This window comes from Pseudophryne corroboree, chromosome 2, assembly GCF_028390025.1.
Source record: "Pseudophryne corroboree isolate aPseCor3 chromosome 2, aPseCor3.hap2, whole genome shotgun sequence".
Lineage (NCBI taxonomy): Eukaryota > Metazoa > Chordata > Amphibia > Anura > Myobatrachidae > Pseudophryne > Pseudophryne corroboree.
The window spans coordinates 546,336,620-546,408,708 of record NC_086445.1 but is presented as its reverse complement, the minus strand read 5'-3'; the positions used below and the strand labels follow the sequence as shown (position 1 = coordinate 546,408,708).

The 72,089-nt window shown below is 44.3% G+C and overlaps 1 long non-coding RNA gene across 1 annotated transcript; it reads right to left on the bottom strand.

The window, feature by feature from the left end:
- Nucleotides 1-33,933: 33,933 nt before the first annotated feature.
- LOC135050959 (uncharacterized) lies at nucleotides 33,934-60,048 on the bottom strand. The gene is made up of 2 exons (XR_010241945.1): nucleotides 59,901-60,048; nucleotides 33,934-34,292 (listed from the first exon to the last, which is right to left on the bottom strand). It is a non-coding gene; the product is annotated as an uncharacterized LOC135050959 (long non-coding RNA).
- Between the last annotated feature and the right edge of the window lie 12,041 nt (nucleotides 60,049-72,089).

Genomic DNA, 72,089 nt, shown 5'->3' with positions numbered 1-72,089 from the left:
AAACATCATACAGATGTCAGTAATGCGCACCACTGCGTGAGTTTTGTTTATATTTATTGCCTAAATTTTGATTTTGATTTAAAATCAACAGACTAAGAAATGAGTTTCACAAAGAAAAGAAAGATAGACGGTGAATGCAGAAAATTCAACAAAGCATGGACTCCTAAATATTTTTTTTCCTTGTTGGTGAAAAAGCAGTGTGCTTAGTTTGTAAGGAATCCGTGGCAGTATTCAAAGAATATAATTTAAATCGCCATTTCGAGACAAAGCATGCTTTGAAGTATAAAAATTTATCTGCTGAAGACAAATTGGAGAAAGCCAATGAGATGGTTGCTCGAATCCAAAAAGAGCAAACATTTTTCACAAAATTGTCATCTGCACAGGATGGAATTACAAAGGTGAGCTATTTAATAGCACACAAAATCGCCAAGAACAGTAAGCCGTTCACCGAAGGAGAATTTATAAAGGAATGTATGGTTGACTCTGCTGCAATATTGTGCCCAGACAAGAAAAAAATGTTTGAAAATATTAGCTTGTCACGGCGAACTGTTGTGAGGCGCATCGAGGACATATCCGAGAATATGGAACTGCAATTAAAAAAGAAAGTCAACAATATGTCATATTTTGCGTTCGCACTGGATGAAAGTTGTGATGTCAAAGACACAGCCCAGTTGATGATTTTCATTCGAGGTATCAATGAAAATTTTGATATTACAGAAGAACTGGCATCAATGCAGTCCATGAAAGATACAACAAATGGAAAGGATTTATTGGAGGCTGTAAATCAGTGTGTATCCAAACTTGGAGTGGGAAAAATTGGCTGGTGTGACAACTGACGGAAGCCCCAATCTAACAGGAAAAAATATTGGATTGCTAAAAAGAATTCAAGACCAAGTCAGTGAAAAGAATCCAGAACTCAAAATTGTCTTTCTACATTGCATCATACATCAAGAGGTCCTTTGTAAAAGTGTTTTAAAATTAAGCAACGTTGTGGACACAGTTACAAAAGTGGTCAACTACATTCGCGCAAGAGGATTAAATCACAGACAATTTGTAGCTCTGCTAGAGGAGACTGATGCTGAGCACACAGATATCCTGTATCATACCAATGTGAGATGGCTTAGCTTGGGGAATGTTTTGAAAAGAGTGTGGGAGCTGAGAGAGCAGATTGGGGTGTTTCTAAACATGAAAGGAAAAGAACCCGATTTTCCCCAGCTGAAAAATAAGGATTGGCTATCTGATTTCGCATTTGCTGTTGATGTTATGGGCCACATGAATGAATTAAATCTAAGATTGCAAGGGAAGGGGCTTATTGCTCATGATCTGCATTTCAGCGTGAAGTCATTTATGACCAAATTGCTGCTTTTCTCCCGTCATTTAAGGAACAAGCAGTTCACTCATTTCTGCACTTTGCATCAAGTTGCTGTTTCAGATGAAAATCTGGAAAAATATGCATCATCAGTACTCGATTTACATGGGGAGTTTTCACGGAGATTCAATGATTTCAAAACAATAGAAAAAGATTTATCTTTGGTCTCCTCACCTTTCACATTTGATGTCGACAATGCTCCTTGTGATCTTCAACTTGAGCTTATTGACCTGCAGTGTGATGCTTTGCTTAAAGAGCAATTCAAATCAGAACCTCTTCCACGGTTTTATGCCTCTCTCAATGGTCAAAACTTTCCAAAGATCAAGGCTCATGCGCGGAAGATGCTTGTGCTGTTTGGTTCAATGCGAGCAGGCATTTTCTGTGATGAAATTTAACAAGTCAAAACCCAGATCTTCCATGAATGATGAGCACCTTGCAGCTGTGCTTCGGATTGCGACAACAGAGATGATGCCTGACTTCGCTTCTCTGGTTAATGCGCATCAGAGGTTTCAATCATCTCACTGACTCTTTTATGTAATTGTTAATTCCACCTTTGATTGTTAGTTTTTTTTTTTTTTTAAACGAACACTCCACTTGATTGTACGAAGGCTTGAGTGTTTGTTATTTTTTCTCTCTCTTGTTTTCTGTCTTCTTTCTGTCTTCTCCTCCTCTTACTCCATTTCTGTTCCTTTTACTCCTACCTAGACATTTACTGTGTTCTATATTGTATCAGTGTTAATTTTCTTATTCTGTTTGCTTCGTATAATAAAATATTTTTTAATCAAAATCTAACAGCATTTTTGTGATAGATATTGTATATACAAGATATTTTGTATGTGGCCCTCGAATATTCGCTGGAAGTGTTAAGCGGCCCCCCAGCTGAAATAATTGCCCACCCCTGCTCTAGCTGCTGTGCTGTGTCAAGTTATTTACAAAGTCTCTGAGAGTGACGGCTATTCCCGTTTGTTGTATGCTGTTTTGCTAGCAGGGCACCGGAGCAAGTTGTTACCCTTACCTTTGGTGGAGTGCCGAATACATCCTTCTTTTTATATATATATATATATATATATATAAAATATATATATATATATATATATATATATATATATATACACACCCTATCTACTCTGTGTCTATAGAGATATGTATATATACAGGTCGAGTAACCCTTATCCGGAATGCTTGGGACCAGGAGCATTCTAGAGATGGGATTTTTCCGGACAACAGAATACCTGTTATCTGGACGGGTCCTGGAGGTCCGCGGTGGGTCTGTTGCATTGGTGGGGGGATCCCGGGGGTCAGCAGCACTTCGGCAGGGGGATCCCGGGGGTCCGCTGTGGGTCCTGACAGTAGTGATGGTGAGGGAATGGGGAGGATTCTTTCTTTTCTTTTTTTTAAATAATATTTTATTGAGACATCATGGATTGTTCATACAGTAATAATTTGTTCATAATAACATTTGCGATTGAAAAGGCCGTATTTGAACAATGTACGGTAAATTCTCATAGTATCATAATAAAAATACAATAAGTGATACACAGTATATAATCATTCATTAAAGTCACTCGTGTTGTAGTGGTTAATACAAAAGCCCTGAGGGGAACCGCCAACAACCTTCAACCCTGAAACCAAAGATATAGGCTGATCTTGTGCAGCCAATCTAGTTAAGTACCACGTGGTGTTCCTCAGACTATGGTAAATTTGTATTCACGTGGTGAGGGGGAGACTGGAAATATATGAATCCCATAAAGTAAAAAAACGACCCACTTGTTTACTCCTATCCACAATTGCCTCCACCCAATCCATCCGGAATAGGTGATGTAATTTAGTCAGGAATAAAGGTATCTGTGGAGGTGTGTTATCTATCCAACTTTGAAGTATCGTCTTTTTCCCCGCTGCACTAAGGGCTATCAGCAGTTTTTTACACTCTTATGGCATCCGAAGATTAGGATCGATGATACCTAGAATCGCCCATTCGGGGGTAAATGGCACAAAATTGATTAGTTTAGCTTCGGCGTATCTTCTAATGAGATGCCAAAAGTACTGTACAATGGGATATGCCCATAAGCAATGGTAGGTATCTGCCTCACTCTGGTGACATTTTGGGCACAAATGTGTTTCCGACGTTCCCATATGGAAACGCCGCAATGGGGATAAATAAGCATTGTGATATACATTAAGAAACAATTCGGTGTACATACTCGCCGACAGAACCTTTCGGGAGTATAAAAGGGCTTTCTCCAATATGGGTATAGTCAGTCTAGGAAAATGAGTCAACCATTTGGACATGCCGCCTGTTATGGTAGCATGATCCAATATTGTTCTTAGAAATGTATAATGTATGGATATGGCTTTATGGTTAGGTACGGGGTATGATAAGAGGTTGTCCATTGAATTATTCCAATCTCCTTCCGTAAAATGTGTGAGGACTTGTCTGACATAAAATCGTGTTTGCAAAAATGGCAAGGGAAACGGAGTAACCATGGCGTGTTGTGTAGATACCTTAAAAAAAGGTTAGCATGCGGCGGTCTTCTACGGAGACCAATGACCGAATCGAAGTTATTCCTGCCAACAGAAGATAGATAGACAGTCACGATTGCGCACACGTGGCTGCTTTTCTTAGTAGAGGGAATGAAGTTCCACCAACACTTCACAAATAAATGAACACAGAATAGAAACCCTCCACACAGAATAGCGCACACATAAAATACTTATTGGTTTGATGGATCTTTCAAAGTCTCATGTGACCTCAAAGAAACAAAAAAGAATGCATATAGTATTATATCTTTATGGCATTTCTACTAAGTCTTTATGGGGAAACTCGTACCCTTAACTTTGTCTATCGGATTAATGATAGACAAATAAGCGTCTGAAACTCCAATTAATCTTGCAGGGTCCCTCCTCTTAAAGAATCCTCCTTCTGATATTTTCAGCAGTGTCTCCTCAGGATGTTACATGTGAAAACAGAGATTCACTACCATAGTGTAAAACCATACATTTATTTTCACAGACATAGATAAAAATTAGCCTCCCACCCTTATAGGTGGTCTACTAATCGACAGGTAGACAAAACAGGTTAAAAACAGCCAAATTGTGACATCTGCAAATGTTGGACTCCTACCAGATGGAATGGTCTATTCTGAAAAATAGACTTTTTCACAGGATTAGTGAAGAGACCTCAGGCGTCCCTGGAAACAGTCCTTCGTCCTGGGTAGTAGTCCGTCTTCTGCAGCGCCCCTCCTCACCAACGCGTTTCAATACACAACGGTATCTTTCTCAAGGTGTATGGAGGACAAACATCCCAGGGTTTTTATACCCATCTCCTAAAACCTAATTATATCCCTAAAACTAGACATGGATCTCCTACACTTTCCCTATCTCTATACTTCTAATGGTGCGAATCCTCTCCATTAAGTCCGTTATGGGTTTTGTAAGTGTTCAAAAATTCCCGCTTTCCGTCCTCCGGTAATGTGTATACATCGCGTCACTGACCGGAAGTGACGTTCCGCAACTCCCGCGGCGTCACATCCTAAACCGGAAGTGAGTCGCGCGTCTCCGGAGAATACTCCCCGTCTCTCTCTGCTCATTCTTCATGGTTCCACACTGAAGTTGAGTCTCTTAACATATTGCGGGGGACGATCTCCATATCAAAGGGACAGAGTCCATTGATTCTATTTCGGAACCGGGATGGTTAGATGTTCCTTAAATGTATAAACACACTGATTACCAACAGAATCTTTTCCAGGTTTATATTAAACACATTTATAAATGGTAATTGAATATACCCAAGTCCACACGGTTTATAAAAACTAAATAAAAAAACTAAAAAGAATAAAAGATGAGAGAATCGAAGGGAAAGACAAAAAGATAGTCAAAACCACCATTAGTTCCCTTACAGGAACCATTTTAATTCGAAATCCTTGTTAATTCCTTTTGGTACAAGGGTTTCGAATTGATGTATCATCCGCATCTCGTTTTTAGCCAATTTCTTATTAATATCGCTATTTCTAGGATCACAGGTGATTTTTCTTAGGCCAAAAAAATTCTTTATATGGTTAATATCGCAATTGTGTTTCTCTTTGAAGTGGCTAGAGAGGGCGTGTGTCTCTACCCCCTTCTTGATGTTCCGTAGGTGTTCTCCTACCCTTACCTTTAATTGCCTACTTGTTCTACCGATATAAAAGAGATTACACGAACATTCTATACCATAAATTATGTTGGTAGAATTGCATGTTATAAATTCCCTGATGTTACATCCTTTTCCATTAATATTGACCTTCTCTATTTTATTTCCAAAATTATTTTTAACATTCCTACAGCTTATACAGTTTGCACATCTGTAAAAACCTTTTGATAAGACTGTAGATGTTTTTGGAGAACTGGGATGGAGACTTTTTACTAACTCTGTTTTTAAATTAGGTGCCCTCCGGAATATACATACTGGTAAATCGGGGATGTCATTTCCGATTACCGGGTCTTTCTTCAATAAATACCAGTGCTTTTTTAAGATCTTTTCTACCTTTTTATGTTGTGTTGTATATTGGGTGATAAATGCCCATTTGAATTTATCATCATTTCTCTCCTTTGGTCCTCTTTTTTCAAGTAAAGTATTTCTACTGACTCCAACCACAGTCTCTAAGGAATGTGAAACCTTCTCTTCTTCATACCCACATTTCAGGAAATTACTTTTCATTTCATTAGCTTGTTCAATAAAGACTTCATCATTAGTACAATTACGCCTAAGTCTTTTGAACTGCCCCAATGGTATGCCGTTCAACCAGTTTTGATGGTGACAGCTATTTTTATGTATATATGACCTGGAGTCTGTGTCTTTCACATAATTCCTTGTTTTTATATATCCTCCTTCAATATATATACTCAAGTCAAGAAAATTAACCTCCTGAGCACTGATATTGAAACTAAGAGAAATATTCTGTTCGTTGGTATTGAGATACATACAGAAATCGTCCAAGAGGGATCTCTCTCCTCTCCAGACGAAAATAATATCATCTATATACCGTCGCCATGACACCAGGTTCGCCCCGAATGGGTTGTTTGACCATACTTTTTCTTCCTCCCATACGCCCATAAATATATTTGCGTAGCTCGGGGCGAACCTGGTGCCCATGGCGGTACCCTTTCTCTGAATGAAATATTCGTCTTTAAACAGGAAATAATTATTGTTCAAAATGAACTCAACCCCATCTAATATCAGGCTTTGTAATGATTTCTCCAAGGAGGATCTGTTAAGGACCTTTTTTACAGCAAGAATACCTTGTTGATGGGAGATGATGGTATAGAGTGAGCTAACATCTGCAGTCACCAACCAATAATTTTCTTTCCAAGATGTAGCTTCTAAGAATTCTATGGTATCCCTGGTATCCTTAAGATGAGAAGGATTAAGCAATACAAAACCCTGTAGATGGAAATCAATCCATTGGGACAGGTTGGCTGTTGCTGAGCCAATCCCGGACACTATAGGCCGTCCGGGGGGATTGGTGAGGCTCTTGTGTATTTTCGGCAGTATGTATATTGTTGGAACAACCGGATCTTCAATAAACAAAAATTTTGCCTCAGCCTCAGTGAGCACTCCCTTTTTATTATATTTCTCTATAAGTTCCTTTATTTGAAGTGATATTTTCTTTGTGGGGTTCCCTCTCATTTTTTTATATGTGGTTTCGTCCCCTAATTGCCTATAGATCTCCTCTTCATATGTCTTCTTATCTAACAGAACTATCCCTCCCCCTTTATCTGTGGGTTTAATAATTAGTTCGGTATTTCCTCTCAATGTTTTTAAGGCCTTTCTCTCCTTGAAGGTTAGATTGTGTGGAATATATGAATTTTGTAATTTTCCCAAATCTTCATTGACCAATACATTAAATGTTTCCAAAAAATTCCCTTTTAGATAGGAGGGGTAAAAAATGGACTTGGGTTTAAATTTTGATTCTATGGTATCCTCAATATTCCCCTCATCCTTTGATTTATTCTTATGAAATTTTTTTAGAGTCAACTTTCTAATACATTTTTGGGTATCAATGAAAATTTCGAAGGGTTCAATTTTTGTTGAAGGCGCAAACTTCAATCCCTTTTCTAGAAGGGTGCGTTCTTCTTCTAATAGTTTGTGACTACTCAAGTTAAAGATGTTAACCTTACCTGACTTCTCAGGTGGTATGTCTATATCTCCATTAGCTTCTGTTGTGGGGATTAATCTGTTTCTGCTTTTTTTCATCTTTCCCTTCTTGTATTTTCTCATTCCCCCTCTGGTTCCCCTATGTGTTCTTTTTACCTTTCCTGCCTGACATTCATGGTTCTCCCTAAAAAAGGAGAGGAAACTTCCTGATCTAACTCTTGGAATCTATTATTTGGTCTCCATAACGGTCTATTTCGGCCTATATTTGGCTCCTGCCTTCTATAGGGTTCTCTCCTTTCCCAGTGATTCTCTCCCTCCCAATATCTGTTTTTATCTTGTTTCCATTGGGGTTTTAGATGGTATCTGTTGTGGGGTTTATATAGTTGTCTTTCATTCCTTTCTGATTCTTGTTGTTCCCTCTCTGGGTTAGACCTTTCCGTCCATCTTTTACCTTGTTTTCTATTTTCTAACTGTGTGGATTTTATTTCATCACCTTCTGAATCAGTATGTTTTTGGCTCCCCTTAACTTCCCCATCTTTATCCCGTATAAATTTGTTCCTTTTCTTATTAATCAATTCTCCTTCTATCTTTTTGATTTTTATAGCAATTTTTTTCTCTTTCTCCTTAAATTCAGAAGAGTCATTATACGGAGCTATATAATTCTTATACTCTTATTTTCTCATCTAGCTGAGAAAGTTCTTTTTTCCTTTCTTCAACTATTAAATTCATTAGGGCCATGGAACATTCATCCAAAATACTTTCCCATCTCTCTTTAAAGGATTCTGTGGTGCTGGAGAAACTGGCCTGCTTCTGTATCCTTAGCCCCCTAGGGATAAGTTTGCTTGCCAGATATTTCTCCAGCGTCACTACCTCCCACCATATTTTGTTTTCCTTTATTAGGACGTTCTCTAATTTTTGTAAGATATCATCTAGATCCTCCTCCCCTATATTTAGGGCTTCTCTAGATGTTTCAAACAAAGAATCCAACTTTCTTATTCTGTCTTCTCTATATGAAAACATTAGTGCAGCAGAATAGACAGTCTAGGTGAAAAATAAATGTGCACAGAAGATAGATAGACAGTCACGATTGCGCACACGTGGCTGCTTTTCTTAGTAGAGGGAATGAAGTTCCACCAACACTTCACAAATAAATGAACACAGAATAGAAACCCTCCACACAGAATAGCGCACACATAAACAAGGATTTCGAATTAAAATGGTTCCTGTAAGGGAACTAATGGTGGTTTTGACTATCTTTTTGTCTTTCCCTTCGATTCTCTCATCTTTTATTCTTTTTAGTTTTTTTATTTAGTTTTTATAAACCGTGTGGACTTGGGTATATTCAATTACCATTTATAAATGTGTTTAATATAAACCTGGAAAAGATTCTGTTGGTAATCAGTGTGTTTATACATTTAAGGAACATCTAACCATCCCGGTTCCGAAATAGAATCAATGGACTCTGTCCCTTTGATATGGAGATCGTCCCCCGCAATATGTTAAGAGACTCAACTTCAGTGTGGAACCATGAAGAATGAGCAGAGAGAGACGGGGAGTATTCTCCGGAGACGTGCGACTCACTTCCGGTTTAGGATGTGACGCCGCGGGAGTTGCGGAACGTCACTTCCGGTCAGTGACGCGATGTATACACATTACCGGAGGACGGAAAGCGGGAATTTTTGAACACTTACAAAACCCATAACGGACTTAATGGAGAGGATTCGCACCATTAGAAGTATAGAGATAGGGAAAGTGTAGGAGATCCATGTCTAGTTTTAGGGATATAATTAGGTTTTAGGAGATGGGTATAAAAACCCTGGGATGTTTGTCCTCCATACACCTTGAGAAAGATACCGTTGTGTATTGAAACGCGTTGGTGAGGAGGGGCGCTGCAGAAGACGGACTACTACCCAGGACGAAGGACTGTTTCCAGGGACGCCTGAGGTCTCTTCACTAATCCTGTGAAAAAGTCTATTTTTCAGAATAGACCATTCCATCTGGTAGGAGTCCAACATTTGCAGATGTCACAATTTGGCTGTTTTTAACCTGTTTTGTCTACCTGTCGATTAGTAGACCACCTATAAGGGTGGGAGGCTAATTTTTATCTATGTCTGTGAAAATAAATGTATGGTTTTACACTATGGTAGTGAATCTCTGTTTTCACATGTAACATCCTGAGGAGACACTGCTGAAAATATCAGAAGGAGGATTCTTTAAGAGGAGGGACCCTGCAAGATTAATTGGAGTTTCAGACGCTTATTTGTCTATCATTAATCCGATAGACAAAGTTAAGGGTACGAGTTTCCCCATAAAGACTTGGTAGAAATGCCATAAAGATATAATACTATATGCATTCTTTTTTGTTTCTTTGAGGTCACATGAGACTTTGAAAGATCCATCAAACCAATAAGTATTTTATGTGTGCGCTATTCTGTGTGGAGGGTTTCTATTCTGTGTTCATTTATTTGTGAAGTGTTGGTGGAACTTCATTCCCTCTACTAAGAAAAGCAGCCACGTGTGCGCAATCGTGACTGTCTATCTATCTTCTGTGCACATTTATTTTTAACCTAGACTGTCTATTCTGCTGCACTAATGTTTTCATATAGAGAAGACAGAATAAGAAAGTTGGATTCTTTGTTTGAAACATCTAGAGAAGCCCTAAATATAGGGGAGGAGGATCTAGATGATATCTTACAAAAATTAGAGTACGTCCTAATAAAGGAAAACAAAATATGGTGGGAGGTAGTGACGCTGGAGAAATATCTGGCAAGCAAACTTATCCCTAGGGGGCTAAGGATACAGAAGCAGGCCAGTTTCTCCAGCACCACAGAATCCTTTAAAGAGAGATGGGAAAGTATTTTGGATGAATGTTCCATGGCCCTAATGAATTTAATAGTTGAAGAAAGGAAAAAATAACTTTCTCAGCTAGATGAGAAAATAAAAGAGTATAAGAATTATATAGCTCCGTATAATGACTCTTCTGAATTTAAGGAGAAAGAGAAAAAAATTGCTATAAAAATCAAAAAGATAGAAGGAGAATTGGTTAATAAGAAAAGGAACAAATTTATACGGGATAAAGATGGGGAAGTTAAGGGGAGCCAAAAACATACTGATTCAGAAGGTGATGAAATAAAATCCACACAGTTAGAAAATAGAAAACAAGGTAAAAGATGGACGGAAAGGTCTAACCCAGAGAGGGAACAACAAGAATCAGAAAGGAATGAAAGACAACTATATAAACCCCACAATAGATACCATCTAAACCCCCAATGGAAACAAGATAAAAACAGATATTGGGAGGGAGAGAATCACTGGGAAAGGAGAGAACCCTATAGAAGGCAGGAGCCAAATATAGGCCGAAATAGACCGTTATGGAGACCAAATAATAGATTCCAAGAGTTAGATCAGGAAGTTTCCTCTCCTTTTTTAGGGAGAACCATGAATGTCAGGCAGGAAAGGTAAAAAGAACACATAGGGGAACCAGAGGGGGAATGAGAAAATACAAGAAGGGAAAGAGGAGAAAAAAAGCAGAAACAGATTAATCCCCACAACAGAAGCTAATGGAGATATAGACATACCACCTGAGAAGTCAGGTAAGGTTAACATCTTTAACTTGAGTAGTCACAAACTATTAGAAGAAGAACGCACCCTTCTAGAAAAGGGATTGAAGTTTGCGCCTTCAACAAAAATTGAACCCTTCGAAATTTTCATTGATACCCAAAAATGTATTAGAAAGTTGACTCTAAAAAAATTTCATAAGAATAAATCAAAGGATGAGGGGAATATTGAGGATACCATAGAATCAAAATTTAAACCCAAGTCCATTTTTTACCCCTCCTATCTAAAAGGGAATTTTTTGGAAACATTTAATGTATTGGTCAATGAAGATTTGGGAAAATTACAAAATTCATATATTCCACACAATCTAACCTTCAAGGAGAGAAAGGCCTTAAAAACATTGAGAGGAAATACCGAACTAATTATTAAACCCACAGATAAAGGGGGAGGGATAGTTCTGTTAGATAAGAAGACATATGAAGAGGAGATCTATAGGCAATTAGGGGACGAAACCACATATAAAAAAATGAGAGGGAACCCCACAAAGAAAATATCACTTCAAATAAAGGAACTTATAGAGAAATATAATAAAAAGGGAGTGCTCACTGAGGCTGAGGCAAAATTTTTGTTTATTGAAGATCCGGTTGTTCCAACAATATACATACTGCCGAAAATACACAAGAGCCTCACCAATCCCCCCGGACGGCCTATAGTGTCCGGGATTGGCTCAGCAACAGCCAACCTGTCCCAATGGATTGATTTCCATCTACAGGGTTTTGTATTGCTTAATCCTTCTCATCTTAAGGATACCAGGGATACCATAGAATTCTTAGAAGCTACATCTTGGAAAGAAAATTATTGGTTGGTGACTGCAGATGTTAGCTCACTCTATACCATCATCTCCCATCAACAAGGTATTCTTGCTGTAAAAAAGGTCCTTAACAGATCCTCCTTGGAGAAATCATTACAAAGCCTGATATTAGATGGGGTTGAGTTCATTTTGAACAATAATTATTTCCTGTTTAAAGACGAATATTTCATTCAGAGAAAGGGTACCGCCATGGGCACCAGGTTCGCCCCGAGCTACGCAAATATATTTATGGGCGTATGGGAGGAAGAAAAAGTATGGTCAAACAACCCATTCGGGGCGAACCTGGTGTCATGGCGACGGTATATAGATGATATTATTTTCGTCTGGAGAGGAGAGAGATCCCTCTTGGACGATTTCTGTATGTATCTCAATACCAACGAACAGAATATTTCTCTTAGTTTCAATATCAGTGCTCAGGAGGTTAATTTTCTTGACTTGAGTATATATATTGAAGGAGGATATATAAAAACAAGGAATTATGTGAAAGACACAGACTCCAGGTCATATATACATAAAAATAGCTGTCACCATCAAAACTGGTTGAACGGCATACCATTGGGGCAGTTCAAAAGACTTAGGCGTAATTGTACTAATGATGAAGTCTTTATTGAACAAGCTAATGAAATGAAAAGTAATTTCCTGAAATGTGGGTATGAAGAAGAGAAGGTTTCACATTCCTTAGAGACTGTGGTTGGAGTCAGTAGAAATACTTTACTTGAAAAAAGAGGACCAAAGGAGAGAAATGATGATAAATTCAAATGGGCATTTATCACCCAATATACAACACAACATAAAAAGGTAGAAAAGATCTTAAAAAAGCACTGGTATTTATTGAAGAAAGACCCGGTAATCGGAAATGACATCCCCGATTTACCAGTATGTATATTCCGGAGGGCACCTAATTTAAAAACAGAGTTAGTAAAAAGTCTCCATCCCAGTTCTCCAAAAACATCTACAGTCTTATCAAAAGGTTTTTACAGATGTGCAAACTGTATAGGCTGTAGGAATGTTAAAAATAATTTTGGAAATAAAATAGAGAAGGTCAATATTAATGGAAAAGGATGTAACATCAGGGAATTTATAACATGCAATTCTACCAACATAATTTATGGTATAGAATGTTCGTGTAATCTCTTTTATATCGGTAGAACAAGTAGGCAATTAAAGGTAAGGGTAGGAGAACACCTACGGAACATCAAGAAGGGGGTAGAGACACACGCCCTCTCTAGCCACTTCAAAGAGAAACACAATTGCGATATTAACCATATAAAGAATTTTTTTGGCCTAAGAAAAATCACCTGTGATCCTAGAAATAGCGATATTAATAAGAAATTGGCTAAAAACGAGATGCGGATGATACATCAATTCGAAACCCTTGTACCAAAAGGAATTAACAAGGATTTCGAATTAAAATGGTTCCTGTAAGGGAACTAATGGTGGTTTTGACTATCTTTTTGTCTTTCCCTTCGATTCTCTCATCTTTTATTCTTTTTAGTTTTTTTATTTAGTTTTTATAAACCGTGTGGACTTGGGTATATTCAATTACCATTTATAAATGTGTTTAATATAAACCTGGAAAAGATTCTGTTGGTAATCAGTGTGTTTATACATTTAAGGAACATCTAACCATCCCGGTTCCGAAATAGAATCAATGGACTCTGTCCCTTTGATATGGAGATCGTCCCCCGCAATATGTTAAGAGACTCAACTTCAGTGTGGAACCATGAAGAATGAGCAGAGAGAGACGGGGAGTATTCTCCGGAGACGCGCGACTCACTTCCGGTTTAGGATGTGACGCCGCGGGAGTTGCGGAACGTCACTTCCGGTCAGTGACGCGATGTATACACATTACCGGAGGACGGAAAGCGGGAATTTTTGAACACTTACAAAACCCATAACGGACTTAATGGAGAGGATTCGCACCATTAGAAGTATAGAGATAGGGAAAGTGTAGGAGATCCATGTCTAGTTTTAGGGATATAATTAGGTTTTAGGAGATGGGTATAAAAACCCTGGGATGTTTGTCCTCCATACACCTTGAGAAAGATACCGTTGTGTATTGAAACGCGTTGGTGAGGAGGGGCGCTGCAGAAGACGGACTACTACCCAGGACGAAGGACTGTTTCCAGGGACGCCTGAGGTCTCTTCACTAATCCTGTGAAAAAGTCTATTTTTCAGAATAGACCATTCCATCTGGTAGGAGTCCAACATTTGCAGATGTCACAATTTGGCTGTTTTTAACCTGTTTTGTCTACCTGTCGATTAGTAGACCACCTATAAGGGTGGGAGGCTAATTTTTATCTATGTCTGTGAAAATAAATGTATGGTTTTACACTATGGTAGTGAATCTCTGTTTTCACATGTAACATCCTGAGGAGACACTGCTGAAAATATCAGAAGGAGGATTCTTTAAGAGGAGGGACCCTGCAAGATTAATTGGAGTTTCAGACGCTTATTTGTCTATCATTAATCCGATAGACAAAGTTAAGGGTACGAGTTTCCCCATAAAGACTTAGTAGAAATGCCATAAAGATATAATACTATATGCATTCTTTTTTGTTTCTTTGAGGTCACATGAGACTTTGAAAGAACCATCAAACCAATAAGTATTTTATGTGTGCGCTATTCTGTGTGGAGGGTTTCTATTCTGTATTCCTGCCAACCTCCACACAGTAAAAGGGTGAGCAGCCATGCCATAAAAAAATCAGTGTTTTGGATTAAGGGTAAATGTAAGGAATGATATTGATTCAGTTTCGCATTGTGGCGCAAAATGTGCCATATTCTCCTGGTGGACCACAAGAGCAGGTTTAATTTAATATGGTCTGGAATTTCCTGGTCATGCTGGTGGAGGAAACATGTTAAGTTAGTGTCTGGTAGAAAATTTTGTTCCAGAGGTGTATTAGTGTAAATTGAGCTGTTGTGTAGCCAATCCCTCAACTGCCTCAGAAGTGCAGAATGGTTATAAACTACAACATCGGGGAAATTGATCCCTCCATTGGATTTAGGCTGGGTAAGCTTACGCAATGCTATACGTGCATGGCCCCCCTTCCAAATAATATTTCTGATAAGTTTATTAATTGATTGCGTGTCCGTTTTCGTCAATAGGACAGGGAGCATTTGTAGTGGGTATAGAAGGCGTGGAATAGCTACCATTTTAAGTAGGTTGGCCCTACCCAAATAAAACAACGGTAAGCGTTCCCATCCCCTAACATCATCAGTTAGGGTATGTATGGCTTTGCTTACATTGTTTATATAAATCTGATATGTTTCGTGGCACCATAATTACTAGGTACGAAATATGTGTTGATACCCAGTGCAGTGGAAAGTATGTAGTCCAGTGCGGACAAACAGTAGTGCCATATAGCAGTAGTGCTTTAGATTTGTCCATGTTAATGCTAAAGCCTGAAATGCAGCCAAATAATTGGATTTTTTCTAGAATATAATGAAGGGAGTGTTCGGGGTCGGATATATAAAGAAGGATATCGTCTGCAAAGGCCGATAACTTAATTTCTTGCCTGCCCACTTTCATTCCCCGAAAGGCCGACCAGTCCTGTAATGTCCGAAGCAGTGGATCTAGAGCTAGGTTAAATTATAATGGTGATAGGGGGCATCCCTGACGGGTGCCCCTCTCCAAGAAGAATCGTTGACCTTTGATCCCATTTATTAAAAGAGAGGCAGATGGTTCATGGTAGATATAATGTATATAGTTAATGAATTCAGGATCAAAACCCCTTTTTTCCAATACTATAAACAAATGTGGCCACAGGACCATGTCAAAAGCCTTATTAGCATCGAGGCTGAGGAGCATGTTCGAATCCGTACATGGAGTTTGAGACGCTGCCACTGCAGCCAATGCCGTGCGAATTGCCTTGACTGCGTGCCTGCCATTCACAAATCCCATTTGTGTCGTGGTGAGGAGATCTGGGAGTATAGATTGAAGCCGCATCGCCATTATTTTGGCTAGTAATTTATAGTCAACATTCAGTAGACTGATAGGTCTATAAGAAGAAAGGAGATTCGTGTCCCTACCGGGTTCAGGTATAAGGGTAATAAATGCTTCATTAAAAAAGGGAGACGGACAGTTTATTTCATGTATAGCCAGAAACAACTCTAACAAAGTAGGAACAATATGTGTTTGTAATATGCGATAATAGTCTCCTAACAGGCCACCAGGACCTGGAGATTTACCATGAGGTAATTTTGAGATGGCTGAGTTAATTTCCCCCTCCGTGATTTTGCCCACAAGGGCTTCCTTCTGGTCTGGAGTCAATGGGGGTAGCACATGGTTCGTGAGCAATTGTGCCTGTATATCAGTATTTACTTGTGAAGAACTAAATAAGGACTGAAAATAGTTATGAAATTGCGCTGCTATTTCCTGAGATTTGGTAATAATATGACCTGACACAGGGTGTTTTAGTGCAGTAATGGTATGTCTCTTTTTGGGAGGCCGGGAAATAACCGCTAGTAACCTACCTGCCTTATTACCCCATCTGTAAAATGTATTCTTGGTGTAATCCAAGGAGTGTTTCGCCTGAGTTGCCAAGTAAGTTTTAAGTAACTGTCTCGCTTGTTTATAAGCAGTGAGAGTGGCATCTGTAGGGGTGGAAGTATAGGTTTGGAAAGCTGTTGGCATTGCTTTCTTTAATGCAGTATATTCCATTCTAGTTTCCCTTTTTTCCGAGTAACATAGCTGATTATATGGCCCCTCATCACTGCCTTAGAGGCATTCCAAAAGATGTCGGGCTGATCCCAGTATTCTATATTTTCATCAACATAATTAGTCCAGTGATATGTAAGATACAACCTAAAGTCCTCTGAGTCAGCCAGATACTGTGGGAAACGCCATATGCGATCTGTTGAGTGCATGTGAAAGTGGGTAAGAGCCAATGAAACTGGGGCATGGTCAGAAATTAATATATCATGTATATCTACCTGGCTAATGTTAGAAATCAATTCATCAGCAATCAAAAATTTGTCGATACAAGATAGTGTCCCATGGGCCAGTGATAAGTGGGTATGTGTTCTGCCACCAGGATGCAGTAGTCTCCATGGATCAGAAAGGTCTAAAGAATCTCGAAAAGCTAATAAATATTTACTATGAAGGTCAGTAGTTCTCGGTGTGATCGGTGACCTATCAACTGGGATCATCCACCATGTTATAATGCCCTCCCACAATCAGGGGAAATGTGTTCTATGATGAAGAGTGTGACTGAGGTCCTGAATAAACATATGTGTATTAATGTTCGGGGCATACAAGTTGACTAGAGTAAATTTAGTATGGAAGAGTTCGATATCCAGGATTATGTACCAGCCTTCGGGATCAACAATCTCTGCTAGGATAGTCACTGGAAGGTTTCTTCAGAAAAGTATGGCTACCCCTACGAAAAGGAGCTTATATACAGGAACCAAGCCAAGGAGCCTTTAACATATTTTCCTCGCCTGTCATCCAGTGTGTTTCCTGTAAAAAAAAAAAAAAAATCACATCTGGATGAAAACTTTGAGGTGCGTGGCTACACATCGCCATTTGACTGGAGTGCTTAAACCACCAACATTCCAGGAAATGAATTGTAGGGGTTTTGGAGGCAAAATATCAGATGAAGAGGGAATTGAGGACGGCATGGCTACTCATTCCCCGAAGGGGTAGTGAATTGTCTGACAGTCAACCAACAATCCTAGATAAAACTCGGCGGTCCCCCCCCCCCCCCCCCAAACCCAAGGCTTCAAAACCAAAAAGACTTCGAAAAGCGCGAACAACACTGTGACTAAAAGTACATAGTATAACAATACTGTGTTAAACATTAATGAAGATCCATAATGATTCATAACTCCATTTTCTAAAATTTTCCTATCACCCATAACCATGGTGAGCACCAACTAGGCCTTTTGGTGCGCACACTGAACACTATTACTTACAACTATAGAATGTATTAATGAGGGATGCTGTATTAAAAAAAAGAAAAGGAAAATCAACACTTAACCGCCCGAGGCGAGAATTCACAAGTTATCTAAATCATGGCATTCATGTAACCGATACCTTAGCTATTGAGTGACCGTGGCGGTGTCCTATGTGTTATAAAGTGTGATTTCGCCACCTCAGGGTCTGTAAAGAAGACTTGGTTACAATTTTCCAAGACCCGCAATTTAGCTGGATATAGTAAGGCAAATCGAATGTTTTTATTATGCAAATAGGAACAAACCTCAGAGAACTCTTTTCTCTTTTGAGCCACAGCAACTGAAAAATCTTGAAATATTAAGATTTTGTGACCCTTGACTAGCAATTCCCTGGTTTTACGGTATGCAGCCAGAATTTGTTCCTTAGCCCTATAATCTAAGTATCGGGCAATGACTGGACGAGAGCGTCTTTGTGCCCCTTCACGCATTGCTCCTAATCTATGAGCTCTTTCAATATACAGGACTTCAATATCATCTAAGATCCCCACCGACGTGGGGAGGTCCGTGCTGAGATAGGAGGTAAAGGCCGGACCCGCCAAGGGCTCTGGTTTTCCTATAAATCTAAGGTTGTTCCTGTGGGACCTATTTTCCAGGTCCTCTAATTTTTCCTGTAATTGCTGTATGAATTTACCCTGGGTGGTCACCTCCTCTTGACAAGAGGGGACATGGTCCTCAGTATCACTCACTCGTGATTCTAGTGTTGAGATACGTGTCGCATGCGAGTCTATACGAGAAAGCCCTGCATCTAAGCGGGTTTGAAGATCATCAAATCGTTTATCTAGCAGAGGCATAAGGAAATCTGAAATTTCTTTAGCTGTCAAGGGAGGAGTTTTATCACTAGATAAGCTAGATGATTCCGCCTCAGGACTAGCAGAAGAGGGTGGGCCCGACTTAGGGGGCGCCTCTTTCCCTTTCCCCACTTTATAGGAGGTGTTTGATTGTTTTGGAGGCATTTTTTTGTCAAGGTATTTGTCCATACCCTAAGGGATATGGTATAGAATAATCAGTGTCTCCAAGGTTGATTGATCAACAGCCACCAATAGCAGTAATAAAGAAAAAAGGAAGTAAGAGGTACTCGGGCGGTAGTGTGATATTAAACCAAAATATTTAGGACATAGTCCTTTTGGGCAGCATCCCTACAAAAACTGATAACCATAAAAACAGTGACATTGAATCGAGATTACAAAAAGTGTCGCTGGGCAATGCTAAGTGGCCCAGTGATAGCTTAAAACAACAAGAATACTGTTTATAACGCAGAAAAATGCAATAATTTATAAAATATAGCCCACAAACAACCTGTTCCACAGGTAGAGACTCTTCTGAGATAGGTATGTGGTATAACCTATGTATATCTCTAATAGCAATACAATCTCAGTGAACACCACAAGGTGTCAGCAAAAACAAATATTGACAGAGAGAGGCTTCCAAAGAAATATACAAAAGTAATATACAAAATGGTCAGTCACCCACACACCTTAGCAGATAATAATCTAGTCAAACAATATGTGAAGGATAAGAGTGCATATAAAACTTAAAACAATATGTCCAACACCAAAAGCAGCGTGTGTGTGTGTGTGTGTGTGTGTGTGTGTGTGTGTGTGTGTGTGTGTGTGTGTGTGTGTGTGTGTGTGTGTGTGTAGGGTACTCAAAGCATCCAGAGTAAAATGGAATCCAGAAGGCAGTGCTGTTCCGAGACCAACAATAAGTCCCACTGTGGTTGTGACTGCACCAAAGTCCGGTAGAAAGGGCCCACTAGAGCAGAATAAATCTCTGGCTAGTAGAAGCAGGAGTCAGTATAATTAAAATAAAAAAAAAAAGACGATGTGCAGCAGCTGGATATGGTGGGGGTGAACACAGTGTCGGTAGGAACCACAGCTCAGGGGAACAGACAGAGCGTCTCTTCCTCCCAGGGATTGCAGGAAAGGAGCAGGGAGGGGGGATGAGGGTAGTCAGAGGCTAAGAGCGGGTAGTAGGTATTGGGGGGGATAGGGTAACACACAAGGAGAGAAGGGATCAAGTAAGGGATGGGTAATAAGCGCAGACAGAAATGTTATTAGAAAAGGAAGACTTACACAGGTTTAGTAGTAGGGGTGTGAAATCCAATGCACTTGCAGGAGAATTCTGTACCCCCACAACCAGTGAGACACAGTTGTGGAGATAGTGCAGCGTTTCTGCGGATGTCAGGCAAATAGATGTAAAGAAATCATCTGCAGCAGGCTTGACACTTAGGCAGGGGGAGCAAAGACGATTCCTTCCTCCATGAAATACAGCAAACGAGCCCCAGCAGTTAAATATGCAGTGGGAGGAAGCAGCCAAAAGACAAGCGGGACCCAGCCGTCAGGCAAGTTGTGCAGCTTCAGTGGGGGTAATTCCAAGTTGATCGCAGCAGGATTTTTGATAGCAATTGGGCAAAACCATGTGCGCTGCAGGGGAGGCAGATATAATATGTGCAGAAAGAGTTAGATTTGGGTGGGTTATTTTATTTCTGTGCAGGGTAAATACTGGCTGCTTTATTTTTACACTGCAAATTAGATTGCAGATTGAACACACCCCACCCAAATCTAACTCTCTCTGCACATGTTATGTCTGCCTCCCCTGCAGTGCACATGGTTTTGCCCAATTGCTATCAAAAATCCTGCTGCAATCAACTTGGAATTACCCCCCAGTGATCAACGATCAGCGCAATTGGACACACAGAGGACCAGCATCACAGGATCCCAGCGGTGGGACATGCAAAATTTTTGCCTCATCCCTTCACTAGGCACCGATGCCTGGTGCAGTAGTCCGACGTGCCGGCGCATTGCAGTGCATATGCATGCGCAGTTCAGATCTGATCGCCCGCTGTGCAAAAATGCACATCAGTGATCAGGTCTGAATTATCTCCTATGTGTATAAGCTGCACTATTAGTGGGGGCATTATGTGTATAAGCAGCACTACTACTTGCGGTGTAATGTGAAGAAGATTTTGCTACTGTGTGGCGTAATTTGAAATGGGGGTACTGTTGTGTGGCCACACCCCTTCCATGAGAGGCCACACCCCTTTTTCGATGTGCTGTCCCTTTGTAAAGTATGGGAGGGCGCAAATTTATAGTTTGCAGGGGGTCACTGAACACCCTAGCACCAGACCTGCTGGCATCAGTTAATACATGCTCTACCCAGCAATCCTGGACAGATCATTTTTGTCACAATCTGACCTACAATACAATGTACCTGTACTCTCTCAGAGTTCTCTGCTAACAAGGAGCAGATCTAGCCTTTTCTTATAGGGGGAACAGTTTACAAATAATCCTGCCTCCTTACCATCTCTAGTCATGACTCCTTCCATTTCCATTCTTAACCCCTCCCATTTCCAGTCCCGACCTTCTCCCCACATTACTATACTATGTCAAATATGTATGTTTAAAAAATGCAATTGAACACATTTTTCATCTACACATGTGTTATAAGTTTCCGGATGTACAAAAAGTATTATATTTACAAAGTGGTAAATGTTGGCACCCAAAATGGTTGCCTCATCTTTTGCATGCTCCTGATCATCTCCATAAAACAGCTTAAATTCTTCACAAAAGACCTATGAATCATCATAAATATCCAAGGACTTACCTTTAACTCGTACTACTCTACGCGGACATCTCATCATAACCAACGGATTGCATTCCTGCGCTGAGATACAGACTAGATTGAATCCTCTGCAACTCTCCACTGAGAAGACCTTCAGTTTGGAATCTGCTGTACTCTGTATTGGACATCCCAGACAAGATACTGTGGACTACAACCTATATTTGGCTCCATCCAGCCCCTCATTTAGTCATCATCCACCTCTGTTCTCTGAGCAACAAATAACTCTAACTTCTTGCATTTTTCAACTAATATCAGTATATTCAGGCTCTGAATGGCTTAAGGGTCACCATTTCAAATAGCAGGATCCCAGCCATTCCCCAGGACAAAGGATATCACTACCCCCACAAGAAATCTACTTCAAAGGCCCCTCACACTGAGACTTTTCACACCTACACAGTAGTAATTGGATTCTAACACCTTCCACAAGCCTGCTCTGTTCCAGAATAATTTACTAAAACAGCAACAGAAATGTAAAGTTATTTTATTTATCACTTGTTTCAAATATACACATTGGATTATTGGAGCAGCAATAGGTTATAGCAATAACTCTGTTCATGTACCCATTATAATTTTTGGATCACATATCGAATTGGGGAAAAAAAAAAAAAAAATATATATATATATATATATACAGCTTTCTCTCCCTCTCTCATCATCATATGCAGCTCATACTTATACGAATCTGTCATTGATGACCCAATGTATACGTATTCCTCCAGCTTCATTCTTTCACTCCGCCCACCACGTTCCGCAGTTCCTATTACACTATCACAGGTTTCTATCCTCCAATCCCTTGGTATTTTAAAAAGAAAACACAGGCGCATTCGTGGGAAGCGAGCAGGCCGTAAACTTCTTTTCCCCGGTAACCACCTAACTCTTTTGCCCACCTGCTCACCCCCAGCTTCAAAGAACAATCAAATAGAAGTGATACCCAAAAGACGGCCCTGTGTTTGGAAGAACAGAACTGTCAATTCTTGCTTGGTAACCCCCATACCCAGAGCTCCTGCATCTAACATAAAGAAAACTGAAGGCACACTGGTATACCCAATCAGGTCAGTCCTTTGTAATGCCAGATCTATAAGAAACAAGACTGCAATAATTGCTGACCTTATTGAATCTGCAGATCTAGCCTGTATTACAGAGACCTGGCTAGATGAAAATGCAGCACCTATATTGGAGGCTGCAGTCCCAACAAACTACTCTGTCATCCACAACCCAAGACTGGACCGCAGGGGTGGCGGGGTGGCTATCTGCTTCAAAAAGACCTTAAACTTAGGGTCCACCCTATTGAAATTACTCGCTCATTCGAGTGCATTGCTGCCCGGAGTTCGACAGGATTAGGTTTCAGAGTACTTCTCATTTACCGGCCCCCTGGAGATGGAAAGATATTTCTACAAGAAATTGCAGACACTGTTGCTGGCCTGGTTCTGGAACATCAAAGATGGTTTATCCTCTGTGATTTCAATGCATGGGTGGATGATGAGCTCTCTCTTCTTGGCCAAGACCTCCTGTGCACAATGAATGGTCTGGGCTTCACACGGGTCATTCCTTCTGCCACACATAAAAGTGGTCACACTCTTGATCTTGTCTTTCAGATTGGATTAGAAGTCACTGACCTAAAAATAAACCCAGTCATCTGGTCAGACCACCACGCCCTTTGGTTCTCAGTTGCAACCCCTCAAATAAAATCTCTGCCCGTGGAGTTGACCAGGTATCGTCCAAGGAGGGGTATGACTCCCCACGCTCTAACAGCAAATCTGGATCTCTCTGCTATACTGGGTGCCTGTGAAGATCCCTGTTCCCTAGTCCGTTATTATAATAGGGATGTTATGGCTGCAATTGATATTATCGCCCCTGTGCGTATAAGACCTCGTAAACCACAACGTCAAGCTCCCTGGTTCAACAACAGTGTTAGTGAGCTCAAGAAAAGGGGGCATAGACTGGAAAGACGATGGAGGAAGACTAACCTAGTGGATGACAAAATAAAACTAATAAAGCATAATGAAGAATATCAATCGACAATCACCCGTAAGAAATCACAGTTTCTGTCAAATGAGATCATGGCAGCAAAAAATAGGCCAGCTCAACTTTTCCGCACAGTGGAGATGCTTTGCAAGCCAGCATGCCTGCAGACTGATAAAACCCTCTCCCAGGCAAGATGCAACGAGTTGGCAAACTTCTTTGCAGATAAAATATCCACCGTTTGGGCTGGAATCTCCACAGTGCCATCAAAGGAGTGTCAAACTACAAAACCTGCCAGTATAAGCCACCTGCCTTCATGGACCAGCTTTCACCCAGTGGATGTAAAGGACATAGCTGAACTTGCTCGGATTTTGCGTCCCACCACCTGTGATCTGGACCCTGCCTCAACCAAGCTTCTGATAGGTTGTATGGATATAATTGGTCCTGTCTTTGCAAAAATTGTTTAATGCTCTTTGCAGACAGGCATATTTCCTGGACCCCTAAAGGAAGCAATTGTTAGACCTCTTCTTAAAAAACCTAATTTAGATCCCGACTGCATGACCAACTATAGACCGGTATCAAACCTTCCTTTTCTAGGAAAGGTTATTGAGAAAGTGGTTGCAAATCAACTGTAAACCCGCCTGACAACCCATGATATCTATGATCCATTCCAATCAGGATTCAGGAGAAGACATAGCACTGAAACAGCCCTGGTGTGTGTGTTAAATGATCTTCTGACGGCAAGAGACAGAGGCGACTGTTCAATATTAATCCTTCTGGATCTCTCTGCAGCATTTGATACCGTGGACCATGGGCTTCTGATTAAGTGTCTGATACATTTTTGTGGACTGGATGGCACAGTCCTAAATTGGTTCAAATCATTTCTCACAGGCAGGTCACAGAGAGTATCGTTTGGATTATACTCATTACCACCAGTGCCATTGCCATGTGGTGTCCCACAAGGTTCTATACTATCCCCCATGCTTTTTGCAGTATACATGCCCCGCTGGGTGAAATAATCAGGCGCCATGGGCTAGTCTACCACTGCTATGCAGATGATACACAACTGTACTTGTCCTTTGCTCCGGACACTGATAACCCAATAGCAACCCTTAATGGCTGTCTAGCTGAACTCCAGGAGTGGATGAGTGCTAGTTGGCTGCGACTGAACCCGGATAAAACAGAGGTCCTTATGATAGGACCAAAACATCAAAGGACAAGACGGCAGCATAGCCAACCAACTGGACTTACACTCGGGGATTCAGAATTATAAACCACTGATCGTGTGCGGAAACTTGGCGTTGTCCTGGATGGTGGCTTGACACTTAAACATCAGATATCAGCCACAATCAAATCCTCATTCTTTCACCTGAGGAACATAGCCAGAATCAAGCACTTAATTCCCTCAGATGATCTTCCAAAAGTTATCCATGCATTTGTATCATCTCGATTAGACTACTGTAATGCCCTCTACCTTGGTCTCTCAGCAAAAGAATTGCACAGCTTACAGCTGGTGCAAAACACAGCTGCCAGGCTGTTAACCAACCAGCCCCGTTCTAGCCACATAACACCCATACTCTACTCCCTTCACTGGCTGCCTGTAAGATGGCGAATCATCTTCAAGATTGGCTTACCGAGTTTCAAAGCACTACATGACCAGGGCCCAAGGTACTTGAAGCAGCTACTGACCCCATACTGCCCCACTCGATTACTGCGATCTGTAGATGAAGGACTTTTAGCAGTACCTAGAATCTCCCATAATTCATCTGGGGGTCGAGCTTTTAGTCATGCGGCTCTGTCTCTATGGAACTCACTTACCCACACAGTGCGAGAGGCCCCAACTATAGAATCCTTCAAAAGTAGACTCAAGACTTTCCTTTTTACTCAAGCATTCCCATAATTGTCCATTTAGTATCTCCATGCGTCTGAATTTTATGAAAATCTGTTCTGTACTTCATTATTTTCTGTACTATATTATGCTATGTATCTGTTAAGCGCCTTGAGTCCTATTGGAGAAAGAGCGCTATATAAATAAAATTATTATTATTATTAAGTGAACATTACATTTTTTTCAAAGTATTCACCAGTGGAGTCTATGCAAACTTGTTGGAGTAGCTGTCTTTTACATGCTGGATGAAGGTCTCCGCTGTAGCTTCCAGTGACTCAAAACAAATCTCATACATTTTGCATTTGATTTGTGGGAACATGAAGTCGTGGGTGGTCAGTCTGGACTGTATGGGGGTTGCCTAGGCTCTTGGATGCGTTTATGGGCCAGAAAATTCAGCCCTTTCCTGGACTTGGTGGGCTGGTGCATTGTCATGATGGAGAAGGGCACCACAAGCACAAGCTCTTGGATGGCGCATAGAAATGGCTTCTAGCACTTGCAGCAGGCATTGGTTGGCGCACCAGTCCCTAGTGACAGTGCGCTGCTGCATAAGTGGCACGGTAGGTACATAAACCGCCACCATCTGCTTGACCATGTTGCACTCCATTCAGAATTTCTGTGGCAGCGAACCTCTAACTGGGGTTCACTGGGCCGACTGTTGTTTGGTCTCAAATTCCAAATTGTAGATCCAGGATTCATCATCACTGATGATCTCTCAGACAGAGTTTGAGCAACCGCTATCAAAACTGGCCAGTATGTTGCGGCACCAAGTCATCCGAGCCTTCTTCTGCTTTCCAGTCAGCTGATTGGGCACCCAGTGTGCAGAAACCTTGTTAAGGTCAAACTTTTTGCAGTCGGTCAAAACTTCCTACTTTTGCAGACCACTCTTGTAGTCGTAGAAGATCATGGCTCTGCAGTGGCCTCTGTTGAGCTCCATAACAAGTTTGTGAAGGAAGTGAATATGTGGACTTCTTTAGTGTGCAGTGTGGCTTATATACAGTTCAGTGCCTTGACATTTCACGAGAACTTTAGTCAGAGATTACAGGGCCTTATTCAGGTTTGATAGCAACCAAAAAAACTCACTAATGGGCAAAACCATGTTCCTTGCATGTGGGGCAGATGTAACGTGTGCAGAGAGAGTTAGATTTGGGTGGGGTGTGTTCAAACTGTAATCTAATTGCAGTGTAAAAATAAAGCAGCCAGTATTTACCCTGCACAGAAACACTATACCCCACCCAAATTTAAATCTCTCTGCACATGTTACATCTGCCCCATTTGCAGTGAACATGGTTTTGCCCATAAGTGTGCTTTTTTGGTTAGCTAACAAACCGGAATAACCCCCACAGTTCACAACCAGTCAGATTGTGTCTACGCTACCTATTCACTGCATATATGGAAACTTATTGCACACCCCTCTACTATATTTGGGTCAATGACACCATCCACATGCCACTGTATCCATCCAATACTTATATTTTTATAAATATAACAATTGCCGATTGTCATTTTGAGTTGTTACAATGTTTGGTCAAAACTTAGAAGACCACACTACTGTTAACATTACATTTGTTTCAAATTATACTCTATTACTGCTTATCATGTTTGTTGTAGACACTTAATTGTGCATGTTAGTGGTAACACATATTTGAGAACCCATACCTTATAATCACTCTACTGACTATAATAAAAGTACAGTACCATGACATGCTGCCGTGAAGACATTAAACATACTGATGAATGCATGTATCATGCATAGGAAGAAGCTGATACATTAAAGGAGATGCAGTTACAATACCGGCTGTCGGGATCCCATATCTATTCCATTGAAAGCCTGCATCCCATCTGCCAGGATACCATATGTATTCCACACTGAAGGTCTTCCCACGTTTTCATGCCCTTTTTCCAGTTTGCTTTTTGGACAATGGGGGGTCATTCCAAGTTGATAGCTCGCTAGCAACTTTTTGCATCGCTGCGATCAGGTTAAATCTCTGCAAAACTGCGCATGCACCGCAATGTGAAGGTGCGTCGTACGGGTACAAAGAGGATCGTTGCTAGGCGATGGATTTAACAAAGAATCCATTCGCACAGCCGATCGCAAGGTAATTGACAGAAAGAGGGCGTTTGTGGGTGTTAACTAACCGTTTTCTGGGAGTGTTTGGAAAAACGCAGGGACCAAAAAGACTGAAGTGAGCGCAGCGGCTGAGTAAGTCCAGAGCTTCTCAGAAACTGCAAAAAACTTTTTTGTGCCGTCGGCTGCAAAAGCGTTCGCACCAGGGACGTGCAGTCAGGGGAGGCAGTGCCTCCCCTGTCATTAATGAATACAATAATCCAAAGAGATACTTATGACACATATTCTGTTTCTGTCATAAGTATCTGCTTTAGCGCTGATATTATTTTAAGAATGTTTTCCTTGAAAAAATCCTGTGTTAAAGGTGTTTCGGAGGCACCATTATCAGTGCCTCCGGCTGTCACTGTGAGAGAGCAGGAAGAGGGGGGCGGGGCCATGCGCTGGGCAGTGAAAGCCCGTTAAAAAAAACAGCAGATGCGGCACCTTACAGAAGTGCCGCTTTAGAATGGGGCGTGCTTTCAGCTCATATGAAAGCACGCCCCCACCCCTTTCAGCTGCTGCCTGGCCGAGAAGAATGCAGACATGTCACAGTCTGACATGTCTGCAGCAGCAGCAGTACCCGATGACTGCTCCCCCCTACCCTCTTTGCATGGCCACTCCCTCCCCATGCACCAGCCACCAATCTCTACTGCAGCATACATACATTCTTCCTCCCCTCACGCTGGAGGCCACACCCCTTTCCCCGATCTATTTGGGAAGATATGATTTCTCCCCAGCCAGCTCCGTGGGATGAGCCAGGGAGGGAATATACAGAGACTGCAACCTGCTACCACAATCAAAGGTAAGGATCTGTGGGGGGATGGGTGTTTATATACATACATACATATATATATATATATATATATAATCATATAATAATGTGTGTGTGTGGGGGGGGGGTAGTGATGTTTTGTGGGATTTACTTTTTATTATCATCTACGCACACAGGGCCGGTGCTACCATTAGGCAGCTGCCTATGAGCACCAGCACTTGAAGGGCGGCGCTGAGTGGAACAAAAAAATGAAGGAAGTGACTGTTGACAGTGCAGTGCGCTCGCCGTGAGGGGTACCCATTCCCTGCTCACCCGGTGTCAGATCTGCCGTTAGAGCCACATGTCCGAGGGTTGTTCCCACCAGCACCTCCAGCGTTGCTCGCTCACTCCCCCGCCCCCGTCTGGGACCACAAACCGTGTAAGCAGGACACGGTGACGGAGCTGCTGGAGCCCGAGGAGGAGGCCGGGTGCCGGTGGCGTTTAGTATATTACTTATCATGCAGCCTGGGACCAGCCAGCAGGAGCCAGAGGCAGAACTTTACTATAAGGATGACGGCTCAGGGTGCCATTGACTTCCTATAAGCCGGCGCCAGAGCACATCGCTGGGGCCAGCTAAGTTTACCATGTACTTGCAGGAGGCTTACTGACCCCTTCCCAGGGACAAGTGGCCGCCTCTCTACAAAAGCTCCTCCGGCTCAGACACCTATCATCCGGTTGATGCGGAAGTCAGTGATTCCGCCCTTCACAGGATCAGCCACGGGGAGTGAACATTCCAGGAGCCCCATCAATGGACACAGGAGGCCGGAGGCACCGAGACTGGCACTGCTGCTGCTACTACTTCAGGTAAGTCATTGTCACTGTCTCTACTTGCCTGATGTACAGTACACCCAGAGCAGCTTCTCTAGTACAGCCCCATGCCCTACATTATGCTGCACATCTGACGGCTCCCTATTGCCCTGATACACCGCGACTGCTCCCTATGTGTCCCTGATGCGCCCCGACTGCCCCCTGTGTGTCCCTGATGCGCCCCGACTGCCCCCTGTGTGTCCCTGATGCGCCCCGACTGCCCCCTATGTGTCCCTGATGCACCCCGACTGCCCCCTATGTGTGCCTGATACGCCCCGACTGCCCCCTGTGTCCCCGATACGCCCCGACTGCCCCCTGTGTGTGCCTGATACGCCCGACTGCCCCGTGTGTCCTTGATGCGCCCCGACTGCCCCCTATGTGTCCCTGATGCACCCCGACTGCTCCCTATGTGTCCCTGATGCACCCCGACTGCTCCCTATGTGTGCCTGATGCACCCCGACTGCCCCCTATGTGTCCCTGATGCACCCGACTGCCCCCTATGTGTGCCTGATGCACCCCGACTGCCCTCTATGTGTCCCTGATGCACCCCGACTGCTCCCTATGTGTCCCTGATGCACCCCGACTGCCCCCTATGTGTCCCTGATGCACCCGACTGCCCCCTATGTGTGCCTGATGCACCCCGACTGCCCCCTATGTGTCCCTGATACACCCCGACTGCCCCCTATGTGTGCCTGATGCACCCCGACTGCTCCCTATGTGTCCCTGATGCACCCCGACTGCTCCCTATGTGTGCCTGATGCACCCCGACTGCCCCCTATGTGTCCCTGATGCACCCGACTGCCCCCTATGTGTGCCTGATGCACCCCGACTGCCCTCTATGTGTCCCTGATGCACCCCGACTGCCCTCTGTGTCCCTGATGCACCCGACTGCCCTCTGTGTCCCTGATACACCCGACTGCCCCCTATGTGTCCCTGATACACCCCGACTGCCCCCTATGTGTCCCTGATACACCCCGACTGTTCCCTATGTGTCCCTGATACACCCCGACTGCTCCCTATTCCCCTGATTGCTCCCCATGTCCCTGATACACTCCTCACTGCTCCCTTAAGGACCCATTTATCCTTGATCGTATTTGCAATGCAACCTGAGTCTGAGGTACATGATTCTGGCACAGTGAGATAGCGATCTAGTGAGGCAGCGATCTCTCTATGCTAGTATCAGTCATCTTACCCTAACTCTACCGCTGTCAGGAGCTGATGGAGCTCGAGGAGGAGGGCGGGGGTGGCATCTTCTACCAGGCAGGGAAGGGCTTCCCCAACTACCAACTGATCTGTACCCCCTCACAGCCAGCCTTGACCAGCGGCGGCGACTGGGAGTCAAAACCCGAAAAACTACGAGTGAGTCTTCAAGGGAGACTTCCCTCATCCGTAGCCACAGCATCAGCCAGAACAGAAAGGCAACCATGGTCAGTACCTCAGCCAACCGTCAGTCATGAGACTGGCAGGAGGTTCTGCAGCAGCTGTGACTCTCTAGTGCCTGAGAGGTGTCAGCTGCCTGCAGATGACCATAATAACATGCCAAAACATTAATGTGTGGGTGTGTCTCTCTCTCTCTCTCTCTCTCTCTCTCTCTATATATATATATATACTGTATATATATATATATATATATATATATATATCTACTGTATATATATATATATATATATATATATATATATATATATAATCTCCATATGCACGGTGGGAACAAATGAATGTAATATGCTGTGTCTGCACATTTTCACCTCAGGGGCTCTGTATTTTGCTGAGTGGGGGTGGGGGTGGGGGCGTTTGCTGTTTATTTGCCTAGGGTGCTGAGAAACCTTGCACCGACCCTGCACGCACAGAGGTGTATTCAGCAAGAAGGGGTCAGTGTACTGTCTTCATCCGGGGCCCCTTCTTTTTAGCCGGCGGTACAAGTAATACCCCTTTTCAGACCGCCTGAGATGGGTCACAGTGTGCGACCCGCCCCAGGCCCCTTGCCGCCGCTGTCTGCAACCCGGTATATTGCCGGGTTGGTGACATCAGTGGTGACGCGGCAGGGATCTCCAAGCGCCACCCATACACACACAGTGAACGGGAAACGGGTCGCATCAACCTGGCTCCCATTCACACTGCACAGTGAGCTGCGTTGAACACGAGTTCAACCCTGCTTGTGACCAGGATTAAAATACCGGGTAACTCTACCCAGTATTTCAACCCTTGCACCTTTCAGACCGCACCTGAACACGGGTTATGCGCTCTCATGTGTCAATAACCTGTGTTCATAGGTGGTAGTCTGAAAGGGGTATGAGTAGACTCTGGTGCTGTCCTAGAGTCCACTCACCAGCTTTTACCAATAGTCATAGTCAGTGGGTTTTTGGGGGAGGATGAGTGGTAGGCTAAAATTTATCCTAGGGCGCAGTGCCACCGTGCACTGGCCCTGCTCCCAGACACGGACCTGTACAGGTGGAGCTAGGAAGTGCTGGAGGAAGAGCAGCCCCACCACAGGGAGCAGGTTTGTTGTTTCCTCTCTCTGTTACCAGCTGCAGCAGGGGCTGGCCAGGATTTGCTCTGGAGAATGGCGGGTACTTTAGTTTGACATGGACTAAGCTCACCAGGGACCGGGCTGTACTGCTTATATTCTATGCTATACTGCTAACAGAGTGGGACAGAGTAATGTGCTCTCCATAGTGTATTTATTAACAGTTTTGTACATAGCGCAGCAAATTCCGTTGTCACCCACTGCTGTCACCCTCTCCCTGTCACCCGCAGTTGGCACCAACTGCTGTCACTCTCTCCCTGTCACCAGCTCCCTGGCATCACCCTCTACCTGTCACCTACTGCTGTCACCCTTTCCATGGCATCATCCTCTCCCTGGTGTCACCCTCTGCCTCTCTCCATCACCCTTTACCAGTTACCCTCTGCCTGTCACCCACTGCCTCTCTCCATCACCCTTTACCAGTTACCCTCTGCCTGTCACCCACTGCCTCTCTCCATCACCCTTTACCAGTTACCCTCTTCCTGTCACCCACTGCCTCTCTCCGTCACCCTCTCACTGTAACCCACTGCATCTACCCTGCATCACTGTCTCCCTATCACCATCTCTCTCCTGTCACCCTCTGCCTTTCCAAGGCATCACCCTCTCCTTCGTCATACGAATACAGCATTCCCATTGTGGATTTGTTGTCTGGCCACACCCTCATTGCAAATCCACACCCAGTTTTCCGGGAGCACGTGTGCCTTTGGCACACGCAGGGACAGTGGCGGTAGCGGGCATGATAGATGCTAGAACCAAGTGGGCTAAAGAACCTCTGATGTCAGGAGGAGGAGCTAGGCTGGCGGGACAGTTCTTTCACTATGCACGCCACCCACTACTACCTTTAGTAACCTGGTGGCGCGCGGAGCAAGCCACCGTGCCCAAAGCGTGGCGAATGAAGCAAGCCCACAAGGGTACATTTCGGGTACCCTGTTCGGCCCTGGTGATGTCAGAGGTTCTTTCTCCAACTGGGTTTTAGCCATAACCTAGCGGGTATCGGCTCAGGGGTGGTAGCGGACATTGGCTCGACGGCGGTAGGGGTCATCGGTGGAACTCGGCAGACATTATGGCTGCAGTGCCTCACCAGCCACTGACCTCACCGCACGCCACTGGTTCGCACACTTGCATAGCGAAAATACACTCCCCCATAGGCTGCGACTATCTGATCGCAACGCTGCAAAAAGTTGCTAGCGAGCAATCTACTCGGAATGACCCACAAAATTCACACAACCTCGCTATGAGTAGTGTGAATTGGTATTTCTAATTGAATTGAAATCTCCGGTGCATGAAGGCGAAGTGTGCAAGTTTAACTATGTGAGTTTGCCTTCTGCAAATGCACCTAATTGAATTCCCCCCATAATATTCTTTGTTAACCTCACAAACTTTTTTATGATTACAAATGTACAATATGTTCACTCTTATATTCTGACTGCAAGGATGTACAGAGTTTTTACACACAGGAATATATTTAATGCTACATATTAGGCATACTTGCCCACTTCTCTGCTGCTCCCTCCGGAAAGGAGCAGCCAAGTCACATAGGAGGGGGAACGTGGAGGAGGCGGTCCCGGGGCGTGGCGATGCAAGCGTGTCATCGTAGCCCCACCCACCACTTTTCAATGCCCCATTTCCAGCATTGTGAAGTGGGGGGCGGGGCTACAATGACGCGATTTAGCGCGAATCGCGTTATAGCCCCACCTGCTTCTCCTCTGTGACGGGATGCACAAGGAGCGGGTGCCGGTGCGTGTGGGGGTGTGGCAGGGGTGCAGCGGGATGCGGGAGTGACACCCAATTTTCGGGAGCCTCCCGGCCTTTCCGGGAGAGTAGGCAAGTATGATACTAGGGAAGGCCTGGCCAACCTGTGGCTCTCCAGCTGTTGTGAAACTACACATCCCAGCATTCTCTGCCACAGTTTTAGCATTTCCCAATAGCAAAAGTGTAGAAGGGCATTCTGGGACTTGTAGGTTCACAACAGCTGGAGAGCCACAGGTTGGTCAGGCCTGTATTAGGGCAAAGCTACCCCCCCCCCCCCCTCCCCACCCCCATCCATGAGGCAAGTAACACTACAGAGTAATTGTCAGACTATTCCATCATTAGGAGCCAAGGTTTGATTGAGTGCCAGTACAATACTGCAAGTGTACCGAAGTCGTGGCCCAGTACATAACACAGAAAACTAGTTAAGCATACACTGATGCTGCATAGCAAATTAAATGTTTAGGCCCTCTGGTGGAGTAACCATTTGTGAATCAGACAAAAGCCTACCTTCCATCCCCTTTCCCATGTCTTATGCTCCAGGGTATCTTCTTCTTTGTGAAACAGTAATTCATGAATATAAAGCATTTTTCAAAATATGACATTTCTTTTATTCTCTTAGAAACCCTACAATACGTCTCAAATGCATATGCATTGCAGCAGTCATATATTGCTTCATACAGAAAAGTAAAGTCACAAGAGCATTCCAGAGTTGCTCTGTATAAAAAAAACAACAAGAAGTAGGCTTTTGAAGTTTACTGCTGTGTAATAGTCTTGTATACCAAGGATACAATACATTGCTCAAAATTTGCTCTAGAAGATGGTGTCCTTGGTATATTGTCTCTGCTGGTGTTGTCAGGCTTGAAATGAATTCAATAAATACTGAGATCTTGCTGTAGTCTGAGTAATGCTTCTTCAGAAGTGAGGACAATTGCAGCATGATAACCTGTGGAACAGAAATATACATATGAAAAGCAAATTATGCTTTAAATTTATTGAATACATGGCACAGTTGTAAAAAACAAAACAAAAAACCCTTTATTAATTGTTCTTTAAAGTAATATATTGATAATGATATCAAAAAGGCTTGAGACAGCCTCTTTATAAGTCAACTTTTCACCTTGTAAAGTGGTGGGGCCCTCGGGAACTCCATTAAGCTTAGAGCAATTGTGCCAGAGGCTGCTGTACTCCCAGCTCTATATAGGGGGAATGATCGATTAAGAAGGGGCTCTTGATGCACAATGACATTAACAAACATAATTCTAGAGATGAAGGAATCACACTCCTATATGACGGCCATTTTGTTTGGTTCCTGGACCTGTGATTTGTACATACACCATCCTAACGTGAATGTTATTTATATAATACAAAAGCAACAGTATTTCTACCTTTATAACTCCTTAAGGCTATGAGTAGAGCACACATAGGGCCAGATGTAATAAATTCTGAGTTGGCCGGGGGTGCGGATTCCCGTGCGAACTTGGACATTTTTTTAAAGCTGCAATCATTTACAAGGCATGGTTTTACCTTGCACATGATTGCCGCTTTAAAAAAAATTCCGAGTTCGTCCAGCATCCCGCACCTTCGGCCAACACGGACTTCATTACATCTGGCCCATAGGGTCTGAAGCAGATTGAAATATAATCACAATTTGTGCCTTTACTTGGGTGCAAGTTGCAGTTTTTTTTTAAATGCGCATACACAATTCTTCACAAAGTACTGGTCTAATTCAAGGTTGAATGCAAATGTATAAGCAAAAGCCCATTTGCAAACATTTGCAAAGTAAATGCAAATCTGCATAAAAAAATAACATTTTCACCAGTGTGAGAGCACCTCCCTTAACAAGATTACTGTACTTTGGCCACACCTGCATGGATGCCCTCTGTGCCCGCACATTTCACATTCCAGTCCTGATTACAGCCTTCTGCTATCATAGTTCGTGTGCACACATGAAAAAAAAGACGTTGGGCCTAATTCAAGGATGAACGCAAATGTATTAGCAAAAGCAAATTTGCAAACATCTGCAAAGTAACCGTAGAATGAATGTACCTGGGTCCTGGGCGGTGCATACGCAGGTATGCAGATAGCCGAACAAAAAGTACAGAAAAAGTAAATGTAGATTCTGGGCAGGTATTGAGCGACGCAGAATCTGCATTGACTTTTCTGTACTTTTTGCTTGGCTATCTGCAGATACTGTATTTGTATGCACAGCCCAGGGCCCAGGTACATTCATTCTGAATTTTAGGTGTATTCCTTTGATTAGCTTATGTTGGTAAGTGCACCATTCACGGTGACTCCTCTTTTGTGTATTTGTTGTTTCTCTAACGTCCTAAGTGGATGCTGGGGACTCCGTAAGGACCAAGGGGGAATAGCGGCTCCGCAGGAGACTGGGCACATCTAAAGAAAGCTTTAGGACTATCTGGTGTGCACTTGCTCCTCCCCCTATGACCCTCCTCCAAGCCTCAGTTAGATTTCTGTGCCCGACGAGAAGGGTGCACACTAGGGGCTCTCCTGAGCTCTTTGTGAAAGTTTTAGTTTAGGTTTATTATTTTCAGTGAGACCTGCTGGCAACAGGCTCACTGCATCGTGGGACTAAGGGGAGAAGAAACGGACTCACCTGCGTGCAGAGTGGATCGGGTTTCTTAGGCTACTGGACATTAGCTCCAGAGGGACGATCACAGGTTCAGCCTGGATGGGTCCCGGAGCCGCGCCGCCGGCCCCCTTACAGAGCCAGAAGAGCGAAGAGGTCCGGTGAAATCGGCGGCAGAAGACGATCCTGTCTTCAGATAAGGTAGCGCACAGCACCGCAGCTGTGCACCATTGCTCTCAGCACACTTCACACTCCGGTCACTGAGGGTGCAGGGCGCTGGGGGGGCAGCGCCCTGAGACGCAATATATCGATAAAAACCTTATATGGCTAAAATAAATGCATCACATATAACTCCTGGGCTATATGGATGCATTTAACCCCTGCCAAAACATACAGAAAAACGGATGATAAGGACGTGATGATAGGCACACTGGCGCCATTTTCCCTCACAGCTCAGTTGGAGGGAAGCTCCCTGGCTCTCCCCTGCAGTCACTACACTACAGAAAGGGGTTAAAAAAGAGAGGGGGGCACAAATTAGGCGCAGTATAAACAATACAGCAGCTATAAAGGGAAAAACACTTATATAAGGTTATCCCTGTATATATATAGCGCTCTGGTGTGTGCTGGCAAACTCTCCCTCTGTCTCCCCAAAGGGCTAGTGGGTCCTGTCCTCTATCAGAGCATTCCCTGTGTGTGTGCTGTGTGTCGGTACGTTGGTGTCGACATGTATGAGGAGAAAAATGATGTGGAGACGGAGTAGAGTGTCTGTAATAGTGTTGTCACCCCCTAGGGGGTCGACACCTGAGTGGATGTACTGTTGAAATTGCGTGACAGTGTCAGCTTTGTATAAAAGACAGTGGTTGACATGAGACAGCCGGCTACTCAGCTTGTGCATGTCCAGACGTCTCATACAGGGGCTTTAAAGCGCCCGTTACCTCAGATACAGACGCCGACACGGATACTGACTCCTGTGTCGACGGTGAAGAGACAACCGTGATTTCCAATAGGGCCACACATTGCATGATTGATGCAATGGAAAATGTTTACACTTTTCTGATAATATGAATACCACCAAAAAAGGGGTATTATGTTTGGTGAGGAAAAACTTCCTGTAGTTTTCCTGAATCTGAAAAATAAAATGAGGTGTGTGATGATGCGTGGGTTTCCCCCCGATGACAATTGATAATTCTAAAAAGTTATTGGCAGTATACCTTTTCCCGCCAGAGGTTAGGGTGCGTTGGGAAACACCCCCTACAGGGGATAAGGCGCTCACACGCTTGTAAGAACAAGGGCTCTACCCTCTCTTGAGATGGCCGCCCTTAAGGATCCTGCTGATAAAAAGCAGGAGGGTATCCTAAAATGTATTTACACACATACTGGTGTTATACTGCGACCAGCAATCGCCTCAGCCTGGATGTGCAGTGCTGGGTTGGCGTGGTCGGATTCCCTGACTGGAAATATTGATATCCTAGATAAGGACAGTATATTATTGCCTATAGAGCAATTAAAAGATGCATTTCTATATATGCATGATGCACAGCGGAATATTTGCCGACTGGCATCAAGTATAAGTGCGTTGTATTCTACCAGTAAAGTGGTCAGGGATTCCAAACGGCATTTGGAAGTATTGCCTTAAAAAAGGGGATGTACCCTAGGTCGCCTCTCAAAATAAGACGCCGTATTATCAGGCGCAGTCCTGGTTGGCAAGCGGACAAAAGGGTTCCTCTTTTCTGCTCGTGACAGAGGGAGAGAAAAATGGCTGCAGAGATCAGCCAGTTCCCAGGAACAGAAACCCTTTTCCGCCTCTGCCAAGCCCTCAGTATGACGCTAGGGCTTTACAAGTTCAGGCACGGTGGGGGCCCGTTCTCAGTGAATTTCAGTGCGCAGTGGGCTCACTCGCAAGTAGACCCCTGGATCCTTCAGGTAATATTTCAGGGGTACAAATTGGAATTCGAGACGTATTCCCCTCGCCGTTTCCAAAAGTCTGTTTTACCGACGTCTCCCGCTGACAGGGAGGCAGTTTTGGAAGCCTTTCACATGCTGTATTCCCAGCAGGTGATAATTAAGGTACCCCTCCTGCAACAGGGAACGGGGTATTATTCCACACTATTGTGGTACCGAAGCCAGACGGCTCGGTGAGACCGATTTTAAAATCTAAAATCTTTGAACACTTACATACAGAGGTTCAAATTCAAAATTGAGTCACTCAGAGCAGTGATTGCAAACCTGGAAGAAGGGGACTACATGATGTCTCGGGACATCAAGGATGCTTACCTTCATGTCAAAATTTACCCTTCTCACCAAGGGTATCTCAGGTTATGGTACAGAACTGTCACTATCAGTTCAGACGCTGCCGTAGGGATGGTCCACGGCACCCCGGGTCTTTACTGAGGTAATGACCGAAATGATGATATTCCTTCGAAGGAAGGGAATTGTAGTTATCCTTTACTTGGACGATTCCCTGATAAGGGTAAGATCCAGGGAACAGTTGGAGACCGGTGTAGCACTATCTCAGGTAGTGTTGCGGCAGCACGATTGGATTCTCAATATTCTAAAATCGCAGCTGGTTCCGACGACTTGTCTTCTGTTCCTAGGGATGATCCTGGACACAGTCCAGAAAGAAGGTGTTTCTCCCGGAGGAGAAAGCCAGGGAGTTATCCGAGCTAGTCAGGAACCTCCTAAAACCGAACCAAGTCTCAGTGCATCAATGCACAAGGGTTCTGGGTAAAAATGGTGGCTTCCTACGAAGCAATCCCATTCGGCAGATTCCACGCAAGACTTTCCAGTGGAACCTACTGGACAAATGGTCCGGGTCGCATCTTCAGATGCATCAGCGGATAACCCTGTCACCAAGGACAAGGGTGTCCCTCCTGTGGTGGTTGCAGAGTGCTCATCTTCTAGAGGGCCGCAGATTAGGCATTCAGGACTGGGTCCTGGTGACCACGGATGCCAGCCTGCGAGGCTGGGGAGCAGTCACACAGGGAAGGAATATCCAGGGCTTATGGTCAAGCCTGGAGACATCACTTCACATAAATATCCTGAAGCTAAGGGACATTTACAATGCTCTAAGCTTAGCAAGACCTCGGCTTCAAGGTCAGCCGGTGTTGATCCAGTCGGACAACATCACGGCAGTCACCCACGTAAACAGACAGGGTGGCACAAGAAGCAGGAGGGCAATGGCAGAAGCTGCAAGGATTCTTCGCTGGGCGAAAAATCATGTGATAGCACTGTCAGCAGTATTCATTCCGGGAGTGGACAACTGGGAAGCAGACTTCCTCAGCACGACCTCCACCCGGGAGAGTGGGGACTTCACCCAGAAGTCTTCCACATGATTAAAAACTCGACAGGTATTGCGCCAGGTCCAGGGACCCTCAGGCAATAAGCTGTAGACGCTCTGGTAACACCGTGGGTGTACCAGTCAGGGTATGTGTTCCCTCCTCTGCCTCTCATACCCAAGGTACTGAGATTGATAAGATGGAGAGGAGTAAGCTCTATATTCGTGGTTCCGGATTGGCCAAGAAGAACTTGGTAACCGGAACTTCAAGGGATGCTCACGGAAGATCCGTGGCCTCTACCTCTAAGAAGGGACCTGCTCCAGCAAGGACCCTGTCTGTTCCAAGACTTACCGCGGCTGCGTTTGACGGCATGGCGGTTGAACGCCGGATCCTGAAGGAAAAAAAAAGGCATTCCAGATGAAGTCATCCCTATCCTGATCAAAGCCAGGAAGGATGTAACAGCAAAAACATTATCACCGCAATTGGCGAAAATATGTTGCGTGGTGCGAGGCCAGTAAGGCCCGACGGAGGAAATTCAACTGGGTCGATTCCTACATTTCCTGCAAACAGGAGTGTCTATGGGCCTGAAATTGGGGTCCATTAAGGTTCAAATTTTGTCCCTGTCAATTTTCTTCCAAAAAAAGAACTAGCTTCAGTCCCTGAAGTTCAGACGTTTGTAAAAGGGGTACTGCATATACAGCCTCCTTTTGTGCCTCCAGTGGCACTTTGGGATCTCAATGTAGTTTTGGGTTCCAAAAGTCACATTGGTTTGAACCACTTAAATCTGTGGAGTTAAAATATCTCACATGAAAAGTGGTCATGCTGTTGGCCCTGGCCTGGGCCAGGCGCGTGCCAGAATGGGCGGCTTTATCCTGAAAAAAGCCCTTATCTGATTTTCCATTCGGACAGGGCGGAATTGAGGACTCGTCCTCAATTTCTCCTCAAGGTGGTTTCAGCGTTTCACCTGAACCAACCTATTGGTGGTGCCTGCGGCTACTAGGGACTTGGAGGCCTCCAAGTTGCTAGACGTTGTCAGTGCCCTGAAAATATATGTTTCCAGGACGGCTGGAGTCAGGAAATCTGACTCGCTGTTTATCCTGTATGCACCCAACAAGCTGGGTGCTCCTGCTTCTAAGCAGACTATTGCTCGTTGGATTTGTAGTACAATTCAGCTTGCACATTATGTGGCAGGCCTGCCACAGCCAAAAATCTGTAAATGCCCACTCCACAAGGAAGGTGGGCTCATCTTGGGCGGCTGCCCGAGGGGTCTCGGCTTTACAACTTTGCCGAGCAGCTACTTGGTCAGGAGCAAATACGTTTGTAAAATTCTACAAAATTGATATCCTGGCTGAGGAGGACCTGGAGTTCTCTCATTTGGTGCTGCAGAGTCATCCGCACTCTCCCGCCCGTTTGGGAGCTTTGGTATAATCCCCATGGTCCTTACGGAGTCCCCAGCATCCACTTAGGACGTTAGAGAAAATAAGAATTTACTTACCGATAATTCTATTTCTCATAGTCCGTAGTGGATGCTGGGCGTCCATCCCAAGTGCGGATTGTCTGCAATACTTGTACATAGTTATTGTTACAAAAATCGGGTTATTATTGTTGTGAGCCATCTTTCAGAGGCTCCTCTGTTATCATGCTGTTAACTGGGTTCAGATCACAGGTTATACGGTGTGATTGGTGTGGCTGGTATGAGTCTTACCCGGGATTCAAAATCCTTCCTTATTGTGTACGCTCGTCCGGGCACAGTATCCTAACTGAGGCTTGGAGGAGGGTCATAGGGGGAGGAGCCAGTGCACACCAGATAGTCCTAAAGCTTTCTTTAGATGTGCCCAGTCTCCTGCGGAGCCGCTATTCCCCCTTGGTCCTTACGGAGTCCCCAGCATCCACTACGGACTATGAGAAATAGAATTATCGGTAAGTAAATTCTTATTTTTCTTGTTAGATTGCACTGTGGGTGTGGTTTTTTTTATTTTGCAGATTTGCGTTTACTTTGCAGATGTTGCAATTTGCTTTTGCTAATACATTTGCGTTCAACCTTGAATTAGGCCCATTGTCTTTTTTTTATGTGTACTCACGAACTATGGGGCTAACTCAGACCTGATTGCTGCTGTGCGTTTTCACACAGCAGTGATCAAGTCTGAACTGCGCCAGCGCCGCAGTGCCCCAGCGCATGCCAGACAGCCGACGGCCTGCGGTCGCTGGGAGGGAGGGAGGGGGCGGGCCGGCATCATTTGGCCGCCATTTAGGGGGCGCGGTCCAGACAATGCAGGCATGCCCAGACCATTGGTGGGGGCGGGCCACGGCGGTTGCGCGACCACATGCAGCCACAGCGGCCCTCACAGCGACAGGTAGCTCCCTGCCAGCACGCAGGAGCTGCGCTGGTGGGGAGCTACTCTTCAAGTACAAAAACATTGCCAACGTGCAATGCTTTTGTACTTGTGCGACAGGGAAGGGGCGGACTAGCCCTGTGCTGGGCGTCCCCTCGCATGTCAGGGAAGCTAATCGTAGATGTGCTAAATTTAGCACATCTACGATCAGGTCTGAATTACCCCCAATGACAGCAGAAGGCTGTAATCAGGGCTGGAATGTGGAATGTGCGGGCACAGAGGGCATGCAGGTGTGGCCAAAGTACAGTAAACTTGTTGAGTAAGGTGCTCTCACACTGGTGTAAATGTAACACTGATGATAATGACTGCGCGCAATTGGTCACACATGGCAAAACACACCTATTTATCGATATGTGCTTCATCAATACAACAGTGACTTTATTCTACAGTGCACACTCATTTTACACATATATTTTTAAGAGGTGCCATTAAAACAAAAAATATATTTATTTACACCTGTCTTGCTTCGTATTTTGCATGATCCAAACCACTTGGGTACTTAATTTTCTCATACGTCCTAGAGGATGCTGGGGTCCACTTCAGTACCATGGGGTATAGATGGTTCCGCAGGAGCCATGGACGCTAGCCGTGCCTAGATGCTCACTCCCACAGCACGCCATCACCCCCCTCACAAAGCCAGAAGTCAGAAGACAGGTGAGTTTTAGAAGACAGATCTTCAATCAAGGTGACGGCTAAAGGGACCGCGCGGCTGGCGGGAGCGCAGTGCGCCATGTTGCCCACACATACACAGGCACTGCAGGGTGCAGGGCACGGGGGGCGCCCTGGGCAGCATGAAACCTATTGAAACTGGCATAAATAAGGGGCATAAGTTGCTGAGGCACAGTCCTACCCCCGCCAGTATAAAAAATTACCTCATAAAAGCTGAGGAGAAACACGCCATTGAAGAGTGGAGCTTCCTCCTCAGTCAGCCAGCACACTGCTCAGCGCCATTTTCTCTCCTTCCAGGCTGCAGAGAAGAACGCTGGTCCTCCTTCACTGCTGAACAAGTATCAGGGTGCAAAACAGGGGGGACCACAGTGAATTTGGTGCTATATAATTGTGTGATTGACATTATAAAAGCGCTGCATGTCAGTGGGCATTTTGTGTTCACAGACATTGTGTTACTGGCACTCGGTTGTGATCTGGCAAATCCTATCTGTGTCTCTGACAGATTTTACTGTGGGTCTGTCCCCTATAAGCCCGGAGTGTCTGTGGTGTTGCTGTGCACGTGTGTGACATGTCTGGGGCAGGGAGCTCTTCCACTGTGGGAGACATGTTAGGGACACAGAGGTGTAATATGACACCAAGAGCCTGACTGGGTGAAAGGTTACATGATAGTGTGAATCATATCAGTAAGAGGTTGGACTGAATCTCATACAGAAAACTGAATATAATCTGTTGAAGATGTGATTTTTAATAGTTCTGCCTTTCATCCACAGGGACCCCTCTGGGTCACATACAAATTTGCACAAGTAGTACAAACTGATACCGACACGGACTCTGATTCCTGTGTCGACACTAGTGATTCCAGGGGAATAGGTCCTAAGTTAGCAAAAAGCATTCAAAACATGTTTCAGCTATAAAGGAGGTGTTAGAAGTTACGAAGCCCACTCTTTTACCACAAGGAGAGGGTTTACTTTCGTAAAGAAGTAATGTAATTTTCCCTCCACCTCAGGAGTTGAACAATCTCTTGGAGGGAGTCTGATTTAACCTGAAAAGAAATTTCAGATTCCCAAAAGGAATTAAGGCAGCTTACCTTTTTCCAAAAGGTGGGAGTCACCCCGCATTTTAGACAGGGCCCTGTCATAAAAGAGAAAAGGTGTTTCTCCCTGCGCCTGGAATGGCTTCACTTAAGGAGCCGACAGACTGCAAGTGAATGAGGTGATCTATTGATGTGGCCAATGGGACACTACTCAGGCCTACCATTGTCTGTGCGTGGGTGAGTAGTGCTATTGAAAAGTGGTCAGAAAACTTGTCATTAGACTTTGACACAATAGATGGAGACGAGATACTCCTAACGTTAGGTCATATCAAAGACGCTGCTGCGTACGTACTAGAATCCATTAAATATATTGGTTTCTTGGGATCAAGAACCGCTACCATGGCAGTATCGGCTCGGAGGGCGTTGTGGATTCACCAGTGGAATGCTGATGCAGATTCCAAAAGAAATATGGAGGCTCTCCCGTATAAAGGCGAGGCCTTGTTTGGTGATGGGCTGGATGCGTTAGTCTCTGCGGCTACCGCAGGTAAGTTGACATTCTTGCGTTATGCTCCTACACCGGCGAAAAAGACACATCACTCTCACATGCAGTCCTTTCGGCCCAACAAATACAAAAAGGCCATAGGTTCCCCCTTTTTTGCAGGTAGGGGAAGGGGAAAAGGAAAGAAATCCGCAGCGTCTCCCGGATTGCAGGAGTAGAAGTCCACCCCTGCTTCTGCCAAATCTGCAGCATGACGCTGGGGCTCCCTTGCGGGAGTCCGCTCGGGTGAGAGCACGTCTGAAACTTTTCAGTCAAATCTGGATTCAATCTGGCCTGGATCCATGGGTTTTACAAATAGTGTCCCATGGGTACAAACTAGAGTTTCAAGACGTCCCCCCATGCCGATTTTTCAAATCGACCTTGCCAGCTTCTCTTCCAGAAAGAGAGGCAGTAACAACGGCAATTCAAAAATTATGTCAGGATCAGGTCATTGTCCTGGTACCCTTGTCACAGCAAGGAGACGGTTTTTATTCAAGCCTCTTCGTAGTTCCGAAGCCAGACGGCTTGGTCAGACGGATTTTAAACCTGAAAAATCTAAATCTCTACCTGAAAAGGTTCAAGTTCAAGATGGAATCCCTGAGGGTAGTGATTTCCAGTCTGGAGGAGGGGGACTTCATGGTGTCAGTAGACATAAAGGATGCTTACCTGCATGTTCCCATTTATCCTCCTCACCAAGCTTATCTGAGATTCGCAGTACAGGATTGCCATTACCAGTTCCAGATGTTGCCGTTCGGACTCGAGTTCAACCTGTTTGTGATCTCCTACTGTAATATTTTTAGGACTAATTTTAACTGTGGGAATTGTTTAGCCATTATGTCTATTACTCTTATATATATATATATATATATATATATATATATTTTTTTTTTTTTTTTTTTTTTTCTATCACTATAGAGCATGCTTGACCTACCATAGCCCTGAATATCCTTATCCATCAGGAATTTATCTAGCCCATTATTAAAAGCAATGACTGAGTCCGCCATTACTACTCTTTCAGGCAGGGAATTCCAAATATGTATTGTCCATACTGTGAAAAAACCTTTCCGTCTCTGTGTATGAAATCTACTCTCCTCTAACCTAAGCGGGTGTCCTCGTGTCCTTTGTGATGATCTTACCAAAAACAAATACCCGCTAGCTCTTTGTCCCCTTATATATTTGTAAATGTTGATCATGGCCCCTCTTAATCACCTTTTTTCCAGTGTAAACATGCCTAGTCTTGCAAGCCTTTCCTCGTATTCGAGTGTCTCCATCCCCTTAATCAATTTGGTCGCTCGTATATGAACCTTTGGCCTCACTAGTGATTTGTATAATGGGAGTATAACACTCTCATCCCATGCATCAATTCCCCATTTTATGCATGCTAATACCTCGTTTGTCTTATTTGCTGCATTCCTACTTTGAGTACTACAGGTTGAGTATCCCTTATCCAAAATGCTTGGGACCAGAAGTATTTTGGATATCGGATTTTCTCTTACGTCCTAGAGGATGCTGGGGTCCACATTTGTACCATGGGGCATAGACGGGTCCACCAGGAGCCATTGGCACTTTCAGAGTTTGAGAGTGTGGGCTGGCTCCTCCCTCTATGCCCCTCCTATCAGACTCAGTCTAGAAAATGTGCCCAGAGGGGCCAGTCACAGCTAGGGGAGCTCTCCTGAGCTTTTCTGGTAAAGTTTTATTTTAGAGTTAATTTTTTTACAGGAGGCTGTTGGCAACAGCCTGCCTGCAGCGAGGGACTAAGGGGGGGGAGTAGTGTCCGCCCTGTGGGATCTGAGCCATTGACTCCGCTGACTGGACACTGAGCTCCAGAGGGGTCTGATCGGTTTCCGCCACAGGGGAACCCCTCGCCCCAGCACCATGCCGCCAACCCCTTACAGAGCAGAAGAGAGTGAAGATGGCGGCAATGGGGAGGGAGCGCGGTATTAACCGCGCTCCTGGGATGGTACCAGAGGCACATAGTGCGGCACTGTGAGGGGCGCCCTGGGCCAGCACTTACCCCCCACACTGGTCAGCAAGCCTGTCGGGCTCCGCGGATCTCAGCCAGCAACTTTCCTCAGGCCAGTATAATCATCAGAAGAGCGGGAAGACAGCACCAGTAAGGGGGTGGAGCTTCTCCTCAGAGTGGAACCAGCAGCGTTCCAGTGCCTTTTTCCTGCCTGCAAGCGCTGAGAGGAAGTTCAGGTCCCTCCACAGCAACTCCAGCTTACTGTATACGGTACCAGGGGGTTGTAGAAGGGAGGGGAGGCTGTAATACGACTGCGTGTCCTATTAAGGAGCACAGTCAGCGCTGACAAGGGGTTTCTCCTTGCTACAAAGTGCTGTGTGTGGGTTGGCTCCAATCTCTGTCTCTCTCTTGCCATTCTTGGGGGAGAAACTCTGTCTGCCCCCACCTGTGTGTGTGGAGTGTTTGGTGGTCTCCTTTAGCTATGTCCAGGGACATAGTAACATAACATAGTAACATAGTATCTAAGGTTGAAAAAAAGACAATTGTCCATCGAGTTCAACCTATTTGTAGTCTCCTATGCACGATTACTTTGTATAAAATTTTGACTGAAGTTGATGACTGCCGTTACGTTTTACCCCTCTTTTTTATAATAACCATAGTGCGTGACTATGCTCCGTAACCCTGGATATCCTTATCCATTAGGAATTTATCTAACACTGTGTCATATGCTGCAGAGGATTTATCCTCCCAGGATGATCCCATTCCATGTAATCTGGTTAGCACTGGTTTAGCACAGATACCAGCAAGGGAACCAGAGTGGTTTTCCTCTATCAAAACTTGGATTTCTCAGATTTCTGACAGGGTTGCTAGTAATGAATCTGTAACCCAGGTATTATAGAGCTCTATGGCAGTATGGCCTGTGTCTGGTACCTCAGGATACCCCGTTATATACCCCCACAAACGTGCGCTTGTGCATGTCACACAAGACGACACGGATACCGATTCTGACACTACAGATGGTGATGGGGATGTGTTGCGGTGGTCAGCATCTCTTGCAAGGGGGGTGCAATTGTTGATAGAGGCTATCAGGGATATGTTAAATGTTAATGATACCACACCTGAGCAGGTTGAAGAGGCTTTTTTCACTGAAAATAAGAAAGCCTCGCTAACCTTCCCTGCGTCAAAGGAGCTGAATGCTATATTTGAAAAAGCATGGGTAAACCCTGAAAAGAAGTTTCAGATCCCTAAGAGGATTCTGGTTGCATTTCCTTTCCCTGAGGAGGATAGGTAAAGGTGGGAAAACCCGCCGATTGTTGACGCATCTGTATCCAGACTCTCATAAAAGGTGGTTTTACCTGTTCCAGGATCTACCGCCTTAAAGGAGCCGGCAGACAGGAAGATTGATAACACGCTTAAATCAATGTACACTGCTTCAGGGGCCATATTATGTCCCACTATTGCTAGTGCATGGATTGCAAAGGCAATAGTGAAGTGGTCGGCTCCCTTGCTTGAGGATTGGGATACAATGGATAGGGATGACATGGATAGGGATGACGTTGCATTGTATTTACGCAACATTCATGATTCTGCAAGTTTTATGGTAGAATCCATGAAAGACATGGGTTCCATCGCTGTGGGAATTTCTTCCATGTCTGTTTCAGCTCGTCGGGGACTGTGGCTCCGCCAGTGGTCGGCCGACGCGGAATCCAGAAGAAGTGTGGAGTCGCTACCCTATACAGGTCAGGCTTTTTTTGGGGAAGCTCTAGACGCGTGGATATCCACCGCTACAGCGGGTAAGTCTCCGTTTCTTCCCTCAGCAGCACCTGCTCCGAAGAAATCCTTCTCAGCTGTGCAGCAGTCCTTTCAGCCTAACAAGCCTAGAAAGGCCAGATCATCCAATACCTTCTTTAGGGGAGGTAAGGTTATGTCCGAGGAACCTGCCGCTGCAGGTTCCCAGGAACAAAAGCCTGCTTCAGGTACCCCAAAGTCCTCCGCATGACAGTGGACTGCACGGCCCGGTGGTGGGGCCTGTGGGAGCGAGACTCAGACAAATTCTGTCATGTCTGGGTATTGTCCGGCCTGGATTCCTAGGTAGCAGATATTGTGTCTCAGGGATACAGGCTGGAATTTCAAAGTCTCCCTCCTCATCATTTTTTCAAGTCGGGCTTACCAACTCTGTTGGAGGACAGCACAGTGCTTCAAGACGCTGTCCAAAAGCTGGTGGAGGCACAGGTCATTGTGCCGGTGCCACCTCACATGCTGACCAAAGGTTACTATTCGAACCTTTTCGTGGTACCGAAACCGGATGGTTCGGTCAGGCACATTCTGAACCTAAAATCATTGAACCCCTTTCTAAAGGAGTTCAAGTTCAAGATGGAGTCTCTCAGGGCGGTGATATCAGGTCTGGAATAGGGGGAATTCCTGGTATCACTGGATATGAAGGATGCATACCTTCACATTCCAATCTGGCTACCGCATCAGGCTTATCTCCGCTTTGCACTCCTGGACTGTCATTTTCAGTTCCAGGCCCTGCCATTCGGCCTCTCCACAGCACCAAGGGTGTTTATCAAGGTGATGGTGGAAATGATGATGCTGCTCTGCAAGCAGGGTGTGAACATCATTCCTTATCTGAACAATCTCCTGATAAAGGCATCATCCAAGGAGAAGCTGCTGCAGTCCATTGTTCTCACAACGTGACTGCTCCAGAGTCACGGGTGGATTCTGAATTTTCCAAAGCCACATTTGGAACCAACCCAGAGATTGTAATTTCTGGGAATGATCCTGGATACGGAAGTGCAGCGGATGTTTCTTCCATGGGACAAGGCGTTGGTGATCCAATCCATGGTCCGGGATGTCTTGAAGCCACCCCGGGTGTCGGTTCATCAATGCATTTGCCTATTGGGAAAGATGGTGGCCTCCTACGAGGCTCTCCAGTACGGGAGGTTCCGGGAGGTTCCATGCTCGGCCCTTCCAACTGGATCTCCTGGACAAGTGGTTGGGATCTTACCTCCACATGCATCAGAGAATTCGTCTGTCGCCAAGGGCAAGGATTTCTCTCCTCTGGTGGCTCCAATTGCCTCACCTCCTAGAAGGCCTCAGGTTCGGGATTCAGGACTGGGTCCTGCTAACAATGGATGCGAGCTTCAGGGGCTGGGGAGCAGTCACTCAAGGAGTAACCTTTCAAGGACAGTGGTCTACAATGGTCTACTTCAGGCGGCCCCTCTTCTGAGAAATCGAGCCATCCAAGTGCAGTCGGACAACGTAACAACAGTGGCTTACATAAACCGACAGGGCGGAACGAAGAGCAGAGCGGCAATGTCAGAGGTGACAAGAATACTCCTCTGGACAGAAAAACACGCGTTAGCGCTGTCAGCCATATTCATTCCGGGAGTAGACAACTGGGAAACAGACTTCCTCAGCAGACACGATCTCCATCCAGGAGAGTGGGGACTCCATCTGGAGGTTTTGAAGGAAATAACAGATCTTTGGGGATTGCCCCAAATAGACATGATGGCCTCTCGTCTCAACAAGAAGCTTCGGTGTTATTGTTCTAGGTCGAGGGACCCACAGGCAGTGGAAGTGGACGCCCTGGTGTCTCCGTGGGTGTTCCAGTCAATGTACGTGTTTCCACCACTCCCACTCATCCCAAGAATCCTAAAGCTCATAAGGAGAACAAGGGCTCAAGCGATCCTCATTGCCCCAGATTTGCCAAGAAGGGCTTGGTACGCGGACCTTCTGAATCTAATGCAAGAAGAGCCAAGGCATCTTCCTCTTCGGGAGGACCAGCTGCAGCAGGGGCCGTTCGCCTATCAAGACTAACCGCGGCTACGTTTGACGGCATGGAAGTTGAGCATCTGATTCTTGTCGGAAAGGCATTCCGAAGAAGGTTATTCCTACCCTCATACAGGCTAGGAAAGGGGTAACGTCAAAACATTACCATCGTATTTGGAAGAAATATGTTTCTTGGTGTGAGTCCAAGAAGTTTCCTGCGGTGGAATTTCAACTGGGACGTTTCCTCCTCTTCCTGCAAGCAGGAGTGGATATGGGTCTGAGGTTGGGATCTGTGAAGGTCCAGATTTCAGCCCTATCCATTTTCTTTCAGAAGCAATTGGCTGCCCTCCCTGATGTTCAGACCTTTTTGAAGGGAGTTCTGCATATCCAACCTCCCTTTGTACCGCCTACGGCGCCATGGGACCTTAACGTGGTGTTGCAGTTCTTCCAGTCGGATTGGTTTGAGCCTCTACAGGAGGTGGAGCTCAAATTTCTTACATGGAAGACGGTCACTTTGTTGGCCTTAGCTTCTGCTAGACGTGTCTCCGAGCTGGGGGCTTTATATCCTGTAAAGGCCCTTACTTGATCTTCCACGAAGATAGAGCTGAGCCCCGGACTCATCAGCAGTTTCTTCCGAAGGTTGTGTCGGCTTTTCATATCAACCAACCTATTGTGGTGCCAGTGGCTACTGACTCCTCAATTACTTCAAAGTCTTTGGATGTCGTGAGGGCTCTGAAGATATATGTGAAGAGAACTTCTCGTCACAGGAAGTCGGACTCTCTATTTGTCCTATATGAGCCCAAGAAAATTGGGTGTCCTACTTCTAAGCAGACTATTTCTCGCTGGATTAGATTCTCTATTCAGCGCGCTTATTCTACGGCAGGACTGCCGTGTCCAAAATCTGTTAAGGCCCACTCTACTCGTAAGGTGGGGTCTTCCTGGGCGGCTGCCTGGGGTGTCTCGGCAACTTGGTCTAGGTCGAACACGTTTGCAAAGTTTTACAAGTTCGATACTTTGGCCTCAGATCTGAAGTTCAGTCAATCAGTTCTGCAGGAGGCTCCGCGCTCTCCCTCCCGTTCTGGGAGCTTTGGTACATCCCCATGGTACTAATGTGTACCCCAGCATCCTCTAGGACATAAGAGAAAATAGGATTTTGGTACCTACCTTTAAATCCTTTTCTCGTAGTCCGTAGAGGATGCTGGGCGCCCGCCCAGCGCTTAGTTTTCCTGCTATTGTTATTTGGTTCAGTACAACTTCGTTTTAGTTGAGTACTGCATTGTTACTTGGTAAGTAATGTTTCAGCTGTTGCTGAGTAGTTCAAGCTAGTTGTCTTGACGTGCCTTGTATGTGTGAGCTGGTATGAATCTCACCATTATCTGTGTTAAGTCCTTCTCTCGAAGTATGTCGTCTCCTCAGGCACAGTTTCTAGACTGAGTCTGGTAGGAGGGGCATAGAGGGAGGAGCCAGCCCACACTCTCAAACTCTTAAAGTGCCAATGGCTCCTGGTGGACCCGTCTATGCCCCATGGTACTAATGTGGACTCCAGCATCCTCTACGGACTACGAGAAAAGGATTTACCGGTAGGTACCAAAATCCTATTTTTCCGTATTTTGGAATAATTGCATACCATAATGAGATATCATGGCGATGGGACCTAAATCTAAGCACAGAATGCATTTATGTTTCATATACACTTTATACACACAGCCTGAAGGTAATTTTAGCCAATATGTTTTATAACTTTGTGCATTAATCAAAGTGTGTGTACATTCACACAATTCATTTATGTTTCATATACAGCTTATACACACAGCCTGAAGGTCATTTAATACAATATTTTTAATAACTTTGTGTATTAAACAAAGTTTATGTACATGGGCCCTCATTCCGAGTTATTCGCTCGCTAGCTGCTTTTAGCAGCATTGCAAATGCTAGGCCGCCGCTCTCTGGGAGTGTATCTTAGCTTAGCAGAATAGCGAACGAAAGAGTAGCAGAATTGCTACTAAATATTTTCTTGCAGTTTCTGAGTAGCTCCAGACCTACTCCTGGATTGCGATCAGCTCGGTCCGTTTAGTTCCTGGTTTGACGTCACAAACACGCCCTGCGTTCGGCCAGCCACTCCCCCGTTTCTACAGACACTCCCGCGTTTTTCCCTGACACACCTGCGTTTTTTAGCACACTCCTGGAAAACGCTCAGTTACCACTCAGAAACGCCCCTTTCCTGTCAATCACTCACCGATCAGCAGTGCGACTGAAAAGCGCCGCAGGATCAACAGCAAAACTGCTAAGTTTTTAGTTAAATAACTAAGCGCATGCGCGCTGCGTACCATGCGCATTTAGCAACAAATTGCAGCATAGCGAAAATCGGCAACGAGCGAACAACTCGGAATGACCACCATTGAGCCATCAGAAAACAAAGGTTTCACCATCTCGCTTTCACTCAAAAAATTACGTATTTCGGAATATTCCGTATTTCGGAATATTTGGATATGGGATACTCAACCTGTACTGCTAAGTTTGTTATCTATGTGAACACCTAAATCTTTTTCCAGTACAGAATATACTAGTTTTTCCCCATTTAGTATGTAGGTAGTATTTTTGTTCTTGCTACCAAAGTGCATTACCTTACATTTGTCAGTATTGAACCTCATTCTCCATTTTGCTGCCCATGTTTCCAGTTTAAATAAGTCGCTCTGAAGAGACTCAGCATCCCCCTCCGAATTTATAACCTTACACACTTTGGTATCATCTGAAAAAATTTACACCATGCTCTCTGTCTAGATCTACTTCTAGATAATTTATGAAAATGTTGAACAAGAGTGGTCCAAGTACAGACCCTTGGGGCACACCACTTAGCACTTCAGTCCATTTTGAAAAAGTTCTAATTACCACTACTTGCTCCCTATTATCCAACCAATTTCTAACCCAAGTGCATATTGTGCTTCCTAGCCCCACTTCTCTTAATTTATAGATTAGTTTCATGTGTGGTACCATGTCGAAAGCTTTAACAAAGTCTAAAAAGATTACATCCACCTCTTTACCATGATCTAGGTTCACACTAACTTTTTCATAAAAGCCTATTATAATAGTTTGACATGATCTATCCTTCACAAATCCATGTTGATTCCTATTGATAACCTTATTGGCTTCAAGGAACTCCTGTATTCTATCCTTTAAAATACCTTCCAGTACTTTCCCCACTATAGATGTATGACTTACTGGTCTATAATTACCCGGTTCAGATTTACTTCCCTTTTTAAATATCGGCACTACTTCCACTATACGCCAGTCTTTGGCAACTGTGCCTGATGTAAGTGTGTCATTGAAAATCAAATATAGGGGTCTTGCTCAATGAAAACCCTTGGGTGAATTCCATCTGGACCAGGCGATTTATTAATCTTAATTTTTTTTAATCAGTCACAGACTACTTCCTCACTTAAATAAGCATTTAGCAGTGGGACATTATCATTGCTGAGGTTACGCATTAATCCCTCCATCTGTTCATATATATATATATATATATATATATATACATACATATATTTATCCATATATAGCGAGGGGGAGGACACCAATATTTATCTTGCCTCCGGGCATCTGGGACGAACTTATCCCACTGGGGAAAGATATATGCATTTGTGCACCAATATGTTTTATACTTTAACAATACCAAAGTGCAACATTTAGTGTTTCAGTTTGAATCTTACTATATGCTGTTAGGAGCCAGAGCAGATTATATACATTAACATATAAGAATGTTGCATCCAGTTTAGTAAGCCAATAACTGCAAATAAGAATGCACCATATAATTATATTGTAAAGTTATTTAAAGATGATGTATATTGCTGCAGTTTATAAAACATCTTTTATATTAAAGGCAAGCCAACTGCGGCCATCTTAACATATGGGCTCACTGGGCAGCTGCCCAGGGCCCCACAATTGCGATTATATGTTGGCCAAGACCCGGAAACATACCTTACATGCCTTAGCAAAGCCATATTATTTGTGTGTGGTCAACGGCATGTGCAATAGACTATCATGATAATGGTCCCCTGAACTCGAGAATCACTTGTTATTGTTTATTTATTTATTATTATTGTTTATTTACAAATGCACCACTGACGCTGATTGGTGATTTATTACTGCTGTTAGAGAGATTTTAGTAATTTCATTGTTACATAAAAAAATAATTGTTTAAAAATGGGTACATGTGAGATATAAGTATATTTAACGCACTCATGGGTTAACCCAGGTGCATATGATAAGAGTTGATAACTGGGACACATCTTCAGATAGTTTTAGCTTTGCATGCAATTGTAGCTTTTTTTTATTGAGCACAAATTGTGCCTGATATTTTGGGAGCAATTAGGATCAACTCTGCATGACCCATATTTTTTAATACTTCTTTATTCCCTTTCAAAACATATAGACACACTTGCGTTATCTATATTATATGGCAGTCACTGAGGCTCTCTGTACTATATGATAGTCACTGATATTCTCTGTATTATATATTGGTCACTGATACTCTGTATTATATATCAGTCACTGATATTCTATGTAGTATATGGTGGTCACTGATGCTCTCTTTACTATATTGTGGTCACTGATTCTCTCTTCATTGTATGGGGTTCACCGATGGTCTCTATATTATATGGCAGTCACTGATGTTCTCTTTATTGTACGGCTGTCACTGATGATCTCTGTATTACATGGCAGTCACTGATTCTTTCTGTAATATATGGCAGTCACTGTGATGTGCTCTGCATTATATAGCTGTTATTGTGATAGTTTCTGCATTGTATGGCAGTCGTGGTAATGCTCTCTATTGTATGGTTACCACTGCAATGCACTGTGTAGGTAGAGATAGTGAAGTACAGGCAGTGGTACTTAACCTTAGATTCCAGAGACAATGAAGCCTGCATGTTCCATTTAAAAATGAAGACACTCCAGAAACATAGAATAAAAGAAATAGGCAATGTAACCTTAATGTAACGGACTAAAAATGTTTTTTTCTGTCACACTATGAGCATTTCCATGTTTACAATTTTACCCCCGTATTCAAGCAAGCAATGCTGCATGACCAATTAGAAAATATTGTGTACGATGTGGTGCAGTTAAATGAAGGACGCAGCGAGATATCGTTTCATTGTTCATACAATTGCAGTGTGTACAGCCAATCTCGCTTAGTCTGGGACGAAGGGAAATTGTCCCGACTATCGCTCAGACAGGCCATCATTCTGGTGTGTACCAGCCCTTATTACATAGTTTTTCCACATTCCTGAAGCTGTCCAACAGAGCAAAGCTACTTGCTCCTTGCAGAACAGCAACAACAATTATTTAATCTAAGTGAGCTCAAGGGGTCACTTTGTGATCAAGTAATCAGAACAGTTTTCCTAAGTTAAAGCCAGTCAGATGCAAACTGCTCTGATTGGCTTTGTGCGTAATAAACCCTTGGATCATTTGCCTTGTAGCACCACTTGGAGCAAGTAAACTTGGTCTGTTATGGATTTTCATTTCAAATACCTATGGATTATGTCCATAATAAATAAAGAACATTTCCTATAGATTTAGGAGTATAATAAACATTCAGGGGGAGTTCTTTAGTTAAAAAGATTGTCTACAATGTCTGTGGCTTTTTCAGTTACGTCCTATGTTCCAATGGCCCTGGCTGCCAGAACATACTGGTGCTTCTAGTTCTTCAAGTTCCAGCATAATCTAGTCATCACGGTCATGCTGGTGCTTATAGTTCTATAAATACAAGTTTATGTAATGGTCGCTAAGCCTTTCTGGGTACTATAGTTCCACATAGTATTTAATATAGTTTTCACTTTACACTGTTACTCTGGCATCCACTGCACTATGAATGCCAAGATCATCCCAATGCAGTCCTACATATGGTGGGTTGTTCATTGTTAGAGGATAGTAGCCAATCCCTGCAGGGAATACAAACCTGGATTAGGACTGGTTTCAAGTTATCACAGAGGAACCACATGGTGCTAGAGTGTGTCCAGCTTGAAATGCTAAATAGAACTTTTTTTACTACACATGGTCAGATTTTGATTGACCACGGTTAGATTTTTGTCTAGCGCTATAACAGACCCTGTGATTTTATAAAGGGCTAATGTGTCACATTTACACTCGCCTATCATATGTAAGATACAGGCATTATGTAAGGTCTCACATTACAGCAGTAACCACAAAAAGATCTCCCACCCCCACTCCACCAATGCACAAATCTAAGCTATGCAGAAATATAGATATGTACACATTTTGGTACACGTGAAGTATGGAAATGGGTCTTGTGTACACCACTCTAGTTATGTTATGTCCAACTCTCTAGGGCATCAATATAGCCACTTGCAGTTATTAAAGTTTGGGCAGATCTTCCAAAAAAAACTACTGTTCCAGTAAAGGGATGGGAGAAAAGTGATAGCTTCCAGGTATAAACCATTGCATGTATGGTAGCTCATGCATCAATGAGGTCCGACAGGAAAGTATTATACTGTTTTCATAATACTTTGGCCAGTACTCATGTTAAATATACAATACAAAGATCATACTAGTGACTATGCAAATTATAGAGAGCATGCACAGATATACAACATAGAGATAAAGTTATCACCATACAATGTAGAAAGTATCCTAATGACGACCATAAAAGACATAGAGCATTCTAAGAACTTATGGGGATCATTCCGAGTTGATCGTACGTAGCAACTTTTTGCTGCTCGTGCGATCAACTAGACGCCGCCTATGGGGGAGTGTATTTTAGCATAGCAGGGCTACGATCGCTTGTGCAGCCCTGCTATGCTAAAAATGTTTTGTGCAGAACAAGACTAGCCCTGCAGTTACTTAACTTGTGCTATGTATCCAGCGATAAAGGTCCTGGAATTGACGTCAGACAACCGCCCTCCAAACGCCTGGACACACCTGCATTCGGATCTCCACGCCCAGAAAACGGTTAGTATCAGCCCCGGAACGCCTCCCCGCTGTCAATCATCTTGCGATCGTGCTAGCGATCATTTTCTTCTTTCTTCTGGTCGTTGCCCGGCAACGGCTGTTGCTGGGCAATGATGCGCGTGCACATTGCGGGTGCCGCGCATGCGCATTTCTGACCCGTTCGCACCACAGCGACGAACTGCTGCATGCGAACGGGTCAGAATGACCCCCAATATACAATGCAAAGTACATCCTAGGACCTCCATATGATACAGACTGCATTCTAGTGACTGCCAGACAATACAGATAGCATCCTAGTGGCCATCATTCAATACAGAGATTACTTTAGTTAGTTATATAATACAGAGAACATTCTAATTACTTGTACAATATAGAGAGTATCCTAGTAGCAGATATACAATAAATATAACATCCTAGTGACAAAATATAGAGCACCCTAGTGATGGATATACATCAAAAAGAGCATTCTAGTAATAATAGGTGAATGCTATAAAATGCAGAGAACATCCTAAATTCCACCATAAAATACAGAGAACATTCTAATGACCTCCCATACAATAACAAAAAGCATTGTAGTAACCAATATACAATACAGAGAGCCTCCAAGCAGTGATGAAAGAAGGGTAGTATGGAGTGGTATGGAGTACCATTAAAAAATATGGTGGTTGGTACGCAGTACCACCAGCCCACCCCAAGCGCCACAGGGTGCAGGGTCTCTGTCCGCAATGAGCATGCAACCCCTGGCAATGAGCAAGAAACACCTGATAATGAACATGTAACACCTGGCAACTAGCAAGAACCCCTAACATGTAGGGCAGTAAGTCCTACTGGAGGAATTATGTGTGTAAGCGGCACTGCAGGGGGCATTATGTATGTAAGTTACACTAGTGGGGCATTATGCGTGTAAGCAGCCCAGCAGGGGGCATTGTGTGTGTAAGCAACACTACAGGGGGCATAATGCGTGTAAGCGCACTAAAATGCCATGGGGGGAGGGGGGGGGGCGCAAAATGTATAATTACGCTACTGCATGTATAGCATTACCCAGAAGTGCCGTGAATGCTGATGCCGCCAGGAGAAAATGCAGGAAGCTGCATCTTTTGCCATGAAACACCTGGCAGCAATTAAATAGAAGCCTTACTATGGGGCATAATTTGTAGGGGGTATTTCTGTGTGTGGAACATAAAATGGTGTCAGTGACATAACTGTGTGTGGTATAATATGCAATAGGCATTACGGTGTGTGGAATAATATATAATAGGCATTACGGTGTGGCATAATGTGTATTGAGCATTAAGTTGTCTGGCACAATGTGTAATGGGCATTACGGTGTGTGGCATAATGTGTAATGGGCATTACGGTGTTTGTCATAATGTGTAAGGGGCATAACAGTGTGGCATAATGTGGCCATGCCCCTATTGTCATGTAGCTACTCCCCTAGTTTTGTGTGACCACGCCACCTCATGACACGTGACCACACCCATTTTTACTATCAGTACCACTAAGAAAATAATTCTACTTGCACCACTGCCTCCAAATGAATGCCACATAACACAGAGATGACCATGGTGTTCGCTACACAAAATAAAAAGCTTTCACATCTTCAATGCCGGATCCCACCCGGGAATTAGAAACGGGTCCTTCCCGGGTGGGATCCGGTATTGGAGACTCTCCTACCTCTTTCTGTTGGCTTCCAGACCCGGCATACTGCCTTAGCGGTGGGGGTCAGAGCCAGCAGCGGGGGCAGAGGTGGAGGCGGCGCCGCCTCTCCCTATCTTGTAAACGGGTCCCGAATCGTCTCAACCGGGGATTCCGTTTGCATAGCCACTGAACCGGTTTTCAACCCGGGAATAACACTGCTTATAACACAGGTTGAACTACCGGGTCAGGCATCCCGGGAAATCCGACATGGCGCTTTCACACCGCACACTGACCCGTGTCGACCCGGCACTATGCCGGGTCGATACCGGGTTATTTGTGCGGTGTGAAAGGGGTATTAGTGATCAATATACCTATAACATGTCAGATATTATTCCCTCAGCCCTCCTCCTGATACAATCTGTCACTGGATATTTGCCCATTTAGATTTTCTCCACACATCATGATATCATGAACTCCATATTGAGTCTCTTGATATCATGGCTCCCCCAGTACTCATTGTGTCAAACCATGTCACCACATATTGACTATCCCTCACATCATAGAAACCCATATATATATATATATATATATGTGTGTGTGTGTGTGTGTATGTATATATATATCAGTAGCGGATCTTGCCGCGGGCAAGCAGGACTTTTGCCCGGGGCGCCGCCTTCCGGAGGGCGCAGGGCGCCATCCGGAGGGCGCCACACCAGGGCAAGATCCGCTGCTGCTGTGTGCCCCCCGCTGCCCTTTGCTGCCGCTGTGAAGGGAAACTAGACGCGTACGCATCTAGTTTCCCTTCGTGGAGAGGTCCTTTACTGTGCGGTGCGCGATGACGTCATCGCGCACCACATAGCAAAGGTCCTCTCCACGAAGGGAACTAGACGCGTACGCGTCTAGTTTCCCTTCGTGGAGAGGACCTTTGCTGTGCGGTGCGCGATGACGTCATCGCGCACCGCACATCATTTCCGTACGAAGCCACGCCCCCTATTGCCACCCGGGGCGCACAGAGCACCAGAACCGGCCCTGATATAGATAGATAGATAGATATATACGAAAATGTTATAAAAGACATTGAAACGTTGATCGCAAACCTTCAGACTCGTTTGTCTGTTCTTTCTGCGCCGTGAGTGCCGCCCAGATTCTGCTTTTACATTTGGACACAGCCGTGGCTGTAACCAGGGAGGGCACCGGCCATTTACCTGTGAGTTTACAAGCAACTTTGGGAACGAGGAGTGCCGTGATTTGGACTCATATATATATATATATATATAATCCATAGATCATAGTGGCACTCTCTGTATTCCTTATATACTGTTGCTGGTGTGCTTACATATCAGGCTTTCCAAGTGGAATCCACCATAGGCCAAATGTATCCAAGTGAACAGAGGGCACTCACCATGCTTCACAATAATGATGAAAGTGAATTTATTGCTTCACATTGCGACACAAAGGCAGTTGTCGAAGTTTCGGGCCCAGCATGGCCCTTCCTCAAGACCAGATGCCCAAGTGAAAAAGCATATCACATCAGAGCCCAAATGGGCCTATATATACCAGTGGACTAATTACTAAGGCCGCCCCCTTATCATTCACACAGGTAGTGGATCACAACCTGCAACTTCTGGCCTCACATAATCAACATCACTTTATCAATTAATGCTATCCACTACATAGCTCAACTCAGGTTAGAGTGGACGCACAGAGGTAATCAAACCTACATAAATCACAATTACATTACTTCTCCATGATGTCCATGCTCGAATTGCGTTCCAGGCTTTTTACAGGAAGTACATGTTTTTTCTGACTCCTTGTGCATCCACTAAGAGTGCTCCCACAAGCCCGAATAACTAGTTCCCATCGCGGCGTGTGACGATTCCAGGCTACTTCCGCCAACCACCAGCTGCCAACCACTTGCGGAACCCTCGGCCGCGTCATATGATGACTTCTGTCCAACGGGAGGTTCGTTGCTTCCGCTTGCCGCCGCCAACCACTTATGAACATCTGTGGTTTGCGTCGGCGGGCAGAAGTGACACAGAAAATTCCTCAATAGTTATAAAAATTTATAAGTGACAAAATATCTCCTAGTGTATTATAATCCAGAATCCAATTGTGTAATTCAATAATATAGCATAATAATGGGCAGTAGTAGATTAGTTTTCTATGAAGCATAATAAGTGCTTTTAATACACTAAAGTGGGCTTCTAACGAAGAAGAAGGACTCTTATTAAAGATTATAGATCTTAAAGACTAACGGGGGTGATATCTCTTAGTTGTAAATAATCATACTGCCCCTCTCAATCAATGTGTCCGCAATATCTCAATTCTAATGGTGGGAGCCGCAAAGTAAATTAACTCCTATCAGAGGCGGAACTACCGCCAGTGCAACCAGTGCGTTGCACTGGGGCCCGCCACTGTCCAGGGCCCAAAGCATGTAATGAGTCAAACTGACTCATTACATGCCGCTGTGTGCTGCCGGCAACCGCTGCCCGCAGCCCACAGCCGCCTGGAGAGGAGAGGAGCTCAGCGGACACAGGGGGAAGGAGGAGGAGGGAGCCGCAGCAGCGCTGTTTTATTGGTTGAGGCACTGCTGCTGCTGTCTCTCTGCTTCCCTATAGGCTGTGTTCCGCCGCTGTGAAGCGCATCCCAGCATTCACAACGGCGGAGGACAGCCTATGGTGAAGGACTGGGACAGCAGCAGCAGCGCCTCCACCAATAACACAGCGCTGCTGCGGCTCCCTCCTCCACCTCCCTCCTTCTCTCCTGCCTGGGAATCGTGATCTCTACCAGAAGCAGCACCGAGGAGCCCGAACCAGCAAAGACAGTAAGTATAATTCTTTCTTTCTTTCTTTCTTTCTTTCTTTCTTTCTTTCTTTCTTTCTTTCTTTCTTTCTTTCCTTCTTTCTTTCTTTCTTTCTTTCTTTCTTTCCTTCTTTCCTTCTTTCCTTCTTTCTTTCTTTCCTTCTTTCCTTCCTTCCTTCTTTCCTTCTTTCTTTCCTTCTTTCCTTCTTTCCTTCTTTCCTTCTTTCTTTCTTTCTTTCCTTCTTTCCTTCTTTCCTTCCTTCTTTCCTTCTTTCCTTCTTTCCTTCTTTCCTTCTTTCCTTCTTTCTTTCTTTCTTTCCTTCTTTCCTTCCTTCTTTCCTTCTTTCCTTCTTTCCTTCTTTCTTTCTTTCTTTCTTTCTTTCCTTCTTTCCTTCTTTCCTTCTTTCTTTCTTTCCTTCTTTCCTTCCTTCCTTCTTTCCTTCTTTCCTTCTTTCTTTCCTTCTTTCCTTCTTTCCTTCTTTCCTTCTTTCCTTCTTTCTTTCTTTCTTTCCTTCTTTCCTTCTTTCCTTCCTTCTTTCCTTCTTTCCTTCTTTCCTTCTTTCCTTCTTTCTTTCTTTCTTTCTTTCCTTCTTTCCTTCCTTCTTTCCTTCTTTCCTTCTTTCCTTCTTTCCTTCTTTCCTTCTTTCCTTCTTTCCTTCCTTCCTTCCTTCCTTCTTTCCTTCTTTCCTTCTTTCCTTCCTTCTTTCCTTCTTTCCTTCTTTCCTTCTTTCCTTCTTTCTTTCCTTCTTTCCTTCTTTCCTTCCTTCTTTCCTTCTTTCCTTCTTTCCTTCTTTCCTTCTTTCCTTCTTTCCTTCCTTCTTTCCTTCTTTCCTTCTTTCCTTCTTTCTTTCCTTCTTTCCTTCTTTCCTTCTTTCCTTCTTTCCTTCCTTCCTTCCTTCTTTCCTTCTTTCCTTCTTTCTTTCCTTCTTTCCTTCTTTCCTTCTTTCCTTCTTTCCTTCCTTCTTTCCTTCTTTCCTTCTTTCTTTCTTTCTTTCCTTCTTTCCTTCCTTCTTTCCTTCTTTCTTTCCTTCTTTCCTTCTTTCCTTCTTTCCTTCTTTCCTTCCTTCTTTCCTTCTTTCCTTCTTTCCTTCTTTCCTTCCTTCTTTCCTTCTTTCCTTCTTTCTTTCTTTCTTTCCTTCTTTCCTTCCTTCTTTCCTTCTTTCCTTCTTTCTTTCCTTCTTTCCTTCTTTCCTTCTTTCCTTCTTTCCTTCTTTCCTTCCTTCTTTCCTTCTTTCCTTCTTTCCTTCTTTCCTTCCTTCTTTCTTTCTTTCCTTCTTTCCTTCTTTCCTTCTTTCCTTCTTTCCTTCTTTCTTTCTTTCCTTCCTTCTTTCCTTCTTTCCTTCTTTCCTTCTTTCTTTCCTTCTTTCCTTCTTTCCTTCTTTCCTTCTTTCCTTCCTTCCTTCCTTCCTTCCTTCCTTCCTTCCTTCCTTCCTTCCTTCCTTCCTTCCTTCTTTCCTTCTTTCTTTCTTTCTTTCTTTCTTCCGTACGTAATGTGTAAAAAGGGGGAATCTGCCTGCCGTAATGTGTAACAAGGGCACGCTGTCTGCCGTAATGTGTGAAAAGGGCACGCTGTCTGCCGCAATGTGTGAAAAGGGCACGCTGTCTGCCGCAATGTGTGAAAAGGGCACGCTGTCTGCCGCAATGTGTGAAAAGGGCACGCTGTCTGCCGCAATGTGTGAAAAGGGCACGCTGTCTGCCGCAATGTGTGAAAAGGGCACGCTGTCTGCCGCAATGTGTGAAAAGGGCACGCTGTCTGCCGCAATGTGTGAAAAGGGCACGCTGTCTGCCGCAATGTGTGAAAAGGGCACGCTGTCTGCCGCAATGTGTGAAAAGGGCACGCTGTCTGCCGCAATGTGTGAAAAGGGCACGCTGTCTGCCGCAATGTGTGAAAAGGGCACGCTGTCTGCCGCCATGTGTGAAAAAGGCACGCTGTCTGCCGCCATGTGTGAAAAGGGCACGCTGTCTGCCGCCATGTGTGAAAAGGGCACGCTGTCTGCCGCCATGTGTAACAAGGGCACGCTGTCTGCCGCCATGTGTAACAAGGGCACGCTGTCTGCCGCCATGTGTAACAAGGGCACGCTGTCTGCCGCCATGTGTAACAAGGGCACGCTGTCTGCCGCCATGTGTAACAAGGGCACGCTGTCTGCCGCCATGTGTAACAAGGGCACGCTGTCTGCCGCCATGTGTAACAAGGGCACGCTGTCTGCCGCCATGTGTAACAAGGGGACGCTGTCTGCCGCCATGTGTAACAAGGGGACGCTGTCTGCCGCCATGTGTAAAAAGGGGACGCTGTCCGCCGTAAGGTGTAAAAGGGTCTCTACCTGGTGTAGTGGTGCTACTGTGCGGCGTAATTTGAATAATGGAGACTACTGTGCACTGTTTTATGAATTGGTATTATTTTTTGGCCACACCCCTTCCCCACGAAGTCACGCCCCTATGTATTTTTGCGCGCACCTACGGCGCGCACTACCCCTGTTTTGCATGCACGGGTGGGGCTCCGATGCCGTTTTTTGCACACAGTGCTAAAATGTCTACTTACGGCACTGTTGCTAGGTATCCATTTCTTTGGCCCTGAGCAGGTCCCCCTCAGCAGATCCTCTCCAGGGGTGAGGGGGTGGACTTGGATGGGATGAGAGGGGGGGCCCAAAGCATTTTGTCGCACCTGGGCCCACCGCTCGCTAGTTCCGCCACTGACTCCTATTATTCAATTGATGAAGCTTCATAGCTGATTTATTGAGTGCTAACTTATATTTGAAGCAATCATTCATGGGGGGACGTTTAACAAGAGCACGGGACCGTGCTTCCTGTTGGCGTTCCAATTGTGCCCGACGCGTGTGTTCCAGCAGCAATAGAATGCACGTGTGATGCCGGAAGACTCCCTTCCCCACTGGGATGATCACTCTCGCGGTGTGCGCATGCACGCCTCCTCCAGATGAAGCACTCGTCACACCCGGAACTGCACGGCGAACGCGCGCGCCCCAACCACAGTGGAGCTCACACGTCACTGCCGGATGCCCAGATCCGCGATATGTTGTCATATTGTTGCTAAGCAACCGCTTTCCCTGTAAAATATACATGATCTATAGTGATGGTTGAGAAGCAGGAATTTAGAGATCCTTTCCATATAGCAATGTTCACTTCATTAGTAAAAAACTGCTTCCAACAGTTTTAGTATCAAACTTATTATTAAAATAAATACAACCATGGGAATACTGTAAAGCCCCTCCAGAAATTCGATCTCACTCATAGTTTCACAGATATAATCTCCTATATATTATCCCAAACCTGTGACTTTGTGCCTCATTTGCTAACGTTGGGCGGCGTCACCACACTGGGCGGAGTTAGTCAAATGAGTCACAGATCTGGGCAAATCTATAGGAGACTAGGAGTAGAAGCAGATGGTATGGGCATGGCACAGGCAGGGGTGCATACCACCCAGCTTTCTTCAGGCAGAAGGAGGAACACAAGCGTGGCAAAAAGGTTGCGTGACCAACGAAAAGTGGGCGTGGCTTTGCGGGAGGACCCCGTCACCCCTGTCCTGGTCCCGTCACCCCTGTCCTGGACCCGTCACCCCTGTTCTGACCCTGTCACCGCTGTCCTGGCCCTGTTACTGCATACCCTCCAACTACCTTTTTGGCAGGTACAGTACCCGCAGCGCCTCCAGTCCCCTCCCCAATGCACCACACCTCCGCACCTTCCCCTCCACCACATGCGGCACTCCACCCCTTCCCCACACGCTGTGCCTCCAGACCCCCTCCACCACCCGTGGCTCCCACTCCCCCGCACTTCCAGACCCCGTCCACCATCCACCCCCCCATATATGCCCCCCCCCTCCACCCGCAGCATCTGCAGACACCCTCCTCCATCCGCGGCCCCCCCCTCACCCACCCATAGTATCCCCGCACCCACCCCTCCACCACCTGCAGCGCCTCCGAACTCCCTTCCCCATCCGCCGCACCTGCCCCTCCCCCTGCCGCAGTGCCTCAGGACCCCCTACTCCACCCCCGCCCCTTCCCATACCACAGCACCTCCGGAACCCTTCACCCATCCGCAACATCCCCGCACCTGCCTCTTCCCCACCCGTGGCACCCCTGCCCCTCCTCCACCTGCAGCATCTACAGACACCCTCCCCCATCTGCAGTCCCCCCGCACCCGCTACATTCTGTACATCGTGCCCTGCAGGTGCTGTTCACGCCGTCGCAAGGGGCTGCACCTCCTTCACCATCGCACTCCCTTTCATTGTGCAATATTTAACCACTAACAAAGGAATGCAGGTAATACTCCATATAATACAAATATTGAACCCCAGAAAGGCATGCAAGTGTTAAGGGCATAGGCGTGCACAGGCCATTTTATTAGGGGGTGCACGATTAGAAGGGCGTGTTTAGCACAACCTATCGGGCAGGTCTAACACCACATATTGGCACTCAATGCAAACTAAATAATATAGAGAATTGATGCACAGATATCTATCTATCTATCTATATATATATATATATATATATATATATATATATATATATATATATATAAAATCTGTTAATATATGGTAAATTTGTATATTTTTTTTACCATAGATTATATCCTAATCTCTCGAAATATATATTGATATTGAATTTGAACATCTCCTCCTCCAAGAGGAACGCTGTATTCTGTGGCGTTGGCACATGATGAGGAGAGAGAGAGCGTGGGTGGGAGCATGAGCGTGCATGCACGCAGCATGACATCATCACGACACATCCCACAGGTTAGAGGAACTGGGAGTAGGATTACGTCAGTGATTATTTATTTATTTATTAACAGTTTCTTATATAGCGCAGCATATTCCGTTGCGCTTTACAGTTAGAACAACAGTAATAGAACAAAACTGGGTAAAAACAGACAGACACAGAGATAGGAAGGCCCTGCTCGCAAGCTTACAATCTATAGGGAAATAGGCATAGATACACAAGGATAGATGCTACCTATTGCATAATGGTCCACCAGATTGCTAGGTTCTTAATGGGTGTATGATGATACCCCACAAAGTTATCCGAGTGTCATTAGGGTGTGAGACTAAAGAAAGACAAGATATGTGATGTTATGAATACTCTACAGAGGATGTAATTAGATAGGGAAGCACTGAAGGTTATGTGGGTGGGTCTGGAATTTGATAGGCTTGTCTGAAGAGGTGAGTTTTCAGGGAACATTTAAAGGTTTGGAGACTAGAGGCGAGTCTTACTGTGCGTGGGAGGGCATTCCACAGAGTGGGTGAAGCCCGGATAAAGTCCTGTAATTTTGAGTGTGAACAAGTAGTGCGTGTGGATGAGAGACGTAGATCTTGTGCAGAGCGGAGAGGTCGGGTTGGGAGATATTTTGAGATGAGTGAAGAGATGTATGATGGTGCAGTTTGGTTAATAGCCTTGTATGTGAGTAAAAGTATTTTATATTTAATACGGTAGAATACCGGTAACCAATGGAGGGACTGACAGAGCGGATCTGCAGACGATGAACGTCTGGCAAGGAAGATTAGCCTCGCAGCTGCATTCAAAATGGATTGTAGTGGTGAGAGCCTATGTTTGGGAAGACCGATCAGGAGACTATTACAATAATCAATGCGGGAGATAATGAGTGCATGGATTAGAGTTTTTGCTGTGTCTTGTGTAAGATATGGTCGTATTTTGGATATGTTTCTTAGATGTATGTAACATGATCTTGAGACAGATTGAATGTGGGTAACAAAGGACAGTTCAGAGTCAAGAATGACACCTAGGCAGCGAGCTTGTGGGGTAGGGGTGATTGCCGAGTTCTCAACAGTGATAGAGATATCAGGTTGGAAACTACTATTGGCCGGTGGAAATATAATTAATTCTGTTTTGGAAATATTAAGTTTGAGGTGGCGAGATGTCATCCAAGATGAAATGGCAGAAAGGCATTCAGTGACACGGCCCAATACAGATGGTGACAAATCAGGGGAGGATAGGTAGATTTGAGTATCATCCGCATACAGATGGTACTGAAATCCGAAAGAGTTGATTAGTTTGCCAAGAGATGTGGTATAGATAGAGAAAAGCAGAGGACCTAGGACTGAGCCTTGCGGTACTCCAACTGAGAGAGGTAGCGAAGGAGAGGTGGAATCAGAGAAACGAACACTGAAGGAGCGATTAGATAGGTAGGATGAGAACCAAGAAAGGGCTGTGTCCTGAATACCTAGGGATTGTAGTGTTTGTATGAGAAGAGAGTGGTCAACAGTGTCAAAAGCAGCAGAGAGATCAAAGAGAATAAGTAGAGAGTAATGTCCTTTAGATTTAGCAGTGACCAAATCATTCACTACCTTAGTCAGTGCTGTCTCTGTGGAGTGTTGGGCACGAAATCCTGACTTAAGTGGGTCCAGTAAGCTGTGTGAGTTAAGAAAGTGTGTGAGGCGAGTGTAGGCAAGTCTCTCAAGTAGCTTGGAGGGGCATGGGAGCTGAGAGATGGGACGGTAGTTAGAGAGAGAGTTCGGGTCAGAGTTTTGTTTTTTCAGAATGGGAGTAATCACTGCATGCTTGTATAGAAAAGGAAAGATACCAGTAGACAGGGAGAGATTACAGATTTTCGTTAAGGCTGGGATGAGCACAGTAGACAGAGCTTTACTAATTTGTGAGGGTATAGAGTCAAGGGGAGAGGTATTAGAGTAGGCAAATGAAAAGAGTGCAGATACTTCATCTTCATTTGTAGGATCAAAGGAAGAGAAGGTGTTAGAGGGTTCAGGCAGGGAATTGAGCAGGTCACTTGCTGTGGAAGAGCATACCATTTCATTTCGGATCTTGTCAATCTTGTCCTTGAAATAGGAAGCAAGATCTTGCGCACTGACAGTGGCTGGTGGGTTAGGTGAGGGAGGGACAAGAAGTGATTTAAATGTATTAAAAAGTCGCTTGGGGTTAGAGGCTTGAGCAGAGATGAGAGATTGAAAATATGTTTGTTTGGCAGTGTCCAGAGCATTACGATTAGAGTGGTAGGTGGTCTTATATGTGAGAAAGTCACTTGAACTACGAGATTTACGCCACTGGCGTTCAACTTTACGTGAGAGTTTTTGTAAGTGTCTAGTGTATTTAGAGTGCCACGGTTGACATCTAAGTCTACGTGGAGTGTGATGGGTAGCTGGAGCCACTTCATCAAGTCCCAAAAAACGGGACTGTCCCGCGAAAATCGGGACAGTTGGAGGTATGGTGTTGTAACTCCCTAACCAACAGAAAAATATAGATGTCATTTAAATGACTGATGAGAGCTCAATTATTACAGTATTTACAGGAAGGAGACAATGTCAATGTTTTCATTTAAGCCCCTAGGGGAAAGGGTATCAAGGGTGAAAATCCAAAAGGATTCCTTCCTTGAAAGTGCTAATTCCCTATCTCCTCCTCTGGAATTAGATTTGTTCTAAAATGGTGAATGAGAATTCTCCGACTTCTGAGTTATGGCATTCCGCAAAGTGTCTCTGTAAACTGTGAGTTTTGATTTTGTTTTTAATATTTCGTAAGTGCTCCTGTATACTCAGTTTTATATTCCTTTTAGTCTTCCCGACATATGTCAGTTTACACCCACAGGTGATTCTGTATACTACAAAATTTGAGTTACAGTTTACATTATCCTTTAAATTGTAGGTGTAACCCATACTTGCCTACTCTGCCGGAATGGCCGGGAGGCTCCCGAAAATCGAGTGACCCTCCCGGCCCCACGGAAGAGCAGGCAAGTCTCCCGGTTTTTCAAGTTCCCCCTGCCTGGCCACCCACTTTGAGAGTAAAGTGGGCGGTCCGGACAGTAGATGACGCGATTCTTGTTGAATCGCGTCATCATAGTCACGCCCCCTGCTGTAAAATGCCGGTTATAGCGGCATTACAGAGCGGGGGCGTGGTTTAAACGTGTAAATCTATAACCCCGCCCTTGTTCCACCCCCTCCCCTCCTCCTCCTCCCGCCCCGTTCCGCCCCCTCCCCGCCCCCTCCTCTCGACATTGCCCAGCCCCTCCACTGAGCCGTCCTGGCAGCTCTCTCCCGGAGAGAGCTGCCAGAAGGTAGGTAAGTATGGTGTAACCATTGTCTATAGTGTGAACAAAAGGAGTTCTCTCTAAATATTTGCAACAGATGCATTTGTTGCATGGGCGACAACCAGTTTTAGGATGTAGAAAAGCATCTACTTTATTGGAATCACTTCGTTCACATTTTTGCTTCAACCTGCTTGGTGCTAAAATACTTTTGAGGTTATTAGCTTTTTTGAAAATTATCTGAGATTTTTGAGGTAAACTTGGACCCAAAACAGGATCCTTGAGTAAAATATTCCAGTGTCGTTCAATGACTTTTCTTATCTTCAAATTTTCCTTGTATTGTGTGATGAATGGTCTGCTCCCAAACTCTTTACTAGGTTTGGGAGTTGGGGTCAGAAGATCCTCCCTATTTCTCACTGAGGCTCTCAATATTGCGTCATCACTTTTAGACAAATTGTAGCCTCTTGTTAAGAATCGATCTTTCAGTACTGATGCCTGGGAATAAAAGTCTTCCATATCGCTGCAATTTCTGCGAAAATGCAAATCCGGCAGTGACGTGTGCGCTACACTGTGGTTGGGGCGTGCGCGTTCGCCGTGCAGTTCTGGGTGTGACGTGGGTGCTTCATCTGGAGGAGGCGCGCACACCGCGAGAGTGATCATCCGAGTGGGGAAGGTAGTCTTCCGGCATCACACGTGCGTTCTATTGCTGCTGGAACGCATGCGCCGGGCACAATTGGAACGCAAACAGAAATCATGGTCCCGTGCTCCTGTTAAACGTCCCCCCATGAATGATTGCTACAAATATAAGTTAGCACTCAATAAATCAGCTATGAAGCTTCATCAATTGAATAATAGGAGTTCATTTAGTTTGCGGCTCCCACCATTAGAATTGAGATATTGTGGACACATTGATTGAGAGGGGCAGTATGATTATTTACAACTAAGAGTTATCACCCCCGTTAGTCTTTAAAATCTATAATCTTTAATAAGAGCCCTTCTACGTTAGAAGCCCACTTTAGTGTATTAAAAACATAGAAAACGAATCATATTAATTGAACAGGAAGTGATGTAATGCGGCAGGGCAGATATAAGGAGCTATTTCAGTTCCTAGTTCACTTCTCTCTTCCTGAATGCTACAAACAAATGGTTGGTTGGTCGGCTGCAATATTAACACATTGAAGTAAGTTTTCAGATAGCGTCCCATCTCTTTATTCGACCTCACTCATGGTTATATTTGTCCATACAGATTTTTCTGTTTGTCAATATCTGTATGTTATTGGCCTGATTGTTTTTGCTGCCAAACATTATGTATTTTTACAGGTATTTGTAAACACCTGATCATTATATTAATTTACATTTCTTTGGATGCTAAATATTGTGTTTGTTTACATGTATTATATTAATGTCATGCATGTTTACATCAATATTTTTTATTTTTACCTTGTTAGTCAACATTAGTTCACTTTGTTTTTGTAAACCTCTAGGAATGCTAAATTAATGTGCACTTTTTTGGCTTATACTGGCCATTATTATGCTATATTATTGAATTACACAATTGGATTCAGGATTATAATACACTAGGAGACATTTTGTCACTTACAAATTTTTATAACTATTGAGGAATTTTCTGTGTAGTTGAAGAACTCTATTTTTTGTTATTTAAGGTGTTAGTCATTGGACTGTTTCACACACTACTGACTCTTTACTCGCTGTATATATTAGTCTATAATATATTGATAAACCTTACACACATACTCCCCCTTTTTTACAGTGAAGAGGTTTTTTCAGATTTTTCCACCTGATCTAGTTCTGACCCCAGCTGCTAATATTCACTGTGGATTATTTATTGGTATGGATAAATTACTATCATCCCCTTTTCCTTTATATGTATTAAATATGCTCCATAACTTAAAATTTTACGCATATATTCCCTTTCTATCGTAGTGAAGAGGGATTTTTCAGATTTTTTTCGGCCCAGATTTGACCCCTGCTGCGAACATTTACTGTTGATTATTTATTGGTACGGATAAATTATAATTATTTATTTTCCCTTTTCCTCTATACATTTATTAGGCACATTTCACAATTTTATTCATATCTTTCTCTATTATTGAATATAGGTGGCTCACTGCCTCTAGAATGGATATGGTCTCAAAAAACACTATTGATCACATTGGGGGTCATTCCGAGTTATTCGCTCGTTATTTTTTTGTCGCAACGGAGCGATTAGTCGCTAATGCGCATGCGCAATGTCCGCAGTGCGACTGCGCCAAGTAAATTTGCTATGCAGTTAGGTATTTTACTCACGGCATTACAAGGTTTTTTCTTCGTTCTGGTGATCGTAATGTGATTGACAGGAAGTGGGTGTTTCTGGGCGGAAACAGGCCGTTTTATGGGTGTGTGCGAAAAACTCTACCGTTTCTGGGAAAAACGCGGGAGTGGCTGGAGAAACGGAGGCGTGTCTGGGCGAACGCTGGGTGTGTTTGTGACGTCAAACCAGGAACGAAACTGACTGAACTGATCGCAGATGCCGAGTAAGTGTGGAGCTACTCATAAACTGCTAAGTAGTGTCTATTCGCAATTCTGCTAATCTTTCGTTCGCAATTTTGATAAGCTAAGATTCACTCCCAGTAGGCGGCGGCTTAGCGTGTGCAAAGCTGCTAAAAGCAGCTTGCGAGCGAACAACTCGGAATGACCCCCATTGTTTTTGAGTAACTCACACTCAAATTTTAGGTTAGTATGAGTTAATCATCACTATTTCAGATGTAATTATATGTGAGTTTATATCTATTGATATTAATTTGTAATCAATAGATTCAGTTGCATATGCAACTGAATCTATTGCATCTATTGCATCGGTTTTCTACGAATCCTACTGAAAACCGATAGTCTCTTTTGTGGATCCCAGCACGATACATTTTTAGGTGGGTACCCACTTCACAGTTCTCAGATTGGAGAATGTGTTCAAAGTACTTCCCTTAATTCCTTTCCATTTGAGCATGTATTCCCCCTGTTTTTCACCTAGACATCTTTTACCCCTGAAGAAGTCCTCTAGGACGAAACGCGCAGGGTTCATCAATTATTGTACACTATCCTCTTGCTCCGAA